General features: G+C 43.0%; 2 protein-coding genes across 4 annotated transcripts; one reads left to right on the top strand and one right to left on the bottom strand.

Moving 5' to 3' along the window:
• The first annotated feature begins 647 nt into the window (after positions 1–647).
• CLDN25 (claudin 25) lies at positions 648–1,636 on the top strand. The gene has a single exon (XM_084611854.1). It carries the CDS (start codon positions 824–826, stop codon positions 1,514–1,516), a length of 693 nt encoding a protein of 230 aa, XP_084467980.1. The 5' UTR covers positions 648–823; the 3' UTR covers positions 1,517–1,636.
• Positions 1,637–5,807: 4,171 nt separating this feature from the next.
• USP28 (ubiquitin specific peptidase 28) lies at positions 5,808–48,103 on the bottom strand. 3 transcript variants are annotated; one of them, XM_084611763.1, is made up of 26 exons: positions 48,017–48,103; positions 39,679–39,756; positions 37,674–37,806; positions 33,406–33,511; positions 32,381–32,540; positions 31,095–31,181; positions 30,332–30,469; positions 29,752–29,825; positions 28,534–28,610; positions 27,869–28,017; positions 25,549–25,676; positions 25,253–25,348; positions 24,819–24,998; positions 23,843–24,063; positions 23,434–23,504; positions 20,739–20,967; positions 18,690–18,893; positions 17,129–17,268; positions 16,752–16,937; positions 15,236–15,331; positions 12,945–13,123; positions 12,774–12,852; positions 12,061–12,140; positions 10,408–10,531; positions 9,155–9,353; positions 5,808–7,065 (listed from the first exon to the last, which is right to left on the bottom strand). In XM_084611763.1, the coding sequence occupies exons 1-26, from the start codon at positions 48,074–48,076 to the stop codon at positions 6,890–6,892; spliced, it is 3,450 nt and encodes a 1,149-aa protein (XP_084467889.1). In that variant the 5' UTR covers positions 48,077–48,103; the 3' UTR covers positions 5,808–6,889. The 3 variants fall into 3 exon arrangements, with proteins under 3 accessions (XP_084467889.1, XP_084467890.1, XP_084467891.1); XM_084611764.1 differs by lacking the exon at positions 16,752–16,937; XM_084611765.1 differs by lacking the exons at positions 15,236–15,331; positions 16,752–16,937.
• Between the last annotated feature and the right edge of the window lie 11,908 nt (positions 48,104–60,011).

A 60,011-nucleotide genomic window follows, 5' to 3' on the forward strand; every position in this document is an offset into this window, starting at 1 on the left:
TTCCTCAATGGTAAAATGCACTTGGGTGGCTCACACCACCTGCCCTCAGACCTGGCTTCTGGAGCTGATTCATGGCAGGATCAGCTAGATAGTAGTCCGGGTACAAAAATCAACAGAGGGCCTTTTAAGTACTGCTTATAGCACTGGCTTTAACCTTAAAAAGCCTGGCCAGCCATGCCAGATGACCACCAAGTGAGGAGCACTAAATGATTGGAGACGCTTGACGACAAGGCACAAGACCAGACTTGATCCAAGTACTGCAACGTCCATCTCTCAGTAGCACTGTGGACACCCACTTGCATGTTGGAATCTCAGCGGCAATTAACAGGAGACCCTCCCAGCCTGTTGGCAGCAGCTGAATCTGCCTCAAAGTGCTGAGCTGGGCTGGGCTATGTTAGTGCGTTTTGGTTGGGACCCACACTGCAGTAGTTGCAGGGTCCCACAGCGGCTGTTTTCATGTATGCTTACGTATTGTGGTGGTGGTTGATCATTTGATTCCCTATTGCACAGCACTGAATTGGCTGGATTGCTGGAAGGCACTCCTGCCAGAATTTTTTTTTTTTAATCCAGTAAAACCAACAAAACATGAAAATAATTGTGGTCACACCCAGGAATTAGTGGTATAAGCTTGAATTTCCCCCACGCTACTCCTCTGAAAGCTAGAAACAAATAATAGCTCTCAGTCAACAGCCCGTCAACTGAAAGAGCATATTCATGGAAACCAACTCTGAAGCATAGCTTCAAAAGAGTTAATACCAAAAGCTTCTGCTCAAACACCCAAATTCATCTTGACCGGCACACAGCTCACACACACAGCATCAGCATGGCTTGGAGCTGTAACATGAAGGTTCACCTGGGAGGAATATTTCTCTCATTCTTTGGGTGGGTCTCATCCTGTGTTGTGACTTTTGTGCCACTCTGGAAGAATCGCAACCTGGACTTGAATGAAATGGAGATCTGGACCATGGGGCTTTGGCAAGTCTGCGTAACGCAAGAGGAAGGTATTATGGAATGTAAAAGCTATGAGTCTTTCTTGGCTCTGCCATTGGACCTCAGGGTGTCCAGAATTTTGATGTTCCTCTCTAATGGATTGGGACTTCTTGGATTCTTGATCTCCAGTTGTGGGCTGGACTGTTGCAAGGCCTGGGAAGCAAAAACAGCTCTAAAGAAACAACTGGCGCTTTGCGGAGGAGTGATTTTTGGCATCTCAGGAATTATGACCCTCATTCCAGTTTCCTGGGTCGCCTATAACACCGTAAATGAATTCTGGGATGAAACAGTCCCAGAAATTGTACCTAGATGGGAATTCGGGGAAGCAATGTTCCTGGGCTGGTTTGCTGGATTTTTCCTTGTAGTAGGCGGGCTGCTCATCGTCTGCTCAGCCTGTTTGAAAGGGACAGAAACGCCAACAATGCCTTTAGCAGCTTACCGCGGACCAACACAGGTGCAAGCTCCATTAGCAATGCAACACTGCGGCCAACATTCACACCCCAAAAACGCTGACCTGGTAATCTAAGACTTCCAGCACAGAGTTCTGTACTGCTCCCTAGCTTTTCAGGTTTTGAGACAGTTCCCATAATGATTTACAGGATGCTTAGCTCCTTTTTTGTCCATAAGAAATTATTGAGTCTTGCTATTTGTTTTGTCTTTCTGTGTGTTTGTAAGTTTTAAAGAGCAACAGCTTTTTCTGAGACACCTGCAAACTGAACCTAGCACTATAAAATCAACGAGGTGAACACAGAAAACTAAACAGCACTTCATATTTCTAGCAATGCAGCATGTTATTGATTATACTATTTGAGCATCTTTGGAAATTTCTGATAGGAAAGTAACATCTGTACACAATTCTGAAGGTTATCGCTCCTTAACTGTCCATTGTAGGGAGACAAGGTGGGTGAGGAAATATCTATCTGTCTATACACAGGGATGAATTCCACCACATCAATTATTCAATTTGATGGCAACACGTTTCTGTACTCTCAAAAAGTAACTGCATCTTGAACAGCATAAGAGGAGAAGATGGGGATGCAGGATTTTATCTATGAAAAGCAACACTGTACTATTTTTGTTCATCTAGCGAAATTTTCTGATAGAAAGCCAGTTTATACAAAAAATGCATTTTCTACATCTATGAAAGGTGCAAAATCAGTGGCAGTATCTCACCCATATATCTACTAGTCAGTGAAATCATAAAAATATCAGGCCCACAGTTAGAATGCTATCCAATTTAATTCTTTTTTTAGATCACTTGTGTATAACAATTAGAATGTAACTGTTCCTCTAAGGATCTCCTAAATTTTAACTTGGCTACCCAAAAAAAAAAAAAAAGAAAAAAAAAAAAGCTTGTATGCACTTACTATTACTACTACTAAGAGTTACACATAAGAAACCTGTTAAATATTCATTTTAGCCTGATCAGGAGTAAATCTGATGCTACAGTACTATTTAACAACTCTGTTTGGTTATTTTTAAAACCTTTGCTTACAATGTCTGTGACAATGAGATTGAAGCAAGGAAGCCCCCATCCAAAACCAGAATTCTTTTGAGCATCAAAGAAGTTCACTTTTGGTTTAAAAAGTTTGGTTTTGCAATTTGCTCTTCGTTCCAGCAGGGATACCAATATGCAGAGAGCAAGGTTATGGGCAGAGATTTTCCTAGCTTGGCTGAACCCAGGACATTTTAGAAACTTAGCAGACAGGCCAAAAAATGACCTTTAGGGAGCCCGAGCTCCCTCGGCCTTTCAAATCTCCCAATCACTACTTGAAATGATGCACATATTTCTTTCATGAATGGGAACTTCGCTTGCATGTCTCACTCAGGATGTGGTCTCACAGCCTGATCCAAGTCAACAGAAGGTCTCCCCATTTGCTCAGATAGGTTTGGATCAGGTCTCAAGTGTGTACAGATTAGAACCTTAAAACTCACGTTAAACAGAACTGAAAGGAACCCACCGAAAATTCGGAACAACATTCTCCTTCAGCCAACTCTGCTGCTCCCCATTGTCCGCTAAATTCGCATGAAAAAATTATTGGTGCTGCTGCTGCTGACTTCGTCTCCCCCTTTCCCTCCTGTTGCCCCACACCAAGTCAAAATCCTGTATTTGTGGCAACACCGCTGGCTGGTGTGGAAATTAGTCGATGACAGACAGTTTAGGAACTGTACAGAGCAGTAGCCAAGAGTCCTCTTTCTGTAACAAGGATCAAGAGATGCAAAACGCAGGGGCCAGGAGGGCAACATTCTTGGCTGGTGGAATGTGCTTTTCAAAGATTTATACAAACTGTTCGCTGCTTTCCAGAGGCCTGACAAACCGCCAAAGGCAAAAGAGACTCTCAGGTGTTGGCTGTTACTGTCATCCGCACCCTTGAGAAATCAACATAGGGAGTGAGGGGGGAGAGAAGAGAATTGTGGTGACAGCCCAGATTTTTTAGCTTCAGTGGGCTCCCTTTATGTGTTTGTTATGTGTTTAAGGCCTGATCCAGTGTCAATGGAAGGATTTCCGTGTGATTCACTGGGCACTGGATTGGGCTCTTCAAGCAGATTAGGTTACAGTAAACAAGTTCTTTAATTTCCTAATATTTGTTTTTTGCAGTGTGTGGGGTTGGAGGTCTGTTGTTCTTTTATTTTCGGTAGTAGTTTAATGGGACAGGGAAATATACCCATGACTGTACGAACAGCAGCACTCTGTGCATATTAGGACTGGGGGGGGTACGACTGGTATGGTTCTTACACAGAGAGGTCTTTAAAATTACACACCTTCTACTAAACTCTCAACATAGCACAGTGGATATGAGGGAGTCTAGAAGGGTGGTGAACAGCAAATATTGTTACCAGGGTCATGGAGTAAAGACTTGATGAGAAATTACCTATATGGCAAAAGAGATAGGCACTTTGGGGACAGGGAAGACAAAGAGTTAAGGATGTCTCAGAACCCCATGCCCTTTCCCCAACAAGCCAAACTTGAAACTACCAAAAACGGAGGTCTCCTGAATGTTTTAGTACTAGATGATAACAGAGAGTAGCCAAGAAACAAGAGAATCACCACCATCCCACCTTGCAAAAGCAAGCCATTTAAGACAATATGAAACACAAATAAGGCCATAAAGTTGAAATATCAAAGGCCCTTGGCTCCACATCACCCCTTAAAAAGGTAACGGCATGTGACTATCTCTGTACAGTGGTAGGGTGGTTTCTTTAAGAGTGTTTTCAGTTTTGATTCTATGTTAACTGGGGAAAAAGAGGGTGAACCCCAACTCCAAAGTTAAATAACCAGGTGAGGGTGAAACAGGCAAAGTGAGTCATCCTGTCATTGACAACTAATCCTCACCTGTTTGCATTCAAACAGAACTCCACTAATTATTACTATTTTGCACTCTTAACCCAGCCCTATAAATGTCTATCTTCAATTTTCCCATCGAGTCCCCTATCTGGGAAGTATTTTATTTTAATTTTTACAGCTGTGTTTTGAACTGTTGGAATAAATCTGTGCTTTGCTAGGGAAATGCTAACAGAAGCTTAACTATAAAAAGGGTAATGGTTCTGCTATAATGCAGATTTATGTGAGCCACTGAATATGAAACTCAAACATCTCAGTCCCAAATGAACAAACTGTTTGGCTGCAGAAGCTTACAGTGCTTCTCCCTCCTCTTTGCTAATTTAATCCAACTGAATTACTCACTGTGGTGTGTTAGAAATGGCTGTTTCCTGAAGGCATTGTGCATAGAGAGAGCCTCCTGCAGAATGACTTGAAATAGAAAGGGGTTCAAAGTGGGGCTCTCTAAAGGAATTTCTCTTGGGTGGCCTGTCCTAACAAGGAGACTTCAAAAGAAACCAGTTAGCATCAATAAGCAACCTGTGTGCCAAAGTCTCTGAATTATGTACAGTGGAGGACAGGCGGGTGAAAGAGCCTTAGGTGACGCAGTATTCAAGGTGGGTGAACTTCACCCAGAAGTAAGATACAAAAAACTTCTCTACTAATGGCTCCATTTGTCTAGACCTCAATTCTTGCCAGATGGGCTGATGTAGGTCAGGACAAAGAGTACAACCACCAGGAAGGACTCAAGAAATCTGTCTCCTATTGAAAAGCTAATCCAGAGCAAAAGGGAATGTGCAACTACACTTAGACTATTTATCTTGAAGTAAAAAAAAAAAACCTGGACACAAAACAAGTCAGGGGAAAAACTCAAAGCTACAGTTCAAAGCTACTCAAAAACTACAGCTAGCTCCACCCTTATTTAACTTACATTTAAGAGAACGCAAGATTCTCTGATCCACTAAAGATTCAGCTACACTGTAACTTATCTTTTTTAACACATTAAACAAGATTGAAAACTGTAGTGCAGACAAACAACAAATGTTTATGCTAGTTGTTTTTAAACTCTAGGTTTGTTGCTAGCTATTTTTAACCCTAGGATAGAATATGACTTGTATCATATTTTTTTTCTTTACCTACACTACAATTTACAGCATGTTAATATGCGATTACAAACTACAGTGTTGCCAACTCTTTAATGATCGATTTGTTAAATGTTGATCAATGATGGGTTGAAACAACAGTACCACCTTTGGCTAACAATAGAAACTGTACACACACACATCTCTCTGCCACTAGGTGTCATTCTTTTTTCATCAAGGAACTAGCACAGGTTTGGTAGGTCAGCCTCAAAGCTTTCTTGAAGTTCCGATCTTTGTAATTTAAGAAAGTTTAAAATGATCTTGTGGGCCAATGTTCGCATTTCTTCTGTTCATTCCAAGACACAGAAGTGTTTTAAAACTTGACAGCAAAGGAAAATAAAACAGAGAGGGAGCTATTTCACTCTAAAATAAAACAAATGTTTTTATTGCACATTTATAAAACCTGCAGTCCTATCAAATAGGAATTCTCTTCCCCATTTATTCAGAACATTTTGGTTTAAACAATTTTGTCTATTCAAATAAAACACAGACTGCCCTTAAAAAGTGTCCAACTGTGGTTCTCCCCCTCACTCCCCAGTACATTTTTACAAAAAAATACAAATATACACGCTTTTACTCTAACCTTAAGTGTCCAATGCTCAATTTTCTCATCAATAACCTTAGTGGAGGAGGAAATATTTTCAGATCCGAGAAGGGAATTCCCTTTAGGGATTTTGTTTTCTTTAACCAGTTACTGATCATTAGCACAGTGATATTGTATACAAGTCAATCTTTAAAATTAGGTTCCATCATAGGACGCTGTCATTATTTGCTTTTGTCTGTCTCACAAGAAGAGCCCTGCATATTTGTTTGGCAGTTAAAAAGACAAGAGACAACTTAACTTCCTGTTTGACTTCACTCAGCTAATATATGCAGCTGCACGCATGACTGCCTGCCTGTCTTACACACAGCGTTCCATCAATCCTCGCTGTCTCTCAGTCTCCCGACTCAGACTCCTGCCAGCAGTACTTTGCCAAGATCTGGATTTATAAGCTCTTTCAGCTAAGAATTTAGAAAGGTGTGGATGTGTTTGCTGGAACCAAGGTAATAAGTGTCACTGATTTGTCAATAAACCATTCTCTTGTGCAGCTGTTGTCACTGTCCCAAGTATCTGAGGGACATTTTTTGAAAGTAGCAAGAAATAGAGAGACAATGCATTTTTTGTTGTTGTGGAGATGAGAAACAGCTGTTACTGCCAGCCATATATTGTGCTAGTGGTTCCTGCCCTTCGCATTGTCATTGACAATTGTATCTTAAAAGTTCAATACCATTTTTCATTCCTTTGTATCGACACCAAGAGCATGGTTTACATCTGGATATGAATCGTCTTTATCTACCTATTCTCCTCCCTCTCCCATTCAAATGCTGTCCGACAGCAGGATACTACACCGATAGATGGGTTCCTATGTACCGCATCTAGGGCTGGAAAGTTGGAAGTTTATTTGACAGTCACAGGTGCGGCCCCATGAATGGACTCCATCACGGCTGCGAAGCGGCTGCAGAGGTCATAGGGGGAGTTGGGCCGGATCTTCGGGGGTTCTTTTAGAATGATGACCTCTGCAGAGCAGTCCAGGAGCCTGGGGAGCAGTTCGCCTAGCTTCATTTGCAGGTTGGCTGTGGAGGAGGATGAAAGAGTCAAATGCACTGGAACAGGCAGTTACAAAAAAAGGCCAATCGCAGCAGGTTTTAGCGTTGTAAGGAAAAACAGTTGCTTGCTTTTTAGACAATTATCTACCATAGCCAAAAAACTGCTCACCTCGAGCATACAGAGATGAGTATTGTTTTACGGAGAAGAGATCGTGTCATCCTAGACCAGACCTCTGGTCTATTTAAATCCTGTATCTTGTCTCTACCAGTAACCAATATTGTATGGTTGATGGTGGAGAGGTGGTGACACACCAAACTCCTCCCCTCCCTCCCCCTGACCTCCCCACACAGACGTACACTATATCACAACCTAGCTGCTTGGCAAACCAGTGATGTGAAGTTAGTAGGAATACAATTGGAGTGTGTTACCAGTGCCAGGCTTTCCTCAATCCAGGCCACTTTACATGGTCGTCCCAAACCTAATTCTCTAACCTTGCAATCTCAGATTTATGCACTATATCTAGTATAGGCCAGGCATTATTCAGTCCTTCATGAATGACTACCCTTCCAGTGCTGACCCAGCAAACTCCAACAACAGACAACGAGTCAAATTTGTAACCATCCAACAATGCAAAACCAAAAGCAGACACCCTCTTCCCTGAGAGTGATGGGAATGTAGCCCCAACAGAAGAACAAGCAGAACAGGGCACAGTCCTCTAATTGATGATGCTGCAAAAATTAACCGGAACTGCCAATTACTGTACAAAAAATTCTGACCTCACTGTCCAGTCAATGGGGGAATGGAAACATTTCTCCTGTGGGAGGACTCTTCCTGTCACATCAGGTGTTAGCAGAAACTCCATGCCTATTTCAGCACTTGGCAGGCCAGCTCTCTAGTCGGTAATTAATTTGAGGAGTTCAAGACTTTCCAGATGAATGTGCTTAAAATCATTACCACAACACCCTTTTCTTCTTCTGACAGATTAAAAATCAACTGACTTAACCTAATCTACAAGCAATTTTACATGCAACATGAACAGGCTGGGGACAACAGACTTGGCCCATGCAACACAAAGAGAGATGGAAACGGCTGAGTTCTGCTCCTTTCAAATCTCAAGTTTCACTGTTTGGGATTCCATTACATGGAGGAGTTTATAAGAAAGCCAAATTTGGGGAAGTCAAACTGTTAGCAAATTTCTCCAGCTTTCTACTTTGCAGCAGCATTTTGAGAACAATCCTCCATATTTTTACCTCACTTTCCTGTAGCAAGTTTACCCTCTGCTGGTTAAAATGAGCAGTGTTAAGAGTCTCAACTCTGTTCTCTTACCCAGCCTAAGAGGAGTCATGGCAGTTTAACTTCAGCACATGAAAGGAAATGCAGAACAAACGCAGTTATCCCAAACTGAAATTCAGACCCAGAATGACCAGCATCTCCTCACTACACTCTGGATCTAATGGGCAATTCATTGCAAAGCCTCTTCAAAGCTTGACACAGCTTCCCCCATCCCTTCCTCAAACCTGTTGGATACTGTACATGCATTTGTAGTTATGAAGCTGTACACAGCTAGAAAAAGTTCCTGTCAGTGTGTCTCATTTCTAGCATGAAGTCAGACTGCATCACATACCAACTACATGATTAGAAGCACAAATGCACCCAGTCAGTTTAGAACCTTTTCTCTCTCATCTTACAGGTGAGCATTCATATAGAAAGCAACAAAATCTGCTAATGTTAGTGTATCAGTGAAATCACACTGGCTGAAATGCAGGTTAAAGTGCTGATCACAAAGGACAGATGAGACCAAGGTACCTATTTCACATATTTTAAAATCATTCACTTCTTATATTTCAATGGCCAGGGATCTATTTTCTGTAGCTGTAGGACAAACAACAATCAAATTGTCCCATTAACACATTTCACTCTAAATATGAGCACGTTTTCGGGCATAAGTCCAGTCACAAATGCCTAGATACGCTACATATATATGGCAAATCCTAAGAATGCTAGGAAGGATTTTAAATAGGCAATAAAGCCCCTTTCTAGTTTAGACCTATGGAACATCCTGACCACTCAGAACATAGGATTTTAAGGGAAGCAAGCAAGTCAGCAATTCCCTACCATCCATGTCTTCTTGTCCCAGATAAGAGCACCAGCGGTTCCTCATGACCTCAATGGCATCCAGGTCATCCTTGGAGATGTCGTTATTGATAATGAGGTGCATACAGGGGATGATCAGCTCATTCAGGATGTTAATACCCTCCAACACATCCGCCTCCGTATTGCTTACAAACAAAGCCGCTGCCATTTCATTCAGCTTCTGTGGGAGAATCAGGGGTCACAGACATTTGAAAAAGCCCTGACTTCAAAGCATGAACAGGCTCCTAGGAAAGGTGCACACGACCCACGCCTCTTCTACCTGATGGGTATGTATGGAACACACACAGATTAATGAGAGCTGCATGTGTGCACCAAGAGAACGTAACCCTTAGAACAGTGGTCCCTACATTTTTGTGGTCACCCCCCGACTTGAGCCGCGGCTGGAAGAGGGGCCGGGGCCATGGTTGGGAGTGGAGCCGCAGCCGAGATCAAGGGCACAGCTAGGGCCACAGAGCCACAGAAATAGCTGCAGCTGGGGGTGGGGCTGGGTGGCGCTCCCTCCCCACTCCTTGTGGGACTGGCCCAGACCCCGCCACACCCTCCCTTCCCCCGAATGTGGGCACACCCTACAGTTTGGGGACCACCGCTTTAGAAGGATTAGATCAGAGAGAACATATTGCTCCAGAATTAGCTCTAAAGTATACAAATAATTTTGGCTTTGAGAGGCTACGATTCAGATCCAGAAACACCAAATGGATTTCCTGAAATCCAAACTCACTTCAGTGAATTTTGCTTCCTAGATTTTCATATTAGTGCTGGCACTTGGGAAGGGGTAGATGCCATAATAATAGGTGCCTTAGATATAATTATGCTGGCCTCAGCAGCCAAAATAAAGCAGGAACTAAAAATAAGTCTCAGTCTGCTGTTACTTATTCCTTCCCAAGGAAAGCCACATCACCTAGTGCCCAGCAAAACACTTTGACTGGTTACAAAGGAGGAGGTGATGCTGGCTCCCCACAGGGAGGGAAGAGTAGATACTGCTCTTTGTGAAAAGCAAATGGCTGGCATCCACCCCCTCTCTGAAAAACCGTTTTAATGACAAGCTCTACTACAAGGAGGTGCATGATACATTTGTCTCTTTGGGCAACCTGGAGTGAAGAGAGAATGTTCAGATGTGAACTGAAATCACTGAACTAGAAGGATTGAGTATTTAAGGCTAACCAGTCTACCACTGAGATTGTTCACTTTCAATTTAAGACTCAAAAGATACAAACCAAGAGGCATTTTCTTCTGTACAAAGCGATCAGTGATTCATCCACCCCTCTGTTGGGTCCTTTCATCAGCAGGGTGGTGTTACTTTGGTAGGCATACACCAGGTAGGTCAGTGCTTCCTGGTATCTTGGAGGAGGAGAAGGGTGGTAGTAGTCCAACACACCAGTTGTCACACATTCCAAAAGCTCCAGTTTAGCTGTCCACCCAGGCCAGATTCCCCACTTCCTCCCCAACAGAGACAAACACTTCACCTTCATTAACAGTGTTATTTTCTCCCTTCTCTCTTTTTCATTCATCAAACCTCTCAAGCACAGCCCCCATACTAGGCAGGTTTGCATTCCGTATGCCTCAGGGACACTTTGGCACTCTGGTTTCAACCGCAACATTTAGACTCTGGTCTAGATTTCCCCTGGTTTCAATGGGAACTTGGAGATGAAAGGCACTATTAGATGTTTGGAGAACAGTATTTTTTTTTTCGAGACTCCAGGGTTATATTTAGAGCTGGTCGAAAAAATCTGATGAAACACGTTTTCATTAGAACTTGCCAGTTCATCTAATTCTAAACGTTTTGTGAGACTGTTCAATTTCAACCAAGCTCCGATGGAGAACTCTCTGACCTGCTTGATTTCCTGCCAGCTTACCCACCTGCTGGACTGCCTCGGAGTCAGGGACCCCAGGGTTTTCATGACTCCAGCAGCCGGCCAATCAAGCTCTCCCAAAGCTAGAGCTTGGGATAGCTCCGTGGTTTGAGCATTGGCCTGCTACACCCAGCGTTGTGAGTTCAATCCTTGAGGGGACCATTTAGGGATCTGGGGCAAAAAAAAAAAATTGGGGATTGGTCCTGCTTTGAGCAGGGGGCTGGACTAGATGACCTCCTGAGGTCCCTTCCAACCCTGATATTCTATGAATTCCAAAACTTTGAGTTTACATTCCAAATTGGTACAAACCAAATTCTGAAATACCAAAATCCTCCGTGAAAGGGAATTATCTTTCTCCATTCAGATGTCTATATGGTATACTGGTTGCAGTATGGGGGGAAAAAAGCCCAGCTTTTCAGGTCAAAGTTCCAGGGACCTCTGTCTCTACACAGGAATCAAATTGTAATGAGAGTTTCATTTTCACCCAGCTTTCCCAAGAGCCAAGCAGTAATGGCAGTTAGTGCACTAAGTCCTCTCCAAGGACCAGAATGTAAAGTTCTGCTCATGGAAAACAAGCTGGGAACCGTGTAAGAGGCCATATCACAAAACCACCTATTAACTCAGCACAATAGTTACACTCTGGCTCAAGGTCAGCTCTGAGCCTGTACTGCAAGGAGTATCAGCAGGTCAGGAATAAAGTACCTTGGGAAAAGCACAAGGGGCCCCAAATGGCGATACTTAGGGGTGCTGCATGTGCAAGGGTACTAGCAGAGAAGCAGGTTTCAGAGTAGCAGCCGTGTTAGTCTGTATTTGCAAAAAGAAAAGGAGGACTTGTGGCACCTTAGAGACTAACCAATTTATTAGAGCATAAGCTTTCGTGAGCTACAGCTCACTTCCTCAGATGCATATCGTGGAAACTGCAGCAGGCTTTATATATACACAGAGAATATGAAGCAGGCACTTTTAGGTATAAGTTACCCCATAGCTTCATCCAAAATATAATTAAATTAAACCTACTTCCTATTCTGGTAGAGTTCCAACCCTGTCAGCAGGTAAACAGACACCTTGCGAAATAAACTGTAGTCTTCATGCCATTTCTGTTTAGGGTAACAGGAAATATTACAGGTTAGTCAATAACATGCTTTCATGTACCTGTGTGTCTGGGACAAGTCCCCCAACCCCAGCAAAACCTGGTATGTTAGCTCATTTAGCCTCTGGCACGGAGTGCTCTTACAGGGACATGAATTCACTCAAGCTCAGGGCAAGTTCCCAACATCCCCTTTGCCTCCCCAAACAGCTCAAGAACACATTCACCAAGACAGATGAGTCTCTGGCAGTGTTTAACTCCACACAGAGCACCAAATGAGTCCTCTAGAACAAGTGTGAAAACACAAACAGCTGATGCTCTGTTGGGGGGTGCGGGGGAAGAGGTTAGCCTCATGGCTCCCATTCTGATTATATAGACTGACTGTTCCAGGAGCAAGTTAAAGATCCCACTGTACCTTTCAAAAAAGGATAGGGCTCAACTGAAACCGCTGTGTCCTGGTCAGCACTCCTTGGGAAACAGCTCCTAATGCTTCTGACTATATAACTGTTACCAACGGGTATGGAATAGTTGCTGTGTTTGTTTGCACAGTCAGTGCGCTGCCACTATCTTGCTCACTGCTTTGGGACACCTCCAGCACTAAGGCATTAGAGAAAAGGATAAGGAAAAAGTTCTAGTCCCTTACCTTATACTCCTCCATATTCACATCATCAGGGCCAATCTCCTTCAGCTTAGCTCGTGCTACTTGCATAATGCTAATTGACCTGCTCAGTGCAACAGACAGAGACATTAGAGAATGGCGAAGCTACGGAATCCCAAATAAGAAAGTCATGATATTGGATCCCCTGGCACAAACCTTTCATCATAGCTGAGGTTTCTATCTGCAAACTGCTCCAGGAGGGTCCGCTCCACTACCTGCTTGGGAGCATTGTTCTGCAAGAAGTAGACGAGCACGTGTTGCAGCCGGGGGTCATTGTGAGGAGCTGGGGTCTCTTTGGCCAGCAGATACAGTCTGGAGTACTCTTCATGGAATGCCTATCAAAGTCAAGCAAATGCTAAATGACTATTCTTTATTATTGCTCCACACTGAATTTGAAACCTGCAGTGGGAAGGTTGATAAGGCTATAACTGTCCTGTAACTTAGCAGGATTCGGTGCAGAGATGTCTAACTTACATTAGCTGGCAATTGCCTAGGGTATCTTCAATTAGGCACACAGTTCCTACAGTTCTAGCCCAGAAGGGACCATTAGATCATCTAGTGTAACCTCCTGTATGTGATATATATTATATATCCTCCAGATAACCCTATGCTGAGCCCAATAACTTCAGTTAAACTACAAGAGACTACACTGTTGTGTGCTACAGGCAGAGAACAGGAGAAACCGAGGTGCCACCAATGAACAAGGCCCCTCTGATGGCAGGGAACTGAGTAGGTGAGATAGGCTCAGGTGATCCCAGCAGGCAAACCACACCCCACAACGCAACAAAAAGCGAAACATCCCCAAAAGGTGCCTGCCAGGCTGGCTGGGGTCAGAAATGAATTTTTCCCCCAAATAGGTGATCACTATGACCCTGGGCATGTGAGCAAGACACACTAGCCAGGCTTCTTCAAGGATTTTCTATACCAAGTCAGAGCACAGTTCCACCCAACTGATATACCATCTCCACTATATAAAGATGGATGAATCATATCAATCTATGTCTTAAACAAAAACATCACCTTTAAAAAGAGAACCCAAGGGAGGTAGGCACTGGCTCCACTGACTTTCAATGGAGTTGGGTGCCTAACTCTCTTAGGCATTTTTGAATATCCCAGTCCAAGTGCTCATTTTAAGGAACCTGTGTTAAAATGTGAGAGGAACAAGAATGCAGCTGGCAAAATGTTACTCTGAGCAATAACACATGATAGACAGTAAACCAAAAGCCCCATCCGATGTTCGTTCTCAATTGCAGTTGCAGAAAGCCACTGGTGTGATTTATGACTACCAGAAGCCAGTAGTCTGCTAGAATGAGTGATTTTTCCTAAGCCCTCTTGTAATTTAACTTTAGTTGTTTGTCTACAATGTCTAGGCCAAACTAGCAATGACTTGCTCTCTGGTCAGGATTATTTACGTTTTTCTAGTCCCTTTTCCCATTGCATAAGCTCAGGAGGACATACTTTACAGAAATTCCTACAGTAAGTGTGTATATTTATGGCCCAAATTTAATTACACACTATATACAGTCTGGTTATGACTAAAATTTAATTTGTATTTTCTGGTGATAATTATATTGAGCACTTATATAGTACCTTCCATCCAAGGGCTCCAAAGTGCTTTTCAGACATAATTAAACTTCACAAGCTCCTGTGAGATATGTATGGTAAGTATCATTTTTGCACTTGGGGAGAGAGAGAAGTGGAGTGATTTGGCCAAGGTCCCACAGCAAGCCATGATCAGAGTTGAGACAAGAACACATGTCTCTTAACTCTCAATCCATTGCTTTAAACAGACTATGACAAATGCATATGCTTAACTTTACTCAAGGGCTGCACTGACTAATGTGACTGTGCGTAAGCGTTTGCAGCGTGTGGACTTACACTACCTTCTGAAAGTGCCCACCCACACCTCCCATTTTCATTAGATATAAACACTGTGGGGTTGCTCACTTAAATGGACAACATTAGGTCTACTCTGGTCCAAAATGCAGGCTTGGGAAGGGGGAAACAACAAATTTTCCAAACCTAGGACTACCAGAAATATTTCTATATTATTTGCCTTAGATTCCAACATTTGTGTGTGTGCATGCATGTTTCAAACAAAAACATTCTGTGCAACCTAAACACTGCAATCTTGGGCTCAAGCATGAGACGTGGAAAATCTTTCAGTTCTTGCAGTCTAAGGGGTTATCTGTAACACAAGAAAGGATGCTTATAAAATGTAATGGTTTTAGCCTGACAATCTCTCTTTAGTCCTCTTAGAACAAGTAATGGAGTGGATAAACAGAAAGGTGGAATAGAAAAAAAAATCTTAGCTGAAGAGAAACTGCACAGGAAGAGAGAGAAGTGGCCCACTCACATCTGTAATATGTTGAAATAGCATGCATTTTTCACTGAAGATGTCAGACTTGTGTGTTAAGAGATTTTTAAAAAGGAAAATAAAAGGGTACCTTAACAAGCCCTGCTTCAGACCCATCCCGGTCAAATGTCTGACGGGCTTTAGCAATAGCGAGGATCACACCCTGCATGGCTGGGCTAAGCATCACCTACCACAAGAACAACAAAAAACCCACACACAAAAACAGAGAGGAATAGAAGAAAAGCTGTAGTGATAAAAGAAAAAAAGTACAAAAAAGGTAAAGTTTTAAAGAAAAGTTGTCCAGATCTGAATGGAGATAGGGCAACCCAGAGCTGCCATTTGACTACAAATTTAATTTTATTGTCATTATGTGCAAGTCCATCTCTTGCATGCACTGCCCATGCTGCTACAGATGTTTGAACCCTTCACTGTGCCACCCCAACTACTCCTCCTGCACTCTCTTTCCCCCCAAAATCATCAGTAAGTGAAAACAGAGAGTCTTGCATGGTGTCAAGTACCAGGGGGTAGCCGTGTTAGTCTGTATCCACAAAAACAACAAGGAGTCCGGTGGCACCTTAAAGACTAACAGATTTATTTGCGCATAAGCTTTCGTGGGTAAAAAACCAAGTGGCTTTTTTACCCACAAAAGCTTATGCCCAAATAAATCTGTTAGCCTTTAAGGTGCCACCGGACTCCTTGTTGTTTTTGAAAATACAGAGCACACGAAACATGACTGGGGAGAACCTTGCAAAACTACCATTTAACATGAGAGCAACGCCTGAGGCAAAACATTCCATTGTACTACCATTACAACACAAGTGTATATTTAATGCAATCAGGTCACATCCAGCTCAACAGATGGAGCTATTGCATTGATAAAATCCGTGAGACAAAACATAAATGTTGGTTTACGCAAAGGACAATGCTAAACCCACACCAAACCCTAAAAATGCCCATGTAAACTAACTGTCTGAACAAATTAATTCTCTTGCAGACAGATTTGTGTAGCTGATATGCAATTACAGTCTAGTCTTAGAAAAAAGACTGTGAAAATTTTTTAGGTGTCTGATGTGGTATACTGAGCCTCATAATAGGGCTCTTTCAATTGCCAGAATCAGATAACAGTACCTGTGATTGGAAAAGTTACATGGCATTGACTGTATGACATTGTCAGCTGACAATTATGATGATTATGTGAAAAGTAGAATAAAAGCCATTGACAACTGGGTGAAAAAAAAAAAGTACAAAAGCCACCTTGTGAAGCCAGGCGCCCTAGAAACACCTTAGATATGAGTGACAGGAAGGAAAGGAAGGAGAGGAAGAGGACTTAAAAAAAGTGGGAGCAGATCTATTGAGTAAGAAGATGAGTGTGTGTGTTTTTATAGAGTCACTTTTCTGACAACTTTTCAAATAGTTTTAAAAAGTAAATTACTAAACAATTGGACCCAACCTCTCTGCTTACTACAGAGGGAAAAATATACTTGAACGACACACAGTTTCATGGCAAAACCACTACTCGCCACAAATCTTCAGAAAGCCCCAAAGCAACCCACAACTGCAAAGATTAATGCCAGAAAAATAACTAGCTCCTGCACTGGGCTCTGTACCTCCTCATTATATCCATCTGCGTCAGATCTAACCAGAATCTTCCCCACTCTGGGGATCTCCACTTCAGAGACCTGTGAGCTAGGCTGGGCAGCAGACTCTGTCCCTTTAGCATCTTGTTGCTGTTCTGACTGAACTGTAAGGGCTGTTTCTCTCAGCTGGGCCTTTGTTGGTTCTGCCTCCTTTGGCTGTGGCAGCAGAAAGAGGAGAAAGAGAATAAGAAACACACAAAAAGCTAAAACCAAACAGGAAAGTAGAAAGGAGTTGGGTTAAAGGCAGCAGTGCTACAGAATTATAAGCAAGTGAGAGACAGAGGTCTGTTAACACAGAGATGCAAAAACAGCTGGCTGCTGCAGGGCCCATGTTCCAGAGTTCTCACCTCATACAGAGCAGCCTCTACACCATTCTTCTCATAGGCATCAGCTGTATTTGCAATGGCCTGCGCTGTCTGGTCCTTTGCAATCCTGGCATGTTCGGAGGACAGCGAGCGTATGCTGTGTTCACAGCCTGACAATGGATCTGATTGGAAATTCAGAGAGATGTTAACATTCAATAATGTCACCAGGAAGGCACAAATCCAAATGGAAGAGAGGAAATTGGTAAATAGGATGGCTGCATGGTACTGTACCTTAGTATTTACCAGGCACAGTGACCAATGTCCTGCCCCATTGTTAACCCATGAAACTCCACTTTCTAACCTTGTAATTGGTTGCAGCCTCCTTTGTTATGGAAGAGCCAACTCAATTTTCCTCACACACAACTCAACTCTTGGGTAACATTCCAGAAAAGACAACATTTCAAATGACAGGTCATTCAATGTAAACGCTACTAAGGTGTATCTACACTACAAACAAGCTTCCCAGCTCAGGGAGACAGATTCGGGCTAGTGGGGCTCAAGCTAACACACTAAAAATAGCAGTGCGGATGTTGTGGCTTGGGTGGCAGCTCAGTCTCTCAAGTTTACCTGACCCCCGGGTCTGAGTTTGGGTGGCTAGCGCAATTTTTAGTACACTAGCTCACGCTCCATTAGCATGAGTCTGTCTACGTGGGCTAGAAGGTTTGCTCCCGGCTGCAGCATAGAGGTACTCTAAAATACCCGATCAAGCGAAGCACTTCATCACAAAAATAGTCACACTGAAGTCAATGGCACTGCTCGTGTTTAAAGTTAAACACGTGCTTAAATGCTCTGGCAGATTAGGGCCTCAAGTTTTTGTACACAGCTCAACAGACCCTGAGCTCAAGGGTCAGTATCTCACACATTTTGCCGTTCAGAAAACAATTTTGTGGCCTCAGAGGACAGAATTATGGACTACACATGGCAGAAAACCTTAATCATTTGGCAAACTGTGATGCACAACCCCAATTTTACATCGCATTTGATTCTGGAGTTTGAAATTTAATCCCAAGGGAAACAAATTAATTAATTATCTCTCTGCACTTTCAACAAATTCTTCTTTACCTCCTGTCCTAAAACATGAAACGCTGCTGTGTACCATTAAACAGCACGACTGCACTTCAATGGCAATATTATACACAACCACATTTGTGAAGCTCAGCGAGACTCATGCTATAAAAGACTGCTGTAATGGGTGGGGTCTCCCACCCAAGAGGTGAACATGTCAATTTTCTACAATAAACACATAAAATATTAATATAATTAAATCAAACTGAGATTAGATCATTGCCATGCGCTGAATGTAAAACAGGATATGATCACACTTGATGGCATGTCTATAGCTATGCAGATATCAGCACATAGCATGATAGAACATTAGCTTTTTCTGCTGATATGATGGAAATTCAGCAATTGAGCTTAGTTGGTAGCTTTTCCAAGGTGTTCAAAATTGTTATGAAAAGCTCAGATAATGGTGGAATTTATTACAGGGAAGTTATTGTAAAGACATGGAACACGATCGGCAAACACACTGATCTTGTGTTACCTTGTCCTGATTCAGACGTGAAATCCTGAGATTCAGAAGTAGCTGAAGGCTCTATCTGAGGGATCTTGCAGGATTGCTCCTGTTCCCATTCCTCCACCTCCTGTTCAAGCCTCCAGTTGTCCTCTTGTATGTAATTCTGGAGTTCAGGTGGCAGAAGTTCTATTTCTTTCTGAAACTGTCCTGTCTCTGCATCATCATCATCATCTGGAGAAAAGCAAGATTTTTAGTTAGCAATGAAACACACAGCAGCAAGATAATACTGCTGCAAACGAGGAATATCTAGAAACATTACAGAAGATTGATCAAATGGTTTGGAAAAATAAAGAAGGAAAAGAATTTTTTTTCCTGGAATTTGAATTCAAGATACTCCATAAATAAGTACAAGAAGATGGTAGGTGGTCAGTTCTTTGGGCAAAGGACCGTGTTTTTGTTCTGTGTTTATACAGAACCTAGTACAATAGTCCATGACTAGTACTCCTCTGCACTACGGTAATACAAACAATAACTAACCATGGAAAGGTACATTTCTGCATGGCGCACCTGGGCTCAGTAAACCCACTCAAAGTAACAATCAGGACTGAGAGAGGGCATAGATGATTTCTCTTTACCAGAGGCTACCATAATGCTACAGATGGGGCTTAAAATGACAATAACTAGAAAACTTGGAGTTCAGCTTAAAACTCTACACTTCCACCACTACATGAAACCCAGGGGTAGGAAACTGCAAGGATTCCAGGTAGTGAGTGATTTTATACAGGTACTGAAATATCTAGGAATAATGAGACACTGGATAATAATGGTATTTCAGCTGTATAGTACCGCTTAAGGGAAGAACATACTTAGGAATATATCTAATACTGAATGATAATGCCCTATCCCAGATTCTTTCTTTTATAAAAATATTTAAAAGCACAAGGATCTTTAAAAGCACTAAATGTCTATTAAGTCTCATTAAAAGCATAGGATGGGTTCATTTTAGAAACTGAAATGTCAGAGCATGAGGAAGACAAACAAGAACTTGTTTCAGCTTCCGCATTCCCATTAACTAGATTCTCCAATGACTATTGCTGCATTGTTTGCTTCTATTATAACAAAATGAGCCATGTATGAAATTATTAGGCTCTTCTAGATGGCCAACAGCTGTACGATGCCACATGTATGATAATGCTTGCAAGTAGCTGCTTATACACTCATGCATTGTAAACACACAATTACAAGGATCAGTTATCATTAGTGATAATTCATCTCAGGCACAGAAGGGACGATACGCTGCATAAACAACATGCACTGGATGTGCTGTGTATATTATGCTACCACTATCTATCAGAAGCCAAACCAAAAAGCAGGGTATAAATGGCCAGGCCAAAGTAGGAAACATTCTGTTTGATCTTATAAATGATTTGCCAACTGCACACACACACACAATGAGAATGCCAGAATACAGGCAAACTGAAATACAAAGACAAATGCAAGACTGGACATTTATATGGATAAGAAGAATAGTTAGTTACAGTTAATGCTAAGAAAAACCCTGAAGCATGAGGTTAAGACAATCTCCAACAATTAGGGATTAGGACATCCTTAATTTAATGGGGGACAGATTAGCCCGCATATGCCTGCTGCAAGATTTCTTTTACCTTCCTCTGAAGCATCTGCTCTGGCGACTGTCAGAAAGACAGGATACTAGGATAGATAGACAAGGGGGCTGACCCAGTATGGCAATTCCTATAAGCCTACATTAACCAAGCTATTTGAAACAATACTTTAGTATCAACCCAAAAGGTCTGAACAAGCGCTCACTTGGGCTGGTGAATCAAGCACAGGCAGGACAGGAAACATCTCACTTCACATATCTGTTTTGTTTCCAACTTCCTCTTTGGCCATGGCCAAATTAAAATCCCCTTTGTCACAGCTTCCCCACCCACAGAACAGGGATAACACTTACTAGTGTCATAGTGGAGTTGAGCAGGTTAATGATCATTCAATGCTATGAAGGCAACACATACTACACAAGTGACTAAGTACTACCTGCAACTTTGGTTCCAGTACCTGCAACAAAGTAGGACAGCTTATCATTGATGTACATAAGACAGTAGGCACTGGCATTCCTCAGGCCTCCATATGAATCTCTCTCCAGTTCTTCCCAGGATGATTCTGTCACAGAGATGTCATTGAATTTGAGCCAGCTCTTCCGGGGCTGGTCATATATGTAGGCCCAGTAGTGACCAGCATTTGCTTGGCCCTCGTGAACCAGGACGGCATGCAAGCGATAAGGAACCTGAAAATTCACATGAACAGGATTTCCAGGCTTATCTTTAATGGATGAAGTAATCGAAAATCTATGAAGACATTCACAGCTGTCATATGCTTAAAAATTGTCCATTTGTACATTTGACTGCCTAATGCAAACAGATTCCCTTCCCCTTGATGAGCTCAGCTTAAAAACACTTCTATCCACTACCACAGTGTCACTATGACATCCTAAGCCTGACCACCCCACTGGTATCCAAACCTGTCAAACTAATTTTATGTTCCATGTGTGGAAGTCATCATATCTCATCTAAATTATTTAATGAGTTTCTTACTACTGGGGCTCTTTTTAAAATGTTTGCCAGAGACCTATGATGTACCAGACACAAGTTCTTCTGGTTTCTATTGCTGGGGCGAAAGATAATTGGAACTTGGAGCTAAGCCCCCTTGCATTTGCATTAAAATCTGAAACAAAAATTCTCAAGCAATCAGCCTGGCTGCCTGTAACAGAGCCCTGTGCCTGGCACAAAAAGTATTTTCAGGATTAAAATTGGAGCAGCATCCTGCAAGTGTTTGTTGCATATATTTTTAAAAATACACTTCCTACAGTGGCTTTGATTCTCTGAACACACCTCTGTAATTCCAAACTCTAAGATTACCTGCACTGCTATGTGGTGACAGAACGTATTGCAAAGTACACTACCCAAAGACCCGCTTCTCACATCAGAGAGAATAGTCTAGGCTGATAACCAAAACCCATCCAAAAATAATGCCCTCTCTGTAGAGTCTACTCAGAGGACGGTAGTTCCCAAGGTCCTTCCCGCCCAAAGTATCTGAGTGACACGGATCAGAGGATACTTCATCACTCTCAGATCTTGGGAATCTAACACAACTCTGAGGACATCAGTGTATAATTTTCAGATGCCTGTTCAACCTATGCTTCCTGTTCTTTGATACAGAAACAAATGAATCCAAGAAGAGCCTGGGACTCTCAGTAACTGGCTGCTCTACTCGCAGGTAAAGATTCAGAGACCTCATGCCCTGGTGGATGCAAGAAGTTCTTTTGCAGATAGGCTCAGACTCAAAACCACCAGGCTCTTTCTCCAATAGATCAGAGACCTCTCAGGCAAAGACTTAGGTGCCCTCTTGGTCTGACAAAGTCCCATCCTGCTTATGTGGGCCCAAGATCCAGGCTCATTCCTAGGCCAGTTCTTGCTGGAAAGCCTTTATTATCTGTTTGCAGTATTTACTGGCAATGCAGTTCCTGGCTGGTGGGCAGATGGAGCAATTGCCTATCTAAGGTGTTATATACATTGCAAGGCATCCACAGTGAAGGTGACTTGATAGAAATATTAGGTCAAGGACAGAAGTCTTGAAATCTGAACACTTTTCCCAGGCACAGAAAATTTAATTGTCAGAAAAAATCCAAACACAAAACAAGAAAAAGCTAATGACAATCCCTTTTTTAAAACTCTAATCCTAATACAGGGAGATGACTAGGTTCTGCATCCACTGAGACTGAAAAGCACAGAAATGAGACAGTTGGCAGTGGAGGAGTTTCTGGACTCTTGGTTCTAGAAAACTGGAAGAGAGCTCATTCCCACACTACCTCTCGCCCCATCCCCAACAGCTTTGAAACAGGTCCAGTCACCAAGTAGCAGGGCAAGAGATCTCACATCAGGTATCTACTGAGAAGGTGTCATGTAAGTAGGTAGAACTACAAAGTGCGATTCAGTAGAGAGAAGAATTCTGAGCCCTAAGCCAGGCCATCTTGCACCGAGAAGTCAGCTATCTACAACCGAGACCACACAAAGGGGCTAACCTGTTACATACTAACGGGAAAGGGCAGCGAAATAAAGGTTAGCGTTTACCTCAGTTTTCATCAAGAAAGCTAGGGGGGAAAAACACTGACACTATTTCTTGAAAATCCTTAAATTTTTCAAAACAAGATTTTCCTGGGGAATTTTTGAAATATGCTAAGGCAGAAAAAGTAAACTGACCACCAACAACTTGGATTTCACTTTAGACAATGGACATTGTTCAACTGGTAAACATAGTAGAGCATGACTACCCTGCTACTCTGCAGTGACATGGGGAGTTCATCCTTCAGGGTCTTTGACCAATCCAGATATCTATGACTCTACAACATTCATCTTAGCATGTGCAGGTGCCCAAATGCTAATGGAAGAAACTGACAGAGACAAGTATTTATCTAAGATTATATTAAGTGCATTATATTCAGTTTGTTTTTAGGTTCATGGATCCTATTATTCACCTACTAAGAACACCATTCTAAATAAGTTATTTCCCTCCTCAGAAAGGCATGTGTTTCATTTCAAAGTGAACTTGGCAAAACATTTAGACACACACACCCTTCCTATGTACATGCATGCGATTTCTCCTAATATTAACGTGACCTATAGGCACACACCAGCAGAACTATATAATTTTAATGAGCCCCTATATGAAAACCTAACAAAGCCACACTTCCTACCTGACGGAGGACAGGGTCACCATACATTTGACCAATGGATTGATTGATTCTGGTAATACAGTCCTTGAGATCTATTGAGAAGAACAACACTGATCATCAACTTTGTTTAGATAGCGCCCCCTTAACCCCAAATACATGGCAGCACAGAGATACTCAGAACACAGGCCCATGCCTGCCCTCGGATACAGTCATGCAGTTACTACCACAGAAGTTAATGGAAAGTTGTGCATGCTTATCCTGTGATAGACCAGGGCCCTGTCACAAGACATATAAGGATATTTCTATACTAACGGCTGAAAAGCAGCCACCTCTGGGGTGGAGCATGGTTCAGGAGTTATCTAGCTGAAGCTACCAGAAGGAATTTAGGTTAGCAAAAGGCTGAAATGCACGATAAATACTTGGGGCCAACCTTGAATGTCCTGCTCAATCTCGCTCCTCCATCGCTGCAGGCACGTCCTAACTAGGCTCATCTCCTCCTCTGTGACCACACGAGGAGCTGGGCATTCAGGCATTTCAGCTGGTAAACAGGAGGGCTGGGGAAGTTTGCTCATTAATTCTTGCTGGGCTGGAGGGTTTATCAGAGTGGATTCTGCGCCTTCAGTGTTCTCAGTATTTTCTGTTTCTAATACACTATGAAGCAAAAGCCACATACTGATGGACACATCATTCAGGCTGCTGTTTCCAGAGAGCATATGCAAGTTCACATAGCTTTAAAAAAATATTCAAGATCTGAACAAGCAAGTTTCCATCCCAGATGATGCCAGGCTTAGACTTATTCACTAGTCAGGAAACAGTTTGGCAGCCTATAAGCTTATTAAAGTGCAGTCACTTCTGAGAAGACCAGATCCCAAGACAAGAGGTGATGTAAAAGTTCAAGTTCTTACAGGACTCCACAGTGAAGCACAGAGCCACAATCCACAGCACTGACAATTCCTTCCCATTTTACCAGAGAACTCGTTTACTTGCTTGCTTAAATTTAGAGCGCAAGCCAACCATGGTGGGCAGATTTGTGATAATTCAATATTGCACTATTTTAATGGTTGATGAAACAAAACAAATGATTACTACACTGTGCAAAGAGTTCATATAATTTATCTCAAGATTACTGCTTAAACATAGCAGTTTGACTTTGTATCTGGAGAGGAAAAAAGCACAAACTGGATGCAGAGTGTTATCTGCACAGACTGGTAGCACCCATCTGGGAGCAGGGATACTCAAAAGCAGGGACTAACTGTGTTGGTATTCATACCACACATCCCCAAGGTTCTGAGTGCCTAGACAACTGAATCACACGACATAACAGCTCCTGGAGCAATGATCCAGGACTCTTTAGCTCAAAAGGTGAAAGCTCTCTCTTTAGCCAACAAACTTTTTTCTTTCCTCACCTATTTTGCTGCAGAGGTTCATTCAGACCACAGCACTCAGCTGGGGACTGTGCGGGCATCATCTGAGAGTCCTGAGCAGAGGGAACAACTAAAGGTAGCTTTGTACTGGCAAATTCAAGAACATACTGCAGCATGTCAGGTAATGGGAAGCGGCTTGGGCCAGAGCCATATTTCATGTATCTAAAGAACAGAAGCAAGACAGCAGAGGTCTGTTAACTGAATCCTCACACAACTCATTGTACATGGAAAGGAAAATAGTATGAGCAAGCCATATTTATTATAAAATATAAATGCCTAGTAGTTACTGGTTATACAAATAACTAACTGCTGTGTTACTTAAATTAAGATCTTGAATACAAATAGCCCTTATTCAATTTCATACCTTGTTTAAAGAGAAAAACACCAACTCCTGGGGGAGGGAGTTGGATGCTTACCTTTCCAATTTCTGCTGCAGAATTGCTATTTGCTTCCTCAACTTCCTGGTCTCCTCTCTCTTCCTTTGAATAATCTCTTTATTGCTGTACAAATACCTAAACGAATACCGCCCCCCCCAAAAAAGTGACTGAGTGAGATTTGTATACCTCTAAGCTCTGCATTATCTCTCATATGCATACATTTTAACATTTCCCTGCTCACAGACCCACCCACCCCTCTATTTCTCTAATTAGAATAAAACAGAGCAAAGTGTGAGGAATCAGTTTTGAAATACAACAGTCTTGTAAAATCTCACCTGTCCATATAAATAATCTGGGGAAATTCTAGTTTGTTGTGAATCTTCTCTGGCTGCCCTAGTGACTGATTGAACTCGAACCGGGAGAGTTCAAAGGTTAACACGGGAGGGAGCTTTGTAAACCAACGCTGTAACAAAAAGAAATGCCCCAACCAGGGCACAGGTTTTGAGAGGATTGCTGAATGGCACATTTTATATTGACAAGTTATTCTGCCCCCAAATAATTTTTTTCCCTTATACATACGAAGCGTGTACTAAATCAATATGAATTGCTATTTAGAAAACCTAATTTTACAAAATATAAGACTTCCACTTTCATTTTAGACCTTCACCATACAAAACATAGTTAAATAATATCCAGAAAGTCAATATTTGATGTCCAGGGCACTCAGATTGATAGACTACCATCTAGTCAAGGAGCGAATTTAGAATAAGTTGGCTAATGCTACACTGAAACAATGTATGTAGGCCCAAGGCCTCAGAGAAGGAGAGTTACTTCACAATGCTGTTGGCACGCAATGAACATCAACAAATAGCAGCCCGTAACCAATCTCTGTGCACTCAGCTATTCAGCGACTCTTGGTCTATTCAGAAACTGTTTAGCTTAAAAGGCACAGACAACAGACCCAACTTCTCAATATTTGGAGTGTGCAATAAGTGCCACACTGAAAAGATTATCCATAGTTGCATTTATACTTTCCCCGGCTCCCAGTTTTCAAGAATATTTCTAACATCCATTGCCAGAAGAATATTTCACACATTCTTACGCAGTGCCAGACAGACAGTACCCTCCCCGTTTTGGGCTCCTGATAGTACTCTAAGATAGTACTGCTCTGAAAGATCCATATCAGAAAGCCAGAACACAACAGTTCATCCGCGGAATCAAAATGCACCAATAATATTGACAGTGACGGCCAATATTAATGTATATAGAGGGAAGCTGCCATTTATCATGACCCTTTTGAGAAAAATCAACCAAACATCCTCATAAACAACAACAGAAGGGAAATGTTTATAAACCTGCTATTGAGGTAAAGAAACAGATTTCCAGTTAATCCTGCTGCAAATCAGGCTTCAAAACACTCACCTAAGGTCTCAAAAGATAAAATGCACTTTATTTTCCACGTCCCCTATCATGCAGTCCACTAGTCAGGATATCCTGAGAAGTTAAATTAATGAGCACAGATTTTCCAATCACATCTCTTAAAAATAAAAGTGACAGTCCTTGATGCATGTCCTGGTTTGAGACACTTTCCCCTATTTTTCAGTTAACCATTTAAAGGAACTACGCGCCATGGACCTCTCCCATCACCTGTTTAACTCCATCTTGCTCACACTGCTCAAGATTTTGCACTACACCAATCCTACCAGAAGTCTGCTTCAACTGTGTCCATGTGGCACTAACACAAGAGCAGCAATCACCAAAATCAGGTAGTTGATTCCAAAGTTAGATGGGCCTTAAAACAAGCTCACCCTGAAGTCAAACCTCTTTTTCCTTTTTTAATTCAAGTCACTGCAACTCATCTTTCAGGCATTCATCTAATGAGTGAAACTTCTTTTCCCCTCCCCCTGTTACCACCAACCCTTGCAAACATCTCTTTAGCATTATCTTCCAGCACCTTTTTAACATGGCCTACAAGCTAATTTCCCTCAGTCTGCCTTCACATCACATGAATCCTTCCATCATTTTAGTTGACCTTCTCTGTAGTCTAACTTTCCCATTGCTTTTATCTATAAAGTGAGGCTGAATGCAATGTGTGTATCTTAACTTTTTAATTTGTCACAAAGTTAAGCAGCTTATGATCGGCTCATGATTTGAGTAATTAAAAAAAGGAAAAAATAATCAGCACAGGCAGAAGGTTAAGAGTTACAATGAGAGAGAAAAATGCACACTATAACAGGGAGAAAAAAAATACAAATTCCAAATGGCATACCATAGAGTTAAGCACTGTACTTTTACCCTCCGAAAATATGGAGGCAGTGGTTCTCCCCTACTCAGGTACAGGTAGGCTTCAATAGAAAGAGAGAGACTTTATCACACTTACACATCAGAAGCAGGCGCCTTTTTAAAAGGGTAAACTCCTGGAGTAAGTTACATTGGACAACAACGTCTTTACAAATAAACTAGGGCTTGGTGGCTTAGATATCAACTCACATTTAACAGTAATGTACATTTAACAGACTGACCATGTAATGTTTTACATTTGGTGAAGAGGGAATGTTTACAGTCACCATTTTAAGTTACCAGGATAAAACAGGACCTCCCTGCACTACATTGACTGCATCCTTTCAAGAAGAGCAAACAATACATGCAACCAACCTCTTGTCCATACTTCACTGATTGATCAGAAGGTAGTGGCTCAATCTCCCCTTCTACCATGGCCCCTTCCAAACATTCGTTCAAGTTTCGATAACCGTTTACCTGAAGGGGATACTGGCCAAAGGTCTCTATCTTGGAAAAGGTCTTGCCTGAATAAAGGAGAAGGAAAAAAATATAAACCACCTTAAAACACCAACAGAAAACACTCTCTCTTCTCTAACTTATTTTATCATATACAACTATATGTTTCCTACCAAAACAACAGCTTGTAACGCTCCACGAAATCTTGCAACAAATCACGCAAGATCTTTCATCGGGCAGGCAAGTTACACATGTCATCACAGTAGAGAAATTAGGCCCCTACGGCTCATCTTCTCTAGCGGTGAGACCCTTTACAAATCTATGTTCATAACGGTAAGCATTTAATAGAGATTATTACCCTTTGGAGAACAAACTTTACATTATATTCGCCAGCACTAAGACAACTATATAAAGATACTCTTATCTATACACCTATTGTAATAGCGAAGGACCAGACAGACAATCTCACCAAGAAACTGCAATAACACACAATGTCACAAATCACATCATAGATCTACACTACAGCAACAATCAAACCACTCAAAAAAAGAATTAAACGTAAAACAAAAAAATCTCTAACTTACCCTCATGGACCCCTTCCGTCAAGAAAGTCCCATAGAAGAGTTGCACCATTGGGTTCTCTGATTTGTCTTGAGGGCTGCTGTTTTCAAAAGGAGATTGTACGCATTTTGTTAGACAGAAAGGGAGCATATGGGTGAGTTACACTTGCCTTTACAAGAATACACATATATTAGAATTTTTATTTTGATGGCATCAACAAAATATAACCAACATTAATATAACTGGAGGAAAAAGTAGCAAAAATGGCTCAAAACACAAGCTATGAGGGAATAGGTTGTGTGTGTGTTTAAATCCTCAATTAATAAGTAAGAATTACATATGCTGCCCTCCCCCCCCCTTTTTTTTTTAAGGCCACAAGGTATTAAAATGGACTTAAATTTAACATCTAAACCTCAGCCTTGGGCTTTGTGCCTAAAAACAAACCAAAAGAAGAAAAAGCCATTAGTTTGTACTAATACTGATAATTATACTCTATATTTTGAAAGTGCCTTTAGAAGGATCCCAAGATGCTTTTGTAAATATCATCATCCCTTTTATGTAGATAGGTAACACAGAGGTGGGAGTGACTTGCCTAGATCAGGTTACAGAGTAAGCCAGTGGCAGAAACAAGACTGCAACCCAGGAGTCCTGGATACTTGACTTCTATTCTAACCCATACTTGCTCGTTCTGGATAAGTTTGCACTCAGAACTCCAGTTATGCTTTTTTAACATGCCCCTTTATCCTTAAGGACAAAAAAATTACTCTTCTGCACTTAAAAAAATCATCAACAGTTATTTAAGTGTAAAAAGCAGCTGATTTTCATACAGCGTGACCCCGTACACGTCAAGACTTTTTATTATAATTGTAACTATCACACTACAGATTAATGCACTATTCAATATGAATTTACCCCATTGGCTGTAACAACTCTAAAAAATACAATATGGAGTTTATTACCTGGTGGACAATCCATGTTGAAGAGTTCCATAAAAGCCTATGTACTCTGCAGGTCACAATGGCACTGAATAAAAGCACCTATCTAGGGAAGAAGTGCTGATGCAAACATAGAATGCTGAATATTATTGAAAAGGGATTATCCTGACTGGTGCAGTGAAGAAATGGTTTCTTCATTTGCCTAAAATATTAATTTAAACTCTAACATCTATTAGCCAAACAGCCTCATTAAAAATCTATTTTTCTGGACATTAAGTAAAAACAACCCAAAACATAAAAACTCACTTTACATTCACAGAAAGCTGGAATGCATCCTCTAGCCAATCCAGAAGCTTGTGCGTGACTTCGCTCACATCTTGCTAAAAGAGAGCCAGAAATTGGACAGTGAAAGATTCTACCAAGAAAATGCTTTGATATAAGCAGGATTTATTAAAATCTCACACTTTTTCAAATATACTCACAAAACTATTGTGGTATCTCTAACCATGTGAATGACCTATACGAGCTATGTGTTGTTACCACTATTCTAGATCAAAGATGAACACTTTGTCCTGCACTGTACTAAGTCAGAGGAAACTATGCTGGGGACATGGAGAAGAAGTCAAGTTCCAAATCTGATGATCCCCAACAGCAACTCCGATAGCAGTGAAGGGACAAATTTCACACTGACTATTTAACCGTCTTTTTGGTAGGCACGTACCTTTCACTGTCATGTATCTTTAAGAGAGAGTTTTACACACACTTGTCAGGTGAAACACAGACAGGCAAGTGTTTGGAATTATAGTAGCATTAAGTGAAATATGACTGTTTACATCTTTGCTAGGGCTGTTCTGAGAAAAGCCAAGAGGCATTGTATCCATTTTACCTGCTGTTCGTCAGCTGATTTAAATGCGCCTTTTAAAAGTTCCAGTGATGCAGTGGGGTCTACAAATTTACGATGTGTCCCCAACATTAAAGCAAAGAGACACTGAAGTTCCTGCATGAATGCAATATTTCTCTTTTCCTAGAAAAGAAGAGAGCACAATAGTCTACTGCTCAATAAAAGTAGGACACATATATGAAGAGGTAAATTACAGGGCCAGCACATAGGAGGTTAATACAAGGGACAGTCTCAGAAGAGACCAACTTGTGTTAGGAACCCATATCTCCTTCCCCATGATGCAAGGATCTTTCTTGAAAGCAAATCTGATCGTGAATTAAGCACATGGGAGAACTGAAGAATTTGCAATGGTTCCTCAAAGTGGGAAATCTGGGATCAGGAGAGGTGCCAGAAGTAATATGGCATCTAGAATAAGAAGGCCAAGCTGTACTCTAATATTCTGAAGTTCAGACTTGAGCTAGAGACTTGGGGTATTAAGGAGAGGTAGGGGGGAGACTGAGAGGAAACAAGTCCTGAATTTCCAGAGTCACCAAAACAGATTAACAAGACACAGATTTTCCACTCTCTCTGCAGTTCCTAGTTTTTGAGAAAAATTTATGAGAAACTTTCAACCATTTCTGTGATAACGCATTGTCCTCAAGAGCAATTTCCCACCCTTGTCCACAAGCAGCAGCTCAGTTTTTATAGAGTCACGAATACAAACTGCCAGAATCCCCTGGAAGAGGCAGGCATTTCCAGGAGAACTTACACTGCGACTTCGACAATTCTCAAGCATGCGCTGTGGGAGAGAATAACCAAGGACCAGCCTACGAAATTCCGGCAGCTGGAAGAGAGACTGAAAGGAAAAAATGGTTAAAAGAGACTGTCCGGGCTGGTCAACTCAAGTCTGGTCTTGGGTCTCATCTTCATTTCCCAAGTCCATGTCATTCTTTGCAGACTGTATGTTTTCTTACCCACCCCCAAATTCTTCAATGACTTTCTCCTCAAGAAATAAAACCTTTAACAGCTCTGCCCTTCCTCTTCCCCAAGACTCAATTCCCTCCCTCCATGCCAACTAAATTTTTCAAGTAAATTAAAAGAAACCTTTTGAGAAAGAGTGAGGAGAGTTCTTCCATTTCACACTGGAAATTGGAATGATAGGGCAGGGGAATCAATCATACCCCCAGAGAAGCATTTCGGTAACTGTTCCCCACTTCGCCCCAAAAACAGAAAAAAACCCACCCCCGACACTTATCTGCTGATGTAAAAAGAGCCCAAAGAATTAAGTGTGTTTGGTTCTTCTTTCTGCTGTCTCTTCTCATTTTACTAATCACTAATAATAATCATTAATGATGCACTCAGACTAGTTTCTTATTATTTCAGGCATCTAAGCCACTGTACTCCATTAACTGGAATCGGATACACCATATGCTGTGGAGCCAGCATTCACTCCAGTAAAATTACATTATCACCACTTTACCAGTCTGGCTTCTGTCATTCAAGAAGTATTTTACCATTGCACCATGACACAGGACACATATTTGTGAATAATAATAAATACATAGATATATTTACATAGCCTTTTTTTCTCATTTATCTCATTTTTGCCCTGACTACTTGGCTGCTGTTTTTGAACAAGATCAGAGTAAAATATTCTGCCACATAAAGAAAATCACACTATAGATCATTTTTGTTTAAAACGTGAAGCAGAAACCTGGCGGGCCTGCACAATCTGCTCTCAAATCTTAGTTATGCAATTGAAGTCTCTCAAAAAAACTGCATCCCAGGGTGAAGACACCCAGTTTTTCTTTTTCTATTAATGTGAAGTTGCTGATAGGAATATGGAGAAATATAGACTAGCTAGCTGGCTCACTGTGACCTTGGAAAAGTCAACTAACTTCTCTGTGCCAACATTTGCCCACCTGCAAAAAGAGGACATTACTTCCATCGTGGAGGTGCCACAAAGCTTATTTAATTGCAAGAAAGGCACGTTTTGACCCCAAAATGGCAGGCGTTACAAAAGGGTATAAAGCATTACTGTTACCACTGCATTACCTGAATGACTGCGCTAAACCAGCATGTATTTCCAATGTTCTTCATGCCAACAGGCCAGTCATTCACTCTCCTCCAGTCATTCTGCTTGGGATTCTCTCCCCAGACTTCACACCGTTTCCTTTTGGAGCGATTTTTGTTTTCAGCATTTGCTTTGTGGGGCCTGTCAGAGGACAAGTATGCAAACGTCACATTGTAAGAAAGCATCCCCAGAGTCTTGACAGCCTTTTAAAAGGGACAGAAACTCATTTTGGTATGTAAGCTTGGCTAGTCAAGTAACCACAACAGAACAAGACAAAAGGAATTGGACACTACTGCAGTCCCAAACAGGAGACATACATGGAGCTGGCTCACAGACTGGCATACAGTGCCTGTCACCTCTAGGACTATTATGTTATTATCTATCTATTATATTACAGGTCAGGGTCACATTGTGCTGACAGATACTCACAGCCATCCCATCTGCCTCACAGAGCTTCCATTCTTAAAGGTGAGAGGTAGTTGGGTGAATCAAATAGGGCCTGGAGGGTGGAACTGGTAACAGTACTACAAACTTTTTTTTCATAGACCTACATGTCAGATTTGTAGACAGAGCATATTCTGTTTATTAGTTAATGGAGATAAACTCAACAAACGCAACCCAGTTAAAAAGGGACAAAGTGAATGGCTGTTTAGTAACCTAGTGCCTAGAAATTAAGGCAGGAGGCCTCAGTACAGTTCTTAATGGATAGGACCCACAAAAGCCTCTACGTTGGTCACATCGGTAGAGGTGGCAGGGACAGGATTGGCCATGAGGATAACTAGCCTTCAGTATGGTAGTGCGGTACTGCCAGTCTCTCCAAGTCAGATACAAAGTACCTTGGCGACAGTCCCCAGAGGGTGATAGTGGAAGCACCTTCCATCACCACTAAGTCCTCTTAAGTTGAATGAATAACATTTGTTTTACAGTTGATAAGAACGCACTCTGCATAAAGCCCCAGGGTCCAGGTAGAAGCAAAGAACAAAAAGCAACATCCACATTCATTGACCTGTTCGCATCTCTTTCTACTGCTTGAACTTCCAGAGACTCCAGTAAGCTGAGAGCAATGACTGCCTGGAGGTCATCTTTGTTATCAGGAGTTAGATCAATCACATCTGGAAATTGAAGTGGAGTTATCAGTTTTACACTAGAAGCAGTGAAACATTTTAAAAAAAAGGCCAAGGACCAAACAATTTTAACACAATTTTGCTTCATTAATGCAATTAAATCAAACAGCAGAAACATCACAACTTTAAATTAACTCCATGTCCTTTTAGTTTAAAAAATAAATACTCTACAATCTAGCAGTGAGCTGGGAAAAAGGTGTGCACTCCACGATGCTACTGAAAGACCAGGATTTCTTTACACCTTGATTAGGACATGGGAAGTGGATAAGCAGCAGTCTGGATTGGTCTAACAAAAGGAAAGTGAATGGGCCTTAATTAAAGTTCTTAGTACCATAGAGTCACAGATTCCAAGGCCAGAAGGGACCATTGCGGTCATCTAGTCAGACCTCTTGTAAGCCAGAGGTCTTCTGCCCCCAAATAAATCCTAAATCATATATTTTAGAAAATATTCAATCTTGATTTAAAAATGGTCAGTGACGGAGAATCCACCACAATCCTTGGTAATAGTTCCAACGGCTAATGACCCTCACTAGTAAAAATTTGTGTCTTATTTCCTGTCTGAATTTGTCTAGCTTCAACTTTCAGCCATTGAATAATGTTATACTTTTCTAAGATAGACTGAAGAACCCGCTATTAAATATTTGTTCCCCGTGTAGGTACTTTTAGACTGTAATCACCCCTTAACCTTTTCTTGTTAAGGTAAACAGATTGAACTGCTTGAGTCTATACCTCCAAAGTGTTTTATCTAATCCTTTAATCATTCTTGTGGTTCTTCTCTGAACCCTCTCCAATTTATCAACATCCTTTCTTAACTATGGGCACCAAAACTAGACACAGTTATCCAAAAGCGGTCGCACCAGTGCAAAATACAGAGGTAAAATACCCTCTTGACTCCTACTCAAAATTCCCGTTTATGCAGCCAAGGATTGCTTTAGCCCTATTGGCCACAGCTTCACATTGGAAGTTCATGTGCAGCTGATTATCCACCACAACCCCCAACGCTTTTTCAGACTCACTGCTTCCCAGGAAACCCCCCATTCTGTGTGTATGGCCTAACGTCTTTGTTCCAAGATATATACATTTACATTTGGCTTTATCAAAATACATATTGTTTGCTTCCACTCAGTTTAGCAAGCAATCCAGATTGTTCTGTATTAGCGACCAGTCCTCTTCATTAATTACCACTCCCCCAGTGTTAGTTACTGAAATGGCTTTAAGAAATAAAGGGGTTTAGTTTGTTAACATTTTGTGCAAAGACTTGGCATCAAATTCAAGTCAGACATTGTGTACTACTGGTCCCATATTGAGTCTTGCGAATGCTCAGCCAATTACAAGGTCACTTGGTTTGCCACCTATTTGGGAGTAAGAGAGTGAAGAAAGCAGCCATTTTGAAACAGATGGGCCTTAAACAGCAGAATAAAATGTAATTGACTGCCCCCCCCCCCAGCGACTCCTGAATATGGTGCTTCTTATTTTATAAACCTGTTTAGTGCATAACAGGCAGCTCAATTAGGGAACGCATTGTTTGTGCAGCATATTTGTCTTTTACATGATTAAAGGAAATTCTTTCCAGTTACTTGTAAGTTTAGATTTATATATATGTTTCCTTAAATTTTAGCTTATATTTATACTTGGGGTTTTGTTTTGTTTTGTTTTTAAAGCATGTAATTGCTTTTAAAAACAATTTCCAGTTATTCAAACTCCTCGTTCACAGTAATCTGTCTGGGAGAAGGTCATCTGGCCTATTGTCTAGGTGCTCTAGCTGTCAGTAGCGTTATTCAGCTGTGCAGTAACATAAAACAGATTTAGCTGCTGAGCAGCAAGAACCCGTTGAAATGTGGTAAAGTAAGCCCCTCCCAGAAGTTAAAAATACTTATTTGATCTTTAGATATTTGAAGCATGGCTCCGTGCCCCTGCCAGATACTATCTTTCCAACCATGCTTCTGGCAAAAATCAGCTCTTGGCATTTATCTGTTTCCAGGAAAAGGGTGCAGTAAGCTACCTTCTAAGGAAAAATCAGCAGTGATTTTACAGCAATTAACATCAACAACACAGCTGTGCTTGTGGTAGCAATTGTGTAATATATAATGCAGATGGGGCACAGGCTATTTACCTTATGCCATCAAAGCCTGTCTCCACCAGTTGCTCCAGGTAAAATTTTCAAAATCAGCTAAACCCTATTGACTTGCAGTGGTCCCAAGACACTTAAGACACTCAGGTGCTTTTGAAAATGTTACCCTTAGTGGCTGCGTATGTCACTGTTGCTCTAACATCAGTATAATTTTATAGTACAGACACACTCGCAGGTACTTAGGACTACTATCCTGCTGGTTCTTGGGGCCTAGAGGCTGGAGTAAGCTCAAAAATGGTAAATGTGTGAGTGAATGAAGAACTACTTCTCCAGCTGAAAGAGAAACTGGATAGCGAGGAAGTTCTTGTGATAAAAGCAGCTGGTTGTTCAGTGGGCAAGGCCGATCAAAGAGTGGAACACAAGCTTCAGAGAAAGTGCTTGAAGACTAGTTTAAATGCTCAAGAAAACACTAAATGGAGGAGTTTGGTTTCCCCAGGCTGCTAACAGGTATCTGTAGAAAGAAGTACATGTCTTAACAACTATCCTCAGTTCTCTATGCTATGGTGTATGACTGCCTTAAGGTCACAAAAGGCTACCAAAGCAGGGGAAGCGATCAGAGAAGGTCACAAGCCTCCAGGAAGAGCTGTTAGTTCTTAGCAGACAACTGATTTTAAAAATGAAAATAATTTCAGCTGGACAACTGGCATGCTGAGCACTGCTTATGGCCCTATATTCCAGTCTTTAGTTATAGTTATTCTTTACTTGTAGGATACTAGAAATGGATGGAAAACATTAAGCTCCTTTTGGCTACCTGAGTTACAAGGCCCTCCCCAATGAGAGCTTCTTAAACCCAGTCCTGGCCAAAGTCCTTCAGCCACTAAACTTCTGTAATGCTGTACAATAAGGCCGTCTGTATTTTATGTGTTGACCATAATGTTCTAGTTTTCCAGTTGGGTGGCAGGACCTTACTTGGTAATTATTTTGTTTCCTTCTTAACTGTATGTTATCAGCAACCACTGTTTGTTAGTTCTACCATGCAACTCATGGGCATGGAAGATAGGGCGTTTTGCCAATCACTTAAGAGGTGTTTACTTGACCTGGGAAAAAATGTCAGCTAAGTGGAAGTACTCTCAGAAACACTGGACATTCAGAGCCTGATCCCAGGAGCCTGAAGTACAAGAGGGCCACAGAATTAAAACCCAACTGAACACACAAGAGAGCACTCTTAATGAGAAATAGCATCCACCTGGAAATAAATAAGAAAATAATCTAATAAATGAGAATCAGTTTAAAAAAATCAGGTAGAGTGAAAGTAGGGCTGACAATTACTAAGCAATTTGTTATTGCTAGAATTACACGACTGTGCCATACCATTCATATTTTATGTGAAAGAGTATGCTGTAAAGCAATGAGGGCACAAAGAAAAAAAATCTAAGAGCCTAGCACATGTTTGCGCAAGACAAATAAACACTAACAAAGAGGTCCATAAAACTGAACCAATTTTCAGCAACTTCAAATCCTGTTAAATGTACACATTCTTTAACCATTTCACTTGACTGACATTGGTTCAACTAGCAAGGACACCCTGCGCCGGAGCTGTACCTGCCCTATGCAACAGAAAGGGTGAAACAAAAAGGTGGAGTTCTAAAGTGGACTCAGTTGTTCCCTGTTGCCTCGCTATAGGAATTCAAAGTGACAGTTCATCCACTTGGTGAAAAGAGCCGAAGTGGGGCTTATATAGGGCACAAGCCTTGTGGTAGCCCAGCAGAGTGAATTTCACCCCCAGCAATTTCGTATCAGTGATAAACCCATCTCACTTTCTGAGAAAGAGTGACCAGGAATGCACACAATATTCCTGATAAGAATGAACCACTTACTGGTGGGAAAAAAATGAGGAGTACTTGTGGCACCTGAGAAACTAATAAGTTTATCTGGGCATAAGCATTTGATAAAGGAGGGTTTTAGCCCATGAAAGCTTATGCCTAAATAAATTTGTTAGTCTCTCAGGTGCCACAAGTACTCCTTTTCTTTTTGCTGATACAGACTAACACGGCTATCAGTCTGACACCTGTCACCTACTGGTGGGGCGCTCTTTGCCCACAGCACTCCCTTCACAGTCAGATGGTTCCGCAGCGACTGCTTCCTGGCCTGGCTCTTTAACACGCTCCTCAGTGAGGAAGTTGACTGCTTCTGTTAGGTCACCATTTGCGGCCTGAGAGGAGAAAGGGGGGAAGGGGGAAATAGCCAAGCACCCATTATTCCAGATTCTTTTATATACATCTGAATGAAAATCAACACCATGCACGTGAAACAGAACACGCTGGCACCAAGTCAGCTTTCTCCAGCCATGAGAAAAAGCTGACTGCCAGAAAGGAGTTAAAATTTTAAGGCTGAAATTTGACAGATGATAAACAGTTAGGGTTCATTCTACACCGTGTCATTCAGTCAACTCTGGTTCCCTTAAAAGAGATTAGGGCATTCACAGGCTCGAATATCAGGAAGATATTTAAGCACATACTTAACTTTAAGCATGTGAGTAACCCACTGAAATGAGACTACTCATGTGCTTAAAGTTAGGCATGTGCCTCAGCATTTTAGTCAACGGAAGCCTTATTAATGGGTGGAAGCACTGTGTCCTCAAGAAGTCATGAGTGTGGCCCTCTGCATTGCTTTATAATTGTAAGAATGAGTAAAGGAGCTACAAGGACCACATGTTAAACACAGACCATACAGCCCATATCACAAGAGAAATAACTTTAAATAACATGGGTAGACAGACCTAGTTAGTTTTAGGGAACAAAGCAATGTTAAAATTTACAAACAAAATGCTTTTTCCCTCCCAAAACTCTGTAATCAATTAATTCCCTTGAATTTAATCCAATATTTTACTACAACTCCCACTTGAAGAAACATTGAAGGGGACTTTTCTGTTTGTTATTTGTTAGTTTCCTTCTTTTTAAAAAAAAAAAAAAAAGTCTCCTTGTGCACAGTCAGCATCAACAGCCACCTCCTGGCTGACAGGCCTCAAGAGAACAGTCTCCAATGGTCCCACACTAGGTAATATTAGTACTGTACTACCCTTCATTCCCTCCCAGTTTTCTGTTGCAATTTATAATGCATACAATGATTTACAGTAGGGATCTTTCCAGGAAAGTGTTTCTTCTTCTACCCAGGACCTCTCATATGCCTCTCTTTAGAGCTTACGTTGTTCTGTTCCCAGTTCTGGCAAAACGACCACAAGGCTGAAAGCACAAACCATAAGTCTGTGGTGGTTGTTTCAGCTGTGGAGAATTGTGAAGACTGTTTAGCTGAAGGAAAACTTATTTTACTCCACACTTTTATTTATTGTTATGCTTCAGTACATACATGAAAAAGCCCACTTGAGACAAACCTCAGTGTTCCCCAGAAATGATTCCAGCATGTCAGCATAATACTTGTAGTTGCAGAACAGACTCTTAAAGCCTACTACTGGAAAAATATGGGGACTGCTCCTGTTGTATTTTGATTCAAAATGTAGAAGAATGGCTATTAATCCAAAGAAGGGTTACTCCCATTCAGCCATAACATCATATGCTGCACTCATGTATCCACCCACTCATGTAGGTCTCATGTCTTGAAAAGAACAGAAGTTAGACAGGGGATAACTTAATAGGTGACTTGATCCATCCTCCTGTGTGGACAGAATTGTTCCCTAAAAAGAAAAGGAGTACTTGTGGCACCTTAGAGACTAACCAATTTATTTATTATTTATTTATTTATTATTATTAGTCTCTAAGGTGCCACAAGTACTCCTTTTCTTTTTGCGAATACAGACTAACACAGCTGTTACTCTGAGAATTGTTCCCTGTAGCACATAATCTACTACTTTTGTCGAGTCCAGTTTTGAGCATCTCAAGCAAGGCAGTATTCTAATATTTGCATATTACAAATGCCAAACAAACATTTGGAGTTTAAATGCTATTTACAGAAAGTTCACATACAGGTTAAAGCTTGAACCAGCGCACACAACAAGACAAAGTCAGCAGAGACTTCCTTTCAACAGAACATTGACGACATTCACAGCATCTTCGCAAACCATACTAACCTTCAGGGCTGCATGAAGGAATGAGGGATCCTGAATTCCTGTGATTTCTCCCAAGCGGTTTAAGAGCATTTGGAAATTCTGTGGTACAAAGGACAAAGAAAGCTCATGTAAGGAGGTGAATGAGAAAGATACCAAGCTTCTGCCGTGCTTGTCAGGGGCTCACTTACGATTTTAACTAACACAAGACCGAACACTCTGAGATAATGACACTGTCAGACTTCAATCTGAATATGTTAGAATTCTTCCAATTGGCTTACAGACTAACATTAATTTTTGTTTGTATTTAAAAGAGAATGTTAAAAGGTATATCTGAGAAGAAATGGTAAAAATGCCAATAGCTACACTGGGGGAGAGGGGCATCAGTGCCCCATGTAAATCAATCCTCTCAAAGAGAGGCAGCATGTGCATTACCACATATAAGGAGCCCAGGGAATTTGTGTGGGTTTGATGGAGGGCTATTTTAAGCCTAGTTGCACATGCCATTTGTGTGTGTCACTTCTCACTTACAATAAGGTGCCAGAGATATACAGCACAGTGGGCCTGGAGAATCCTCTTCCCCTCTTCCCACAAGAAGCTCTGAATTTTTGGTTAGCTAGCTGCTTGTTGGTTGAGTTACATCTCAAAAATTTTTCAATAGAGTGACTACAACCAACCCTTGACCATGAAAAACATTATTTTAGGTTTCAAGTTCTCTCTTTTCTCTCTAACATCAGGAGTAAATTATATCAGAAAAATAAAAAATTCATATCTGTGACCCTATACAGGGCTCCTCAGCGCTTTATTCCACATTTCCCTTATTTACTGTGTCTGAGGTTGCTATGGGGGATAAACAGGGCAGTCCAGGCTGTGGAGTTGTCAATATGGGGGTGATCTGCAGTTTCACAAGTCTTTTTCACTGAGTCTGGGTGGTGCAGCATGTCTACTTTTTCAGAGCCTGGCCAAGATAGGGGCTGGAATGATAATGAGGTGGCTGAAGCTCAAACTGGATAAGATGAAGGGGATTCTCGCTGATTGTGGAAGCAGCTCAAGAGCATGGTGGGGACAGTATATGCTCTTCTTATTGGGGGAGATAGTTGCAAATGTAATTGACAAAGAGTGGCTGAGAGAAGCTCAAGGAGCAGTCAAGGGACCAGAAGTCACAGATGGCTTTGGTGGCCAGAAATCTTTTTTTCCAACCTCCACTTGGTCTAACAGGTGTGATAGATTCTCTCTATTGAGAGAGCAATATCCTTGTCAGAGCAATCCAGGCCTTTCCAACCTCCGCATTGAATTATTATGAAAGGCAGATGGGAATGCCCTTGACCACTACAGCTTATGCAAAATGTGGAAGATAACCTGAGGGAGTTCATGGCACCAGTTTTCTACAGATCACACTGTGATCCTATTCGCTTCAGAATGAGTCAAACAATTTTAGTCAGGAATGGTCAGCATTTGGTCTGTCAGATCTGAAAGCCTAGGGTTCCAATAACAGCATGGTGAAAGATGCTTTTCAGCCTTACAGGTAGACAAAAGCATTCATCTACTGCACAGAGGTAACTCCAAAGTCCATATGGATCACCGGACAAAGAATTTGTGGTCAATGGAGTAAGATAAAAGGGTTATATTTTATCAGTAAATGTCAAACTTGAACTTCATCACAATCACATAAACTGACAAAAAACATTTCCATAGATAATTATTGAAATTTACAGATAGAAAGAGTAAGAAAAATGCTGCTTGAAAATTTATTAGAGTTTGATCTATGGATATTTACTTTGTATATTTTGACATACAATGTTGACAATATGTTTTTTAATGGCTATAAATCTTTAACTTTTGACTCTCAATATTTACTGTCATTAAATAATTATTGTCTGGTGCCCCATAATCTCCTGCACATGAAAATCTGAACAGATAACAATGAAAAAATGTTTTAAAATAATCAATATTAACCATCAAAATGATAAAAAAAATAAAAACTGAATTCTGCCAAGCCTAATGATAATAACCCACTGCACATCTGAAAACTAATAAATGCTTCATACAGACCTAGTTACTTTGTATTAACTGCCAGTTCTGGCATAAACACTGAATCAAAGGATTGTCCTTTTGTAGCAGTGGTCATCAGCTTTACTGTCTAAGCATCCCAGTGCTATGAATAACTTTAGAGACAGCAGTGAGCTAGAGAGGTCAATTGTCCATAAAGAGTTAGAGCTCTTGATTATTCTAGTCCATGACAATTCTTCCTCCACAAGAAACATTTCAGCAACCTTCTAAAGCTAGCATTTTGTTTCAACTGGAATTAGAGAGCATGAGATACAGCTTTGCAATGCAGCAATCACGAGTGTAGGAAAAACATCAGCACCCAGAAAGAAATACCCACCATCACTTCTGACATACTTGATGTTAATGAGGCTCTTTAGAAGCCCACCCTCAGTCCTATCCAGAATTTTAATCTCACCAATTTGTACAATTCTTTGATCCTAAATCTATTGCTCTGCAATTCCACTGTAAGATCCTTCCCATAGTCTGATAAGACTAACAGTAACTCTACATATTCAGATCTAATTTGGGTCATGTTTTCCTATGGGAATTAAGCAAGTCACCTTTGTTTCCAACCATCCATCAAAAGTACAAACAGCAGTCATTCAATTCCTGTTATTTCACTTAGAAACACTGTAAAACAAACAGCAACATCAACCTACACTGGGCTTTACAGAAAAGCGTGAACCACAGCGCTTGCCCCGAAGAGCTCGCATTCTTTATCCTTTTCATAATCTACAATATATAAAAAGCCAAAAATAAAAAATAAAAAATTCTTGAGAAAGTATTGAGTAAAAACCAACTTACTGCCCCACCCAAAAGATAAACACTTTGGTTAATTCTTGGATAAAAACTCTCCTCACTCCCAAAGCTAATCCTGTGAGAAAAGAAACAGGAAATTCTTAGGACGAGCAGGCAGTACAATGGGAAATTTCATGCTGATGAAATGCCAACATTCTGAGGATCGGAGCTGCAGTTCTTTCACAAAGGCAAACCCATTATATCATGTTGCTAATTTTGCTGCCACACCAAGTTGTATTCCTGTTGCTTAACTCCCCTTTGAGCTGCAGGGCATATTTTTTTTTGGTCTGGAGGAAAACATAAAAAACTTAACTTTTACCTACATCTAACCCACGTTAATAAAAAATGCACAATAACTAAACTCAAGCCAGGACAAGACATGTTGTGTACTCGAGGAGGAACAGTCTTACTGTGAAAAGAGGGACTAAGCAACTAGAGTCAACAGGCAACTCTCTGTCGTAAGTGGTATCCCGAAGGCTTCTGGTGCAATTTTATCCAACCTTTAGTTAAAGACTATTTTCTACTCGCTAATCAGTTTGTGTTGGTCCTCTGAGTGCTCAACTAATGCGTGTTTTATTGCACTAGCATTTTAGTCACAAGACTAGGGTTTAGCAACTGAAGGTTTCCTCTGTACAACATATTAAGAGGGTTTGCATTCATGGCCAACGAGCATTGGCAAGTGCCAACACACTTGCACTGGCATGTTTTAAGTGTCATATTTATTATATGGTTTAAAAATCCCCACTCTGTTCTGACTTGTCTTTGTGTTGTGCCACCTCGGAAACTGGACATTAGTAACTGAAACAATTATAATATACGGCAGCACCACAAACATGCCTGGCACATTACAAGAAAGGGAGTCCCCTGCCCAGAAGAACTTACAATATATGTTAAGACTATGCAACAGAATAGGATGATAAACAAGGGGCTGACAGAGGGGAAGATGATGGTGTGGTCAACTAAGGGAGTGATGAGAGTCCGAGATTTATTACGTTAAAATGACTATGGAATATAAACTACCTGAAGTAATATGGGATTTAAAGCAGGAAAGGATAGAGGCAGGATAGACAGGTTCCAAAAAGGGACTGCAGAAATAGCAGTCAACATGAAGGACAACACAGTGGCCTGTATGGAAGCAGCACACAAAATAGGTGACCTTTACCCCCTGCATTTTAACTTCACATTTATCATGCTTGAAAAATAGATACCAAGAAGATTAAAAACCTACAAATGAACAACAACAACAATTGCAGTATTTGTACAGTAAAACCTTTTGCAATGAATGAAAATAGTTGGCCATTGCTTTAATGGCCATATGCAGACTCCCAGTCTTGCACAATTTTGACATTAGGACTGCATAAATACTGCACAATTAGAAACACAAACAAAATCAATCGCCTGTTCCGACAGAGTTCTCCAGTGCAGAACCCACAAGAGCTTTGAAATACATGATGGCTTTGGAGCGAAGTGGAGAGCAAAGGAACAGCCAAATTATCTCAAGAACATAGGTTCCTTGAACATCTTGGATTGGGCTCAATTCCAATGAATGCACCTTAGGCAAGTCCCTGACCTTTCAAACTTAAATGAGATTGAAAGTGAATCTATTCATGTTCTCTTCGTGTTACACGTCTATGGACATACAACTTGCATCCTTCAGCATAGTTTTAATTGGTGCCTCTAAAGGCAAGTAATACAACCTACATTCAGAAAGACTTCAGAAGATGTCTTTGTACATGGCACAGAAGTTAAAGGTGGCTGTTTTAATAATGGCAAGAGGTAAAATGAATTACTGGGAGATTTTAAAGGCAGAAATGGTGTCCACAGACTTCGTAGCTTCCAAGGCCATAAGGGACCATTATGATCATCTACATAACACAAGCCAGAGAACTTCCCCAAAATAATTCCTAGAGCAGCTTTTAGAAAAATATCCAATCTTAATTTAAAAACTGTCAGTGATGGAGAATCCACCACAGCCCTTGGTAAATTGTTCCAATGGTAAATTACTCTCACCATTAAAAATGTACACTTTATTTCCAGTCTGAATTTGTCTAGCTTCAACTTGCATCATGTTTTGGATGGATTATCCATCCATTGGATCATATTATACCTTTCTCTGTGAGACTGAGAAGCAAATTATTAAATATTTGTTCCCCCTGGAAATACTTCCCCTAGTGTATTCCCAAACATTTTTCCCAGTTGGGCAGTGAGATAGAGTGGTGGATAGTTTTTCAGAAAGTTATTTCTTGCAAATTATTTTATCCCTATGTACTAATCCACCTAAAAAATTTAAAAGTGGAGTCCCAAGAAAATTCTAAGCCATTCCAACGATGTCTGGTGGTAGTTTGTTTGTTTTCTTTTGTTTCTGTTTGTTTAAATGTAACACTTCAGTCACTAATGAAACAAGACACAATTCATGCTGTTAACAGCAGAGGTATACTTTAGAATCCAGATAGATAAATATTCACTGGGGTTAGCCTCCTTCATGGAGACAGAAATTCATACTTCCATAGCTATTCTTTTCAATGGCCTGCATGAATCAAGCGGGGAGGGGGGGGGGGAGTTTCAGTGGGATTCCTAGTGTGCAGATGTTCTTTGTAGACATCTGCCCTGTTACTAACTGATCCCTCCAACGGCACCCTTGGCAGAAAGCACAAGGAATGAATGGGCATGGAGCTCAAACTCTTTTCTTCACTTGAGACCTGTCCCTCCAAGTCAGTGTTGAGGCACATTGACAGTGTAAGCATACTGAGATGAGGGAGGCTCGCATTGTCACTGCTTGTCCCGTACACCTTCCATAGAATAATTCAGTCTTCAGCACTGTCAACCAGCAACCTTACACTAAACTTACCTTCCCCCAGGATACGTTTACTGCTCCCACTTAAGGATTCAAGCATGGGTCTCTGTTCACCACAGGCCTGATCCAAAGCCCACTGAAGGCAAAAGAAAAACTCCCACTGACAGAAGCTGGAAACACCCTGTCATTATGATATTTCGGGGTGCAATCCAAACCAGTGAGGGGCTGTCACTCCTGCCCTGCAACATGGGGTGCCTCACAATGCTTTGCTGCTTTAGCTCCCAACCTGGGCTCCTCAGAAACAGCATGCAGGTCACATCCTAAATGTCTATCTGTGTGTAGCCTCAGCCTTGGTCCAGCAACTCTGACCCAAACAGTCTGTCAGCAGACAACAAGCCACACTCCAGCTTCCAGCAATCTTGGCTACTACTTGCAGGGTGATCCCAACACAGCCCCTGTCCTGGATTTCTTCCCCCAAAAAACATGTGTTCTGCATTGTCCAGCCTTCTGCTGGTATATTAGGTCTGTTGCCCTCTAAGGGGATCAATATACCACAGTCTGCAACCTTAAATGAAGCTACCCAAAACAATTCACAATCCTGGATTCGTTTTAATTAAAGAAGAAAAATAAAGTTTATTTAACTACAAGGAGATCGGTTTTAAGTGAGTATAAGTATAAAGCACGAAAGTCAAAAATGGTTACAAGAGAAAAAGATAAAATGCTTCCTAGTACTAAACTTAACAAGTTCAGCTTGGTTCAAGATGAAGACCCTTATCACATGCTTCCAGCTACATTGCTGACCAAATTCTCAGGCCAGGATCTGCTCCCAAAGTCCAATGGTTGTTTCTTTTGTCTTTTGGGTGAAAAGGCAAGAGATGGATAGGGAAAGATAATTTGGGGTGTTTTTGCCCCTCACTTTACAGTTCAATCAACCTTTGAAAAGCATTTTCCTGAGGGTTACCCCTAAATAAAGTTCATTCCTGCTGTGGGGATGGAATCAAGAAACCTAGTGGTGAAAGAGGTTCCATAGAGTTGTTTGCTAAGATGCATATCTGTTTGTTCCTGCCCCCTTTCCTTGGCAAAGAATGACCATTTGATAAATGACTGCCCATCAGCTTTGATGACACCTGGCTAGAAGCATCAGCTTTGTCCTTTGTCTTTGAGAAACAGGTTTACCCACTCCCCAACCTTGTCTAGTAAACACACTTCAATCGTGATTTTAACTTATGTTCATAACTTTACATATAACGTTGCCACATATATTTCACCATGACATTACTGACCAGCAGGTTATTAGTTTTCAAATGATACCTTACAAGGCATACTGTGAACAAAGATTATTAGAACAGTGCGTAGGGTGTGAATACAGGGTGGACTTGGGTACAGTCACTCCCAAGCAAGATCTTCAACAGACACATGAAGCTCCATAGTCAAGGTGTTCTGAAAGCTGTGTCCATTCCGTCTCAGATGCACAGATGTGGTGAAGAAAATGAAGACATCACGAAAGATTTCAGTCCAACCAGTCGAGAGGAACATTCATGCTTAGGTTTAAGGCACTTCCATTAAAAAGCTGAAGAAAACTTTATTAATATCAGGTTTCAGAGTAGCAGCTGTGTTAGTCTATATTTGCAAAAAGAAATGCATCATGCATCCGATGAAGTGAGCTGTAGCTCACGAAAGCTTATGCTCAAATAAATTGGTTAGTCTCTAAGGTGCCACAAGTCCTCCTTTTCTTTTTATTAATATCTTTGATCTCTCAAATCTTAAAATTCTTCCCATTTGACACTAGCTAGCTAACATAAATTGCTTTAAAATCACGTACAATGTTAAGCCACAAATCCATGGATGTTAGTGCAGCACAATGATGACAGAACATGACTCATGTTCGCATCTGTCCATACACAGCAAATCATCCCTGTATTATAGGAAACATCATCATTCCTCAAAGCTGCTGCAAGTCTTCCAAAGAGATCTCTTGCCCTTCAAAAAATAAACTGACGGCATCATGAACGCCCAATAAAGTAAACAGGACAACAGGGCTAATTTTGTGATAAGCATGCAAAGCAAAGAAGTTTGCAAAATGCACTGAACGGGTACGTACGGTGTGTACATGCCACATATTATAGTAACTTTTTTAATGTATTAACTTAAAAGACGGCAAAGGAAAGCGCATGGGTTGAACTTTCCTGGGTGCGAGTCTCTTTGGCCTGGAATACTTTTGACGGGCGACAACAGGACTAAAGGAAGGAATTAGCCTTTTTTGTGGTGGGAGCAGCTTTCGCCAGGGGACGAACCCCCGCCCCCCTGGGCCCCGTCACCCGGCGGCTCTCCGGGCGAGGGGAACGCCCATCTCCCCTGAAGGCCACAGCTGGGGGGCAGCGCCCCGGGGCCCTCACCCCCGAGGTCACCCCGGGGAGCGGGAACGCGCCCAAGGCGGCGGAGGGCAGCGGTTATGGAACAGACCAGAGCCCGGCGGCAGCGGGACCCTCCTGGCCAGGACCCCCCCGGCCCCCGCCGCCCGGTCTCGGCGGCAGGTTTCTATCCCCGGGGGCGGGACCCAAACCAGAGCCTCGGGCCGGGCCTGCCCCCCAGGGCCTCGCATCCAAATCTCTGCCCGCAAGCGGCGGCGGCGGCGCGCGCTCCCCGGGGCGGGGCTCCCCTCACAGGCCTATCAGCCCCCCCAGGTGAGCAGGAGCCCATAGCTACCCCGCCGGCCCTCACCGTGGTGCCCTGGCTCTCGGCGCCGCCCGCCGCGGCCGCGGCCTGCAGCTCCGCCGTCATCCCGGGCCCCGCTCGGCCGCCGCCGCCGCCGCCGCCCGCGGGAAACGCCGCGCGCGCCCCCGCCGCCCGGGGCCGCGCCCGCCCGCCCGCTCCTCAACCCTGCCGAGCACCTTCCCCTCCCCCCCCCCGCCGGGGCTGGGCACGCAGCGCGCCCCCGCCGGGCACAGACCCCCCCACTCGTCAGTGGGCACAGACCCCCCCTCATCAATGGGTACAGCCCCCACCAGCACCTGCTCAATGGACACAGACCCCCTCCCCCCACACTCATCAATGGGCACAGACACCCCACCCCACCTGCTTAGGGGGTACAGCCCCCCCCACACTCATCAGTGGGCACAGACCCCCCCACACACACTCATCAGTGGGCACAGACCCCCCCCACCTGCTCAGTGGGCACAGACCCCCCCACACACACTCATCAGTGGGCACAGACCCCTCCACCTGCTCAGTGGGTACAGACCCCCCCACACACACTCATCAGTGGGCACAGACCCCTCCACCTGCTCAGTGGGTACAGCCTCCAGGAAGCTCCCTGAGGCGGGCACAGACCCAGTCCCTGTGTCGCCCCCTCACACACCGCCCCCTGCAAGCCAGCACCCGGCCGTGGCACCCGCACCAGGTTGGAGCCTGGGCACAGCAGGCGGAGGCTCTGGCCCGAGGCGAGGGGGCCACGTTCCCACACCCCCGCTCCAGCACCCCCAGCTTCCCACAGCCTCATACCGCCCTAGCACATCTGCCCCCCGCCTACTGAGCCCTGGCTATGTCACAGCCCTGCCTCGCCCCAGGCGTCGCTAGGCCACTCCGCCAGCTCCATCCCCTCCCGTGGTCTAGAGGAACGTATTACCACGAGAGGCCCTGCTCTCGTACTCCAGGCAGCCCACAGAAAGCTCAACGCGCTGTAATCCCTATGAAAAGCAAACAAGCATCCATGAGGCCATACAGCTATCTATCGAGGGGAGTTAGTGGCCCACGTTTCCCACTGTCTGAGCACCTCACAGTCCTTAATTCAGTTTGGGGAGTGCTATTAGCCCCATTTTACACATCGGGAACTGAGGCACAGGGAGGCTAAGTACTTACCTACCAGTCATCTTACTTACAGGTCATCTGTGGCAGATCAGAGATTTAACCTCTCTGCTGATTATGTGGTGCAAAGTGTCCTTTCATCAGAAGCACCCCATCCTAAGCTAGTGCTCTAACCAGTGGCCCATCTTCCCCCCTTTCCTTAAACAGTATTCCCTTCCACAGCAACCCTCATAAAAGGATAGACCTGGCTACATGCTCTGAAAGTTAGCAGATTCTGTCTAGTTCAGACTGTCCAAACACCACTGCACTGTTAACATCACTGGGTCCCTTCAAACCATCACCTGAAAACCTCCTCACCTGTTTAAGCTGATTAACTATCATACTGGCTAGCCAAGCTCCAGTTCTTTAGATATTGCTGCTGGGCTACATATTCATTTTGAGCGTTGTAAACCTGAGCCCTCGTTACTAAGATTGTAAGCTCTTGGGGATGGACCATCTTGTACAGCACCTAACACGGGGTCCTAGCCCATACACTGGGGCTCCCAGGTGCTACTGCAATCTAAAGAATAATAGGAGGAGAGAATCAGCCCTGGAAACTCTCTGTGCTGGTTGGTGTTTTAGACTAGAGGACTACATGATATTTTATTTATGGGACTGCAACTGTTGCAATGCTGGGCTTTTGTCCTCTCATGTTCACAAAGTGTAATTCTCAAGGTTTTGGTGAAACATGCCTTATTCTGGTGCTGCCACCCCTTTCGCTGGCAGGCACATTAAGTTTTGTAACAAAATATTTTGAAAGCATTTAGCCTTCCCAGAAATATTGTCATGAAATTGTTTTGAAAATATGTCAATGAAGACAGTGCTTGTTTGGCAGTAAACATGCCCCTGGCCCTGTGGGAAAACCAAACACTGCAGCTTGGGCTTAGCGTGGGAAAGCTAGAAAAGTGTCCAGAAAGCAACAGAAATGAAACTCAGTTGTTTTGTTCACTGGCCAAGCTCAGTGAAGTGAAAAACATGCCCACATCAATGGAGGAAATAAAGGAGAATGGTAAAATTCAGGCTGTTTTACTGATATGACGCAGGGAAGAAGTGTATTTGCAAAAAATATACATATGGGGCAAAATCCCCTGCTATGGGTGATAGCCTAAGTCACAAGAAGGGGTGCCAAACTAGCTTTAATCCATTTGTGCATTCCTGATCTTAGGCTGGATTTGTACCAGACCAAACCAGTGGTGTAAACTGGAGCAGCCAAGGGGGCAGTCTGGCATTTGAGGCTGGTCTAACCCACATTTCTCTGGCCACACCATCTGCAGCAGGAGGGATGTGGCAGAGAAGCTGTACACCAGAGGAAGATACTCCCTCCCCCCCATGGTGGTCAGCCTGTAGGCAGCATACTAACTTTAGATTCCCTCTCTGCTGATTATGTGGTGCAAAGTATCCTTTCATCAGGAAAAAAATCCAGGCTGTATTTTTTAATCTGCCAGCATTCTAGAGCAATGTACTTTTCATTAACAGCAGGGTAATTCATTAGAAAAGTTACATGAATGACCACTCTAACTTGAGGCTGCTACAGTTTACGCTCTTGTCTAACTTTTAAATTGATATGTGAATCAATCGGGTAGTGATCAATGGCTCCATGTCTAGTTGGCAGCCGGTGTCAAGTGGAGTGCCCCAGGGGTCGGTCCTGGGGCCGGTTTTGTTCAATATCTTCATAAATGATCTGGAGGATGGTGTGGATTGCACTCTCAGCAAATTTGCGGATGATACTAAACTGGGAGGAGTGGTAGATACGCTGGAGGGCAGGGATAGGATACAGAGGGACCTAGACAAATTGGAGGATTGGGCCAAAAGAAATCTGATGAGGTTCAATAAGGATAAGTGCAGCGTACTGCACTTAGGATGGAAGAACCCAATGCACAGCTACAGACTAGGGACCGAATGGCTAGGCAGCAGTTCTGCGGAAAAGGACCTAGGGGTGACAGTGGACGAGAAGCTGGATATGAGTCAGCAGTGTGCCCTTGTTGCCAAGAAGGCCAATGGCATTTTGGGATGTATAAGTAGGGGCATAGCGAGCAGATCGAGGGACGTGATTGTTCCCCTCTATTTGACATTGGTGAGGCCTCATCTGGAGTACTGTGTCCAGTTTTGGGCCCCACACTACAAGAAGGATGTGGATAAATTGGAGAGAGGCCAGCGAAAGGCAACAAAAATGATTAGGGGTCTGGAACACATGACTTATGAGGAGAGGCTGAGGGAACTGGGATTGTTTAGTCTGCAGAAGAGAAGAATGAGGGGGGATTTGATAGTTGCTTTCAACTACCTGAGAGGTGGTTCCAGAGAGGATGGTTCTAGACTATTCTCAGCGGTAGAAGAGGACAGGACAAGGAGTAATGGTCTCGAGTTGCAGTGGGGGAGGTTTAGGTTGGATATTAGGAAAAGCTTTCACTAGGAGGGTGGTGAAACACTGGAATGCGTTACCTAGGGAGGTGGTAGAATCTCCTTCCTTGGAGGTTTTAAGGTCAGGCTTGACAGGGCCCTGGCTGGGATGATTTAATTGGGGATTGGTCCTGCTTTGAGCAGGGGGTTGGACTAGATGACCTCCTGAGGTCCCTTCCAACCCTGATATTCTATGATTCTACGAAGCGCATGCTGGTGAAGACATCAAATAAGTAACCCCAGAGAATGAAGTCCTCCATTTATCCACAGGGCAGGTACAGCACAAGCACCAGCAGGGCAAGCTCCTGCCATTCTGCACACTGCCCCTATGCCTCTCGCCTGAACTGCAGGAGGGGTCTCCTCAAGAGAGAGGGGAATTCATGCTGCAGGACTTCTCTGTTGGGATTGACAACAAGAGGGCCAGTTGTATTGGTGCTTGATATGGTTTGGACTGTTATCTAGTGGGGAATGGCCTGAGCCCAAACTCTTTTCATACAGTCCACTAAGCAGCCACCACATGGCAAAATTTGTGGCCACTACTTGAGCCCAGCCTTATCCAGGGGGTGCAGTAATAGCATCTGGGCAAGGGGATATGCCCAACCCCTCCTTACCCTGAAGAACACATCAACCTAATTTCAGGAAGGGAAGTTAAAAAAAAACAAAACAAAACAATAGAGAATCCAATAGCACTCCCATAGTAAGAGGACACACATTTACAAAGAGTTCTCTCGGTCATCTTCTCATGAATCATTGTTGATTTTCTGTTACAAAAAAAGAAGCATGTTTAACATAGTTGGTTTCCACAGTATGGGATCACCATCTCACCGGATCACATTTTTCCAGGGCTGATCATGACAATAACAGCCAAAAAAAAAAGAGGGAAAAAAAGCCAAGTTTGTCACCAGGGCCACAAGGTGGCGCTCTGACTATGCGGATTTCATAAAACAAACAGTTTAGCTGGTACTTCCATTTAGGCCTGGTCTACGCTACAGCGCTCGGTCAACATAAGCTGCCTTACATTGACCTCATTAGGTCAGCGTACACCCTATGGCCTTGCTCCCACTGCTGTAAGTGCCTTACTACACCAACCTAATAACTCCACCTCCACAAGAGGTGTAAGTCTTATGTGGGAGTAGTTAAGACAATGCAATGTCCCTGTAGAAATTGCATTACTTAATTTATTGCCTGTCATCCTGGAGCAGTGAAACTGACAAGAAAGCCAGTTCCTGGCTTCCCAGTCAGGCTGCTGCCCAGTCTCCACTCCAAGTCAGGCTGCCACCTGGGCTCTCTACTCCCGCAAAGAGTCCTGCTGCACCCCAAGACCTTAGCTTCCCACTCCCAGCCGGGCTGCCACCTGGCCTTTCTGCTCCCCAGTGGGAGCACAGCAGTTGACTGGCCTTAGGCATGGATCTCCCCCTGCCAGGAACAGGGGGCAGCCACACCAAGCTTCTTGGCTCCCCACTGGGAGCTCGGCTGCCTCAGAGTTACGAACAGGCTCCATTCCTGATGTGTTCGTAACTGTGAGGTTCTCCTGTATTTAACTGCATCCTTTGCAAACTGCTGCTTCCAACATGCAATGCTCCAGCTACATCTGAGTGGAAAGTTCAAGCATGAAGCTACTTAAGATGAAGCACTGCATGTTGGGAGAGGTTCTCCCCATCAGTTGCTGTTCCTTGTTAAAAATGTGGCTAGCTGCAACATGCTTCATCTTAGCAAACTAGGTGTAGGCCTCTGCTCCTGGGAAGTCACCGCCTTTCTGTGAAGTCAAGCTCTGTCATTCAACTGTGTTAATTCCAGTGTCTCCTATCACCTTAACCTGAAACAGGTAATGAGTGGCAGTTTATGAAACAGACGTAGTTGAAGCAGCTCAGATGAAATAAGTAAATCCAGACATACACGAAACCACTTCCTGGTGGTAAGATGCAGTGAATAGCTGACTCTCTTTCCACAACACAAAGGGCCATATTTTTAAAAGGTATTTAAAATCCCATTGAGTTAGAGACCAACGTGTTTTTGTGTGTCCTGTCTGCATCGTTAGGTGCCTAAATAAATGCTTTAAAAAAATCTGACCCAAACATACTAAATAAAGCACATTCCAGAAGGAGCATCTCCTGTTGGTTACTTACAGGACTTGCAGGTTCCAGAGAGCCACATCTCCACATAGAAGTGTTGTACTGAGAAAGAAGGAGCAGGAGGAATAGGTTGATCTGGAGATATGGAATATCTTAGGAAGTCCAAACTCCTAAGGACAGGAAAAATGACTTTGCATAAGAGTATTAAAGTACACTTACAATGACTGCCAGTGCATCTTCTTTTTCTATGCTTGCTTTCGTAAGCTGGAAGTAGAGCTGGTTTGAACATTTTTGACTAAATGTATTTTTGTTGAAATATGCTGTTTTGTCAAAGTTGAAATGTTTTCACAGGCACGTGTCAATTTCAACTAAGTTTTTGCTGGGACAGTTTCTGAGGTCCAGGGCGCTCTGCTCATTTCTAACCAGAGCAAGAGAGAGGAATTGAAAGCCTGTCCTTTTCGGCACACTTGCATTTCATGCAATCATTTGAAAGGTTCTGTTTTCATTCCAATGCCAAACATACAAGTTCTGAGACCTCAAAAAGTTGTCCTGAACCAGAATTGTCATCGTCTGGCCAGCTCTAGTTATGGGCTGTGTAGTGCTATCTTGAGATCCGTGTCTTGAACAGCACGGAGCACAAATGTGGCATGTAAAATATAAGATGATCTAGCTTACTGTTTGGAAGGGAACAGCCCCTCAACCTGCTTTTACCACCCCCTCCCCCAGTCTTCTGTCCCTGCCTGTCCAGATGTGACACTCAGAAAAAAATCTGGTACCCCTGAATTTGTACATCTGTCATAATTCCCATCAATTTCAGCACAACTGCCAAGGGAGTGAACAAAGGGAGCTGGCGATTAACTTCAAAGAACTTTGTTGGAGAGGAATAAAGATATTTAGGGCCTATTTTGTGAACTAATTGCATTTGCATATTTATGGGATTTACTGATATAGCAGTAATTAAAAACTATTTAGTAGTCTTAAAAGACGCATAACTCAGTTGCTGTTTGCATAATAAACACATCCCTTATTATGTTTATTACGTTTGCATAATAAACTCTTCCGCAGCCTGTTAAGGCAGCCATCCATTTGGGAGGGGCCACAGCTACATCACTGCCTTCCTAGTGAATTGAATGCAGAGGGCAACCGAGCACAGGAGATGAAAGGAAGCATTCCCAGCAGAGCTTACCCCAGACCCTTGGCAAGGATTCACCAAGCAGTAGGCAAGAGGGCAAGTTCAAGGCTCTTTATGTCTCTGGGATGGCAGCACAACCAGCTCCTTCAGGAGGGAGATGTCTCATGTTGCTCCGCAGTGACCCCTATCAGTATGTCTACCTGTAGCATGGTTGTGGCTGCCTGGGCTAAAAATCAGTGTAGACGTACAGCGCTTGGTCTGGAGCCCAGGCTGTGGGACCCCATGAGGGATGGATGGATCCCAGAGCTCAGGCTCCAAGCCCAAGCCTGAGCATCTACACTGCAATTTTTAGCCCCGCAACCCAAGCCCCATGAGTCTGAGTCAGTGGGCCCAGGTCTGCCGCAGGTCTTTTAATGCAATGTAGATGTACTCTGTGTGTCTGGTGTTTCCCAAGTTCCCATTGCTGGAGTATCTAGACAATGACACTGTCTCCCCATGAGGCAACACACTCAGTTTCTCTTGGAAAGTTCCCCAGCGCCCCATCTCAGCTCCTCTGCAGACCTCTTCTGGCCTCTTGTCCAATCCTTCCAGGAACAGGAGTGCATAGCCCCTGGGGGTGGGGGCGGATGTATCTTACAGCTCTGCAGCCAGCCAGCTCAGGAGCGATGCTGACATGCTTTGGAGAAAGCTGAGCCAGCTCTCCAAAGCACGGGGAACAGGGCGACCTCAAGGTGCAACCTGGAGGACAAGAGAAGGAAAACGGGTCTGGGCGCGGGGTAGAGTGTGTCAGAGAACAAAATCAAGATGATAGAACTAATCTGAAATAGTTTGGGTGTAGAAGAGGATGAACAATTTAACCTTGCTGCTTTTGTGCCAACCAGCAGGTGACATCAAGTGACATACCCCAGCCTGTCCAGCCATCTAGGGAAGCGAAGAATAGGAAAGGAACACAGGACATCAGGCAGACTCAGTGAATCCCATTCTTCTGTTCTATGACACATACCAAATTCTTCACATTTCTTAAAAAGAAAAGGAGTACTTGTGGCACCTTAGAGACTTAGAGTCTCTAAGGTGCCACAAGTACTCCTTTTCTTTTTGCGAATACAGACTAACACGGCTGTTACTCTGAAACCTCACATTTCTTACCGGCTCCCAGTGCTGCATCCTTCCTCTCCTTTCAGCGTGGTCTCACAGCAATTGGCTCCTTTCTATGGAGTTCCAGTCAAAACCACTTTAGTGCTTAGAGAGAAGAGGCCCTTCCAGACACCTACTCCCGCTCTCCCCATCCTCAGCATGCAATAGTGACTCCATGTAATGCCCTCTTAAGGGAGTGGATCCCTTTCAGAATCTCTGAGAATACATCAGGAGTTGCTATTTGCAAAAGCTAAGCAGACCCTTTTCCTGAAGTTGTCTACCATAGGCAAAGCCTTTCCTTTCCCTCTCCTTAATCCAAGAAGAGAAATACAGAGAAAACTGAGCACAGAAGAATTATGTGGTGGGTAGGCAGATCTTCCCCCATCACAGCCAAGGTCAGTGGAGGAGAGGACTGTTCTGTAGTTAGGGAGGGTGGATTTAAAGAAGGAGTCCAGGAGAAGAACGTTCATAAAACACACATGCGTCAATTTGATGACCAACAGAGACATCGACCGACTTAGAGAGAGAGGCTGCATGGAGGGAAGAGAACTGCAGACTCAGATGACTGCAGAAGTGGAAGGCCAGCTCACATAGTGTATTCCAGAAGGATGGACAGCGTGGGATTAGCATCCACTGAACTGCTTTGGTATCAATGTCACCAAAAAGCGACACATGCTCTAGCAGCAATTGTCTACCTGCTAAGAATAATAAAGCTGGGGATCCCGAGGCTGACGGTACTTTAGTTAATGAAGGTTGTGATGGATTGTAAATCATTAACAATGGCCATCTGGTGACAGGCAGATGGTCAAGAGAACATGCTAAAGAAGGACAGACAAGAGGCTTGCTACATATCTCTGTGCAGATCTCAGCTTAGCCCTAGAATGAATACCTATCTAGTGACACTCTGTGCAATAGAACAAAGAGAACCCGGACTTGAAATAGTACTGTACTCTGATCAAAATGCCTGAACTTTAAGTCAAACCTTGCCACTCTTACTCAGGGAAATCCTCCATGGGAGGGGTTTTAGTGGAAGTTTTGCCAAAGTAAGGACTGCAGGATTTGGGCCTATAAGGGTATGCCTACACTGCAATAAAAACGCCCCGCACTGAGTCTCAGAACTCAAGACAGCTGACTCAGGCTTCAGGGATAAAAATAGTCATGTAGAGATTTGGGCTCAGGCTGGAGGGTGGGCTCAGACTCACACCCCCTCGCAGAGTCTCAAAGCCCAGGCTCCAGCCTGAGTGCAAACATCTACACCGCTATTTTACAGCCCAGCAGCCCAAGCCCAAGTCAGCTGACCTGGACCAGCTGCAGCCATGCTGTGTGTCTTTTACTGGAGTTTAGACATACCCTGAGAAGGTTTCTGCATACAGAAATATTGTACACATCCATTCATGCAGGTATATTCAGTCCCTCAGACACACCCGCTCTCACCTTTGCCTGGTGACAATCGGCATCTGAAACAGAGTGAGTGGGAGTTGGACACACTGGAGGAGAGCGTTTGCAGATCAGTGATGATGCTAAGAACCTGTGATTCTTTGGTGATCCTGAAGGAGAGGGGGAGTGGAGAAAGAGGGAGAGGCTGGTGTGTCTGAACAGAGGGCAATGGAGCAGACACGTCTATCCTGTCTGAGTGCGTCATCCTGGTAAATTATCAGACACTGGTGAACTCAGCTATCTCTTGGGTAGTCAGAAAGGAGGCCTTTCCCATTTCAGTTTTCAGAATGGAGAGAGGTGAATAGTGGTGTCCCCCAAGGGTCTGTACTGGGCCCAGTCCTATTCAACATATTCATAAACGATCTGGAAAAAGGGGTAAACAGCGAGATGGCAACATTTGCAGATGATGCAAAACTACTCAAGATAGTTAAATCCCAGGCGGACTGCGGAGAGCTACAAAAGGCTCTCTCAAAACTAGGTGACTGGGCAACAAAATGGCAGAAGAAATTCAATGTTGATAACTTCTTAATAATGCACATTGGAAAACATAATCCCAACTATACATATAAAGTGATGGGGTCTAAATTAGCTGTTACCACTCAAGAAAGATCTTGGAGTCATTGTGGATAGTTCTCTGAAAACATCCCTCAGTGTGTAGCAGAAGCCAAGCAAAGCTAACAGAATGTTAGGAACCATTATGAAAGGGACAGAGAATAAGACAGAAAATATACTGCCTCTCTATAAATCCACGGTACACCCACATCTTGAATACTGCGTGCATACGTGGTCGCCCTGTCTCAAAAAAGATATTTTGGAATTGGAAAAGGTTCAGAAAAGGCCAACAAAAATGATGAGCAGTATGGAACAGCTTCCATATGAGGAGAGAATAATAAAACTGGGACTTTTCAGCTTGGAAAAGAGACGACTGTGGGGTGGGGGTGGGGGATATGATTGAGGGCTATAAAATCATGACTGGTGTGTGTTGTAGGAGCAGCAGTGATTTGTATGACTATGCTATGTATAACCTGTATGCTCAAAAGGTCTGTTACACTTTCTCCCCACTTTTGTCTCCTCTCCCTCTTTGAATACCTGTGAAGTGGCTTTCCCGCTCTCCCTCCCTCCTGGAATGCTTGTGGGATGTATGGGCTGGTTGAACAGCTGGAAGATCAGAAGAGCTCCCAGGTAGACAAGGGTTGATCACACACCCAATTCATGGACACTGCCCGAGTTGGAGTGTGACCAACCAGATGTGGCCAAGTCATCTCTAGTTGCAGGCCATGAGGAGCAGGTCCTTAAAAGGGGAAGGGGCCATGTGCTCACGAGTGCATTCACAAGCTTGTACCTCCCGTGAAGGCCCTTCTCCCAGACTGCCTGGCCAGTGGTTCGCCACGTTGCATTTCATTGTGCTCGGGAAGACTTACTTTCATCACTCCGTCCATCGCTGCGCTGTGGAGCACTTACCTTGAAGGATCCTGACATCTCCAGTGCCGTGGCTGTCCTGGGAGCGTGAGTATGCGAGTGTGAGTGTGACCCTCCCTTCTTTTGAACTTAGCTATCAGTATAATAAACATGCTGCTTTCTGCCAAACTCTGGTGGGTCATTAGTCCTCCCTAAGCTGACTAGCTGACCCAATTTCGGGTAACAGTGTGGAGAAAGTAAATAAGGATGTGTTATTTACTCCTTCTCATAACACAAGAACTAGGGGTTACCAAATGAAATTAATAGGCAGCAGGTTTAAAACAAACAAAAGGAAGTACTTCTTCACACAACGCACAGTCAACCTGTGATATTCCTTGCCAGAGGATGTTGTGAAGGCCAAACTATAGCAGCGTTCAAAAAAGAACTAGATAAATTCACGGAGGATAGGTCCATCAATGGCTATTAGCCAGGATGGGCAGGGATGGTGTCCCTAGCCTCTGTTTGCCAGAAGCTGGGAATGAGCGACAGGGAATGGATCACTTGATGCTTACCTGCTCTGTTCATTCCCTTTGGGGCACCTGGCATTGGCCACTGTTGGAAGACAGGATACTGGGCTAGATGGACCTTTGGTCTGTCCCAATATGGCCGTTCTTATGTTCTTACCTTTCAGAAGATGCCCTGACCCCGATTCAGTCCTGGCTCTGGGGTAACAGGGCATGTTACCAGACAAGAGGAAGGGTCTGGTGGATTCCTCAGAGTTGCTGGACTGATACATGCATGGTTCATAGAGAACAAAGAGCTGTTTAGGAAGAGGGGACATTCTGTCATTGCACTGGTGGCCCATGGGGATACAAACCAGCACTGGAAACATGTCTCCCATTATCCAGGGGAAACTCCACTGCCAGAACTAGGAGCTTTACTTCCATTTGGGTTGACACCATCATCAGAGACACTGCAGCTGCCTGGACAATGAACCAGGCAGCATAAACCCCAGATTTAACCAGCAGCATAAACCCCAGAAATGGGCCCAAGCTGCAAAGTTAAAGGGGTATTTGGATCCAGGCCCATTTCTACCATAAACCTGGACAGAGAGCAAGTGCATTCGTACCACTTAATCCCCTTTTTATTTGCAGATGCCAATTCATAAGGGGCCTGAACAGCCTTTGAAATAATCCTGCTGTCAGGGAGTGTCTCGTTCCCCTTCTGAAATGTGCCAAATAAACCCCTGCCCAAGCACTCCCATTAATCACAGTGTAATACATCTTTTAATTAAAGAGAGTCA

The sequence above is a fragment of the Lepidochelys olivacea genome, assembly GCF_965140295.1.
Source record: "Lepidochelys olivacea isolate rLepOli2 genome assembly, chromosome: 22".
In the NCBI taxonomy this organism is placed as follows: domain Eukaryota; kingdom Metazoa; phylum Chordata; order Testudines; family Cheloniidae; genus Lepidochelys; species Lepidochelys olivacea.

Coding starts and splice junctions, on each gene's coding strand:
- CLDN25 (XM_084611854.1), top strand. CDS start 824: ATGGCTTGGAGCTGTAACATGAAGGTTCACCTGGGAGGAATATTTCTC.
- USP28 (XM_084611763.1), bottom strand. CDS start 48,076: ATGACGGCGGAGCTGCAGGCCGCGGCCGCGGCGGGCGGCGCCGAGAGC. Junction 33,512..37,673: donor GGGCAAAGAGCGCCCCACCA/GTAGGTGACAGG, acceptor TTCAATTTCCAG/ATGTGATTGATCTAACTCCT. Junction 23,505..23,842: donor GATTGAGCAGGACATTCAAG/GTTGGCCCCAAG, acceptor TCTTCTCAATAG/ATCTCAAGGACTGTATTACC.